Source organism: Cupressus sempervirens, chromosome 5 (assembly GCF_028749045.1).
Source record: "Cupressus sempervirens isolate cs-2001-9-10 chromosome 5, ASM2874904v1, whole genome shotgun sequence".
NCBI lineage: Eukaryota > Viridiplantae > Streptophyta > Pinopsida > Cupressales > Cupressaceae > Cupressus > Cupressus sempervirens.
In genome coordinates this window covers 712,023,299-712,095,387 of record NC_143122.1, presented here as the reverse complement: position 1 = coordinate 712,095,387, position 72,089 = coordinate 712,023,299, and the positions used below count along the sequence as shown (strand labels likewise).

The window sequence follows — 72,089 nt, the reverse complement described above, 5'->3', positions numbered from 1 at the left end:
CTTTTGTATATTTTCCTTTTTGACATCTATTATTACAATTTTAAATGAAAAAAAGAGAGTTAAAACTCTTCTATATAAATAATTATAAAATTTAAACTAAAAGATTTATTATATACTATTAAAATTAATACTTATTTTACAATTTAAAATATTTGTATTTTTAAAAATATAAATTGGTTAAATACAATATTTTGAATATTTTAAACTATTTTTTAAAAAAAAAATTGTCAAGTAAACTTTCTTAAATTATCCTCAACAAAATCGTAAGTAATACTTCTTGTTCACTACCAGCAGAAGAAATAATTCTTCTTGTTCACTACCACCAGAAAACTACCAAGTTGGACGACTCACAAAAGCCCACAATCTTTAAATCAAATACACCTGTTGCGAGCTTTATATTGAAGACGATGTGCCATGCATGAAAACTAAATAAAGTTTCATATTATTGTCGGCAAACTATTTATATGACTCGCAGGCAAAGCAATAATTTCACGAGGTATATTTCCATGGCTGAAAGTATAGTTCCCCATCGGAATTCTGCAAAAGAGTATTCAGATTCAAAAATATGGTTTGAATTGCACCATGATATGATAGAGAGAATTTTTAAGACTCTTCCAATTGAATCAATTGCGAGGCTTCGCACAATGAGCAAGGAATGGAAGAATCGTCTCTCTGATAACAATTTCTTTATTTCGAGGAGGGACGAATTCAAAGAGGATCCATGGCTCCTTCTCTTTCTCAACACTCGATCAGATTGTTACCGTTTCAACCTGTCAACAATGACAGCAAAAACTTTTCGTATTAATTATCGTATTGTATGGGGATCGGTGGGAGGATTAGTCTTGTTATCTTGCATTTCATGGAATGAGCTAAATTTGTACAACCCGCTGACCAGAACAGGTATATATATTCCTACTAAGGAGGATTTTTTTCGAGAGGGAAGAGTTGTGCTATTTAATCCAGCAAGAGATACTTTTGTTCAACTTCCCCGGCTGATACGCAGCAAAGAGCATGGGATAATAATAGGAGACATTTTGTGGAAGGGAGAGCAATATCACATAGTAGCCGGGTGCAATAAATTCATAGAGGTTTATGATTGTGTAAAGCGAACATGGGTCACTGTGCAACATGAACTGCAGTCCTGTTGGAGTCTTGGGGATGTGGTTTTCTTTAAGGCCCCGTTTGGTTACGGGAATACCAGGCGCGGAATAGGGTTTTCAGCGCCAAAATTGGGTTATGGAAGAAAACAGTGGCGTTTGGTTCATCAAACGCATAACCCGGTTTCGGGTTTCGTCTGCCAATTTCGCTCGAAAATTGGAAGAAATTTCTTCCAAGAAATAGGTGGAAGTTGAAATGAAAACCAGGTTTTGGGTTTTTATGAATGCGTTTGAATAAATCGTTGGGTCCGTCGAATCCGCCTTAGGTTTTTGGAAGAACAAATTGGGTTTTTTGGAAGACGGTGGTTGTATTGTTTTCGTGCTCTGTTGTGCGAAGGCGAGGGTTTTTGGTTTGCTGCGTTTGTTGGGCTTGTGGGTTTTCTGTGGCCGTGGTTTGCGAGGGTTTCTGGTTTGTGGGTTTTCTGTGGCCGTGGCGTGTGGCTGTGGCATTTTTTGCGATTTCTCTTCTCCACTTTGAACAGTGGCGGCGGTAAACGGTTCTCCTCTCACACCCACCTTTGCATACTGGATTTTTTTAAGTTTTTTTGGTTCATTCAAACGTAACTGTTTGTTTCAAATCTGTTTTTAAAATAGTCAATATATGTGGTAACTGTTTGTTTCAAATCTGTTTTTAAAATAGTCAATATGTGCTCACTAATAAATTCGAGTATAGTGCTGTGAGAGATCAATACCAGTGAAATGAAAAATTAAACTTTGTAACAATTTCTGGGTGTTTGTTTTAAATCTGTTTAGCAAAATAGTCAATATGTGCTCACTAATAAATTCCACTATAGTGCTGTGAGAGATCAATACCAGTGAAATGAACAACCAAACTTTGTAACAATTTCTTGCCAGTAATGAGTTCTAGTATGTTGTTGTGAGAGATGAATGAAATACCATTAAATAGAGCCAAGTCATAAACTTGTGCTCACTAATAAATTCCAGTATAGTGCTGTGAGAGATCAATACCAGTGAAATGAATAACTAAACTTTCTAACTGTTTCTTGCCAGTAATGAGTTCTACTATACTGCTGTGAGAGATGAATGCAATACCATTGAATAGAGTCAAGTCATAAACTATGTATGAATCAACTATGTATAGATCAATGTCAATCATGGCTTTTATCTATACATAATCAATATGTGCTCAATATGTGCTTAATAATGAATTCTAGTGTGTGCTCATGTGATTACCTGTATATATCATAGTGCCAATCAAGCAAAACATGGCAATCATGGCTTTTATCTATACATAGTTGACCTATACGTAGTTTATCATGGTTCAAATTTGTTTAGCAAAACAGTCCAATATATGCTGTAACAGTTTGTTTAGAATCTGTTTGACAAAATAGTCAATATATGCTCACTAATGACTTTCAGTATAGTGTTGTGAGAGATCAATACCAGTGAAATGAACAACTAAACTTTGTAACAGTTTCTTGCCAGTAATGAGTTCTAGTGTACTGATGTGAGAGATGAATGCAATACCATTAAATAGAGCCAAATCATAAACTATGTATAGATCAATGGCAATCATGGCTTTTATCTATACATAATCAATATGTGCTCAATATGTGCTCAATAATGAATTCCAGTATGTGATCATGTGATTACCTGTATATATTATAGTGCCAATCATAATAGCAAAACATGGCAATCATGCTTTTATCTATACATAGTTGACCTATACATAGTTTATCATGGTTCAAATCTGTTTAGCAAAATAGTCCAATGAGTTCCAGTATAGTGATGTGAGAGATCAATGCAATACCATTAATCAAAGTGAATCATGCCAATGAAATGAACAACTAAACTATGGATATATCAAGTATGTATTGATCCATGCAAAATCATTCAACATACTTATGAGGTCATAAACTATGTATAGATAAAAGCCATGATTTCAAACTATGTATAGATCAATGCAGAAAGAAACTCTATTCCTATTGCCAACTATGTTACTTTTCATCTTCTAAAAGACGAGCCTCAATTTCAGCGGACCCGACGATTTATTAAAACACATTCATAAAAGCCCAAATTCAAGTTACAGTTTGTACATGTGTATGTGTACATACATACATGTGTGTGTATGTACGTACACACATACATACTTGTGTGTGTACGTACATGCATGCATACATACATGTGTGTGTCTACGTACATGCATGCATACATGTGTGTGTGTGTACGTACATACGTGCATACATACATACATACATTCATGTGTGTGTGTGTACATACACACATACATACATGTGTGTGTACGTACGTACATGCATACATACATGTGTGTGTGTGTACGTACATACATGCATACATACATGTGTGTGCACATACATATATACATACATGTGTGTATACATATAGACAAATGGAATCAATATTATGCTTTCATTGGTATAGATAGATTACATGGAGTATAATGACACATTGTAATTTGTTCTTTATGGGCTTATGATCCTCGGTAGTTGGTACTCCTTGTTGTATTTGAATAAATAATTGACTTCTTAATGCAATGAGGCTAGCAAATAATCATGTTGTATCTCGATAGGTGATAGTTGATATTTCATAACTGATAGTGTTTAAATTGTCCACATTTCAGGTCACTAATGGATCCTATGGAGAGTATAGAGGTCCAAGGAAGCATAGTTAGGAAGACCACATACACCCGCATTCTCACAATTCTTTTTGCTTTTGTTGGCATAGCCAAAGTACTGGTAGCCCGAGAAGGTAGTCAAATGGGTAAACGAATAAGAAAAGGAAATTTCTTTTGTAGAGACATTATTCATTCGAATGAGTTGGATTGTCATGATCAGATTCGGATGAGTAGGGCAGCCTTCTTTTCTCTAGCTCGTATTTTGAGGCTGAAAGGAAGCTTGAGAGATACGATCCACTTGAAGTTAGAGGAACAACTAGTGATGTTCCTCCACACCCTTGGGCACAATCTAAGGAACCGCAAGATTGTCCATAACTTTGGGCACTCAGGAGAGACAGTCAGTCGGTACTTCCACAAGGTTTTGATGGCTATCTTAGCCCTTCATAGAGATTATTTCATACCACCTAGTCCAGGCACTCCTCCTGAAATTAGTGGGAAGGATCGTTTTGAACCATTCTTCAAGGTAAATCACACATTATTACAAGTTTATTGTCTAGAATGTTGTCCTTATCTTATTATTACTTGAGCATACATTTGATCAGTGTATCATATCCCACAGGATTGCATTGGAGCCATCGACGATACCCATATTCCAGTGCGAGTTGATGTCGACATACAGGGTAAATATCGTGATAGAAAAGGGAACCTATCGCAAAATGTTATGGGTGTCTGCTCCTTTGATTGTAAGTTTCAGTATTGCCTTGCTGGTTGGGAAGGCTCTGCTGCAGATAGCCGTGTTCTAGCCTTAGCTCTATCCAGATCAGATCCACTTGTAGTTCCCCCTGGTAAGCCAAATCACATTTTAATATACTCAAGGTTATGCTAAATGGTTCAAGTATTGACAATATACTTTCTTTATATAGGAAAATATTATCTCGTGGATGCTAGATATCCAAATGCACCTGGATTTCTCGCTCCTTATCGGTGTACACGCTACCACTTGAAAGAGTGGTCAAGAGAAAACCCAATAAACTCTGCACATGAGTTGTTCAACCATCGACACTCCTCTCTTAGAAATGCAGTAGAACGTACATTTGGTATTCTGAAGCAGCGTTTTCCAATCTTAAGACATGCAACGTCTTATGATATCATGACACAATCCTATATTGTTTTAGCATGTTGCATACTTCACAATTTCATTACAATAGAGGATGGCCTTCCATCGGAAGAAGCTATTGAAGAGGAAGATGATCGTGATGGGATAGAGGTGCCACTACTTGAGACATATGGGTTGTCTCAGGAGGATAGAAATGAGTGGGCCCAATTTCGAGAAGATATAGCAAATAGGATGTGGGAAGATTATAGATCTCGAGAATAAATGATTTATTAGAAGGCAATGTGCTTTATATGATTAAATTGATGTATGCATATACAATGATGGTGTTTGATTTCGTTATTCTGATATCAGTCTTTGCTACATTCTAATTAAATAAAAAGAACATTAACTTTCAATTTCACACCTACATTATGTACAAAAATTGTTGATCATATCTGCAATACACAATTCAACTTGAAAGATAGATTACATTGATTTAAATGCAAGAAAGCACAATTATTATACATCTTTGCATTGAGAAAGTACAATAACATGCTTCATAATGGGGCTCATGACTATTTACTTGCCATTGATATCACCATTTTGTCTTACTGGTAGTTTTTTTGATGTTGATGTGTTATCATCAATTATTGCTTAAAATGTGTATCATCTTCAGTTAAATTCTTTCAAGTTTATTAAATGTTAGCCTCATTGCATTAGGATGTATTAAAAAATGATATTTAAAGTTTATCATCTTCAATTTTAAATGAAATACAGCAAGGAGTACCAAATGATGAAGATCATAAGCCCACTAGTAAGAAGAGAACAACGAATTCGTTGAAAATCCTATTTTTCTGATGTTACTGCTTGCTGCATTCTATTTAAATTTAAAGAGCAATAACTTTCAATTTCAGTCGTATGATTACTTTAAATCGTAATACGTTTACCTATTCAATATGTTAGCCTTGTTCCATTATGACGTATTACAAATTGATAGTTAAAGATTTTCTATTTCAAATTTAAATGAAATACAGGAAGGAGTACACAATGGCATATACCGAGCTCATGATGAGCATGGATGGATCTGATCATGTGAAACAGATGTGTTCTCCCATTACTTTGAGTGATATAGATGGATCCCTCGCCGTGAGCAACAAATCTTCTTCTTCAAAGAAGAAAATGTGGACAAAATCGATGGAACGCAAGTTTTTAGACTTGCTCCTTGAACAAGTCCATCTCGGACGGAAAGGTGAAGGTGGGTTTAAAAAAGAGGCATGGACTGCGATAGAGAGGACATTCAATTCAGCGATGAACTCGAATCTGTCACGAGATCATTTTAAGAATAAGTTAAAAACATGGAAAGTAGGATATAAAGTAATGAAGGACTTGAAAAATACAAGTGGGTTAGCTTGGAATGAAGAAACTCAAACTGTGGATGCTGAAGATTCAGTGTGGGATGACCTTTTGAAGGTAGGATCATCTTTGTACTCTTTTCATTGAAGAAATTTTTCCTTCTTATTTTAATAATGAAAAACTTACAACCTAATCCATCTATTAATGCTTATATGTAGAGGAGAGAATTCAAAAATGCAAAAATGTATAAGAGGTCACCTTTCCAATATTTCAATGAGTTGGCTGTAATTGTTGGTAATGACATTGCTGAAGGGTTCGCATCTACAACACCCCTTGATGCTGAAGAAGGGCACCCTATGAACGATGCATTTAATGTGCTTGATGAGGATGATACCAATTGTGGTACACCTCTTGACAGCCAACCAGATATTGATGAAGAGTTATATCATTCCAATCAGTCGAGTGCAAGTGCTAGAGGGACTCCTCCACCATCATCATCAAGGAGGGGAAAGAGGAAGAAGACATCTTTGGTTGCATCATTGGATGTGATATGCGAAACTATGAAGGAACTGAAAGATGGCCTCATTAAGCCTCAGATTGTAAAAGTGGATAAATCTGAAGATGATAATATTTTGACTGCTGCATATATTGCTCTCAAAGCTGTCCCTGAACTGAGTCGAGCAATTTTCGTGAAAGCACATGATACCTTCGTGCTTCAACGTGAAAGAGCCAAAGGGTTCTTGATGATGGATGAGGTGGAGAGAGTGGAGTGGATTGCAATGACATTTGGTACCATTTAGCTATTTCAGCTACTGACTGGATTGCAATGACTTATGCTGCATGATTACTCTATTCAATGGTTTTGCATTAATCTCTAATAGCACTAAACTAAAACTATATTAATCTCACATCACTATATTGGAACTCATTATTGAGCACATTTTGACTATTTAATTAGTGATCTCTCACAACACTATACCGGAAGTCATTAGTGAGCATATATTTACTATTTTGTTAAACAGATTCTAAACAAATTGTTACAGCATGTATTGGACTGTTTTGCTAAATAGATTTGAACCCTGATAAATTATGTATAGATAAAACCTATGATTGTCATTGATCTTCCATGTATCCATACATAGTTTATGTGTTGGCTGTGTTTAATGGTATTGCATTGATTTGTACATAGTTTATGACGTCATAAGTATGTTGAATGATTTTGCATGGATCTATACATACTTGATATATCCATAATTTAGTTGTTCATTTCATTGGCATGATTCACTTTGATTAATGGTATTGCATTGATCTCTCACAGCACTATACTGTAAGTCATTAGTGAGCATATATTTACTATTTTGTTAAACAAATTCTAAAAAAACTGTTACAGCATGTATTGGACTGTTTTGCTAAACAGATTTGAACCATGATAAATTATGTATATGTCAACTATGTATAGATAAAAGCCATGATTGTCATTGATCTTCCATGTATCCATACATAGTTTATGAGTTGGCTGCGTTTAATGGTATTGCATTGATTTGTACATAGTTTATGACGTCATAAGTATGTTGAGTGATTTTGCATGGATCTATACATACTTGATATATCCATAGTTTAGTTGTTCATTTCATTGGCATGATTCACTTTGATTAATGGTATTGCATTGATCTCTCACAACACTATACTGGAAGTCATTAGTGAGCATATATTTACTATTTTGTTAAACAGATTCTAAACAAACTGTTACAGCATATATTGGACTGTTTTGCTAAACAGATTTGAACCATGATAAACTATGTATAGGTCAACTATGTATAGATAAAAGCCATGATTGGCATTGATCTTCCATGTATCCATACATAGTTTATGAGTTGGCTGCGTTTAATGGTATTGCATTGATTTGTACATAGTTTATGACGTCATAAGTATGTTGAGTGATTTTGCATGGATCTATACATACTTGATATATCCATAGTTTAGTTGTTCATTTCATTGGCATGATTCACTTTGATTAATGGTATTGCATTGATCTCTCACAATACTATACTGGGAGTCATTAGTGAGCATATATTTACTATTTTGTTAAATAGATTCTAAACAAACTGTTACAACATGTATTGGATTGTTTTGCTAAACAGATTTGAACCATGATAAACTATGTATATGTCAACTATGTATAGATAAAAGCCATGATTGTCATTGATCTTCCATGTATCCATACATAGTTTATGAGTTGATTGCGTTTAATGGTATTGCATTGATCTGTACATAGTTTATGACATCATAAGTATGTTGAATGATTTTACATGGATCTATACATACTTGATATATCCATAGTTTAGTTGTTCATTTCATTGGCATGATTCACTTTGATTAATGGTATTGCATTGATCTCTCACAACACTATACTGGAAGTCATTAGTGAGCATATATTTACTATTTTGTTAAACAGATTCTAAACAAACTGTTACAGCATATATTGGACTGTTTTGCTAAACAGATTTGAACCATGATAAACTATGTATAGGTCAACTATGTATAGATAAAAGCATAATTGCCATATTTTGCTATTATGATTGGCATTATGATATATACAAGTAATCACGTGAGCACATACTGGAATTCATTATTGAGTACATATTGACTATTTTGCTAAACAAATTTGACACAAACAGCCAGACACTGTTACAAAGTTTAATTGTTCATTTCACTGGTATTGATCTCTCATAGCACCATACTAGAATTTATTAGTGAGCACATATTGACTATTTTGCTAAATAGATTTGAAACAAATAGTTACCACATCTATTGACAATGCTAAGCAAATAGCAGATACAAATAGAACTATGATAAACTATGTATAGGTCAGCTATGTATAGATAAAAGCTAGTGATATACTTGTAAATTTCATTATTGAGCACATATTGAGCACATATTGATTATGTCTAGATAAAAGCCATGATTGCCATTGATCTATACATAGCTTATGAATTGGCTCTATTTATATGGTATTGCATTCATCTCTCACAGCACTATACTAGAACTCATTACTGGCAAGAAACTGTTACAAAGTTTAGTTGTCCATTTCAGTGGTATTGATCTGTCACAGCACTATATTGGCATTCATTAGTGAGCACATATTGACTATTTTGCTAAACAAATTTGAAACAAACAATATGTATGTACACACATGTATGTATGTACGTACATATGTATGTATTATGTGCATATGTATGTACACACATGTATGTACACATGTATACATACTTGATCTATGCATTGCATTGATCTCTCACAACACTATACTGGAACTCATTACTGAGCACATTTTTACTATTTTGCTAAGCATGTATGTATGTATATGCGTATGTATGTATGTACACACATGTATGTACGTATGCATGTATGTATGTGCATATGTATGTACACACATGTATGTACGTATGTATACAAACTTGATCTATGCATAGTTTAGTCATCCATTTTATTGACATGATTGGCATTGGTCAATATGCAGGATAGTTGTTCATTTCATTGGCATTCGCACGATTGGCATGTGAAGTCATTCCAGATAGTTAATTGGCTTTGTGTAATGGTATTGCATTGATCTGTCACAACACTATATTGGAAATCATTACTGAGCACTTTTTTTCTATTTTGCTAAGCATGTATGTATGTATGTGTGTATGTATGTGCGTATGTATGTATGTAGGTGCGTATGTATGTACACATGTATGTACATGTGTATGTATGTATGTATGTGCGTATATATGTATGTCTGTGCATATGTATGTTCACGCATGTATGTACGTATGTATACATACTTGATATATGCATAGTTTAGTCATTCATTTCATTGACATGATTGGCATTGGTCAGTACATAGTTTAGTTGTTCATTTCATTGGCATTCACACGATTGGCATGTGAAATAATTCCAGAGGGTTAGTTGGCTTTGTTTAATGGTATTGCATTGATCTCTCACAACACGTAGTTTATGATCTCGTAAACGTTTGGTATAGTTGTTCATTGCATTGTTAATTAGAGTTATATTTGAACCATACATACGTGGAATACACAAGGAGTGGCAAATGATGAATGCTCAATTGTAGAACTTGAAAGCATATAGAAATGTGATTTGCTAGATGATTGTATAGTTCATGATTCTGTCCTATGTTATATCTATAGTCCTAATTTTCTTGCATATGTTTTTATTTTTTTGTCTTTTTGTCCCTATTTGATTTCCTATGTATGTTTTCGTTGACAAGATTATCAAAAGTATTGAGGATTTTTGGTAGATGATTGTACAGTCATGATTATGTCCCATGTTATATGTATATTCCTAATTTGCTTGGATATTTTTTAAATTTCTTATTTTTTTTTCCACAATTTGGTTTCCTATGTACGTGCTTCTTGACAAGATTGTCAACGGTATTGATAAAGTGTCTTTCTCTTGTATTTTTTTATTGCTCTTGATTTGCTAATATTGCAAGACCACACATGCTGATAAAAAATGAGCTATCGGATGATTGTTTACTGTGTTTGTAAACGATCAATATTTCTGATGCCACTCCTTGGTGTATTCCATTAAAAAAATAATCAGGTTTTAATTTTTCAAGCATGTTTAGTTCATTTATGTAGGATTGACCATCTAACAACACAAACAGTAATGGGAAGATTGAGCAGCATGAGAGGGTTGCCGTCAAATGTGGGGCATAAGGGCATACATCGTGGATTTCTCAGTGTTTTCGTATGTAATGGTGTGTCGTCGAATGTGGGGCATAAAGGCATACATCGTGGATTTCTCAGTGTTTTCGTGTTTAACGGTGTGTTTTCACACCACCATCAAATCATGGATATTGTTCTATCAAGTTAGCAAGTTTTCATATTGTAGTAATTATGTGAAATTCATTATTAGAATTTCATGATGTTAAAATATGATTTATATGATTAATGATTTTCATGATCTTTTTTTTTAAATTGCATGTAAAATCTATGTTGCCAAAATTCCACATTTTTTAAGAGCAATTATTAACAAAGCATCATTTTTCTTGTTAAAGTTATCATCAAATGTTTAATGTATGTGAATGTAAAATGGTATATTTTTTCCTATATAATATTTCACGTAAAATTTAGTTGCATATTTTGTTGAATAATTAACTAACTTAATAAATTTATTAAAAGGGAGAGATACATAGAGGGGCAGAGAGTGCGGGATAAGAAGGGGGGACGGAGGGACAGAGGGAGAGAGTGAGAGAGAGAGAGAGGAGCTTGTGTGTTCCTGCATCTGTAGAAAGGTGTCTGTTGATGTGTGTTTTATGACTCACCAAACAGTAGAATGAAATACTGAAATATCTTATCCTCTCTTGAATATATATCTGTCTATGACCTCATCAAGATCTTCAAATGTCTCCTCCCCAATTGAAAGTATTTTCCAAGTCGAAGATAGCTAGCAAAATCCTTTTGGTCTTTTCCTCCCTCCACAATATCCTTGTGTGCATAAACTCCATTGAAAATGTTCAGTGTTAGAATCAAGTGAGTAGGCCCTTTCAAGCATGGACGAATAATACTCTCCCCTGGCTCTTTATCTGTTAGGAACTTAATGGTTTTATTCTCTTGTTCACTTCGTGAAATGGAATCCTCTTCCGCAAAATATGGATCCTTAACCTCCTTATCCTTATCCTATGCACCCTGATAGTTATCATTCTTTAGTGGACTCTCTTTGCAAGTTAACTCAACTATGTACTTCACTTTTGTCATAGTTTTCACCCAACAGGTAAGGATGCTGCCTTCTGCAATTTTTTCTGAAGGATCTATATCTAGATCATCAGAAAGCTCCTCTTTCAATATTATTCATGTCAAGCTTGATTCCAGATCACAAATTATACGATGATTTTGGACTCTGCGGGGACAATTTTTTCCATTAACAGGGTCTCTTCATTTTCTCCAGTCAGCAGATAAAATTCCTCATCCTGGGATGGCTCTTTATATGGTGATCTCAAATCCTGAAATCCATGTAACAATTCACTCTTTATGTCAGCAAGGGTTTTCTGCTTTTTATTGGATGTCCATTGCTCCACACTTCTAGCATATTCATCAATATCAAGGGCATTTAACAAATCAGGATATTTTTGACATGCTCAACAACCATTTCTTGTGTTTCCTCATCCATATCATCTATATCATGTCTAGCTTCTTCACAATATATGTTCTTAGCCATTTTCTTGGCAAATTCATATGACTTTGGATGAATTCTAGTATCATCCAATGGATCCATAACATGGTTTTCGGATGCTGCTTGTCCATTCCCTCTAACCCTTAAAAAAACCAATAGCATTTATAAAGACAAGTGGCTTCATAGCCTCTACAGTTGGTTGTTGTAACTATTACCTGCTCAACAGCTTCATACTTTTCATCTGGAGTAAGGAAATGTTTCAGTGAATGAAGCTTCAATGATAATATTTCTTTGCCAAGACTATATAATGTTGCAACCATGGCCAATGGATTCTAAAGATACTGACCAAGAGCCACAACACGCCTCACAATCCCTCTCTGTGTCGGCAACTAGTCTTAAGAGATGCGAGAATTCTCATATAGTGTAGGCAATAATTCATCTGCATAAACAACATTTATTGTGTCCAATCCTTCTGCCAAATCACGTGGATGAACACAAACACAGGGAGGGATAGAGAGAGGACACAAACACACATATTTAGCGGCTAAGTCACAAAGTTCAAGTTTCAATTCGAGTTCGACAATTATGAAGTTCGGATGAACTTGACAATAAATTCAATTCGACGATAAATTTGTCTTACACAATTTTTCAAAAATATATAATATATATGATCACAATTTCCAACAATGGGACAAAAAAAACTTTGTACAAATGATTGCATGTATGATTATTTTTTACTTTTCTTTGCTAATAAATAGAATTAAAATAAAAAATAATAATCATTTTATTTATTATTGACTAACAAAATAAAACTGTGAATATTCAAGAATAAAAAATAATAATAATGTAGTCTAATTATAAATAAATTAAATCATAAATATTAATACTTTACTCATTTTAATCCTTGTGTTTCACTAATTAAATAAGATTAAAAAATTTTACATCAAATTCCAATTCCAATTAGAAAATGAACAACCAAACGCAACAAAAAGATATTCCTAGTCATATTCTGTTCCAATTCCAATTTCTAAATTGGCAACCAAACGCAGAATATGGATTTGAAAATTCATCTTCCGTGTCAACCAAACGGTCCAACTATCTTCCTAAAATACATAACCAGGTTTTCGAAAACCTGGTTATCAGATAACCTGGTTATGAGGAAAATTCATCTTCCCCAACCAAACGGGGCCTAAGGGCTTATTCTTGTGTCCCGTTAGCAGTTGTGAGGCAATAGTTTTTAGAATTAACGAAGATTACACGTGTCAGATAGTGCATGCACGTTTGCCCGATAGAACTTGTAGATGGATAAAACCCAACTTTGTTGTATATGGATCGAAACTTGTTCTCATAACGCGAGATTTAGAAGAGTTGTGTTTTTGGGAGTTGGAGCATGGCACTACTTTTGACATAACTTCATTAAACATATCTTGGAAGGAGATTGCAAAGATGCCTCAATCGGTGGTGGAGTTTTTGAATTCAGGAAATCTAATATATTTATCTAATTCTTATCTCTCTCCTCACATATTCTTGACATCGGGGAATTATATCTGCGTCTTAAGGGAAGGTAATGGAAAGCTAGCCATCTTTAATAAGGAGGAAAGATTGTGGAACTGCTGGGGAGTGGATAATATTGATGTGAAATTCACAACTGTTGTTGATGCATGTGAATTTGATCCAAGGCCCGACATATTATTAAGTAATTTGCAATTATGAGCGCTTGTAGGATCACCTGAGTTAAAAATAATATCATCTGCAAAAATAGAGGAAGGTAAAGGCCAAGCTTCGCAATTGAAGTTATCTTCGGTTTCCTCGGTTAAATAAATTCTACTCAGTGGAGGTTGATAGAAAGTGCTAATTTCTTCATATTCGACGTTCCTTAACTAGTTGTCGATGAGCAATAAAGTCCATGCAAACAGTATTCTTTTTCAATTGAAACTGATCGATTTTCAAACTCCACTGTTTACGCTATCAAAGCTGAAGTTAAAGTTTTTTTTTTATGAATAGTTTATAGTTTTTGATTGCGGTCATATTGTTTATTACGGCTTCGGCCGATTGAACTCATTTGTGAGGTGATCCTATATCCCACGGCCTTTTTTTGAATTGTAATCTTAGTAAATTTTATTAATTGTAAAGGACTATTCATCAAAAAAAAAATTCAGTTAATCAAAGCTAAAGTTAAAATCAGTATATCAAAGGGTATAGTTTTAGGCAAATAGTTAATATCAGATGAATTGTAGTGAAGTTTTTGTCAACGTTGTAATAAATTCGAAGATTCTAGATTGCCTAATATGCCTGCACATAGAGAAGAATTCTGGAAAGGCTTCTGTATGGTGTAAAGTAATAAAAAATCTTAGTTTATTTTTTGTTGTGAGCAATCTGCTGTAGCAGAACAGATGGATTTTCTTATTTTTTAATCATATCTTGTTCAGCTTTTACATAAGGTTAATTGTTCAAAAAGGGGTCAAATAATCATAATGAGTTACTAATTGCTTTTTGGCGCGAAAGTGGTCGTGATAATTCAGTAGTACACAATAGATTAAAGACGTTAATTAAAAGACAATAACTTATTTTGTCTTAAAGGTATGTTTTAATTAATTATATTATATTTTATTAATTTTTAATTGTTTTGGTTTCAAACCACGACAATACAAAAACTTACTTCACGGGCATTACGACGCGAAACTTCATCTCAACTCATAGATGAAGTACTGCGGCGAAAACTCACCAGCTGGAACTTCAGCCGAACTGCAGCGAAAAATGGCGGAAATGTTGGAGTTCTGGATCAGCACCAAGAATAATGACAGAAATGGAAATTATCAGCGGCACTACAGTGGCCAAAAATTATTTTGATCAATTTAAATGCAAAAACCCTATACGGTGTTTTGATCAGTTTAAATGTACTAGCAGGGATCTGGTCTCTTGCCCTTGTGCTTTGCATTTTGTCATTTCCATGCCCAGGAATCAGGTGTATTGCCCCGTTGCTTTACATTTCATCATCTCCACGCCTAGGTATCTGGTTTCTTGCCACTGTGCTTTGCGTTTCGTTATCTACGTGCTCTTCATATCAGGTATCATAGCCAGTGCTTGCACAAAAATATTTTGTATTTGACATTTATTTTCAGGGTTCTCATTTGCCCTCTCATATCTTTAAGACTGATTTCTTCATCAACAATATTCAGTCTTTTTCCACAGAGTCCAGCTAAGAACATGGTGAATGATATTGCAGAAGCAGATTAATGAAGTTTGGGGAACAGAGGAGGCTGCATTGTTAGGGCTTCAGACATTGAAAATAAACAGTGCATTGTGTAAGTACGCTTCTCATAAAATACCTCATAGATATATTATAAATTAGATAGGGTTTCTGAATGAACGGCTATCCATGTGCAATTATTATGGCTTTTTTGTATGAGTTTATGATTTCCCATTTGATCTAGTGGCCTTTAGATAATTAGGGGGCAGTTTATCTTTTTTTTTAATGAAAATGGTTATCTAATTATTATAAGAGGAAAAAAGTAAGAGCTTCTAGATTTTTCCTTAGTTCTCTGCCGGCTCAAACTCTTAAATCTAGATCTAATTCTGAACACCATGTAAGGGTTGAAGATCATAGGATTTGAATACAATAAATTATAACCAGAAATTCAACTCCAGACTGCTTTAGAAAAATATACCTCCTTGCCTGTGCTCACCCTAGCCATGCTATATCGTTGACTAAGATTTAAAACTATTCAAATCCTACATCTTAGAGTCTGATAAGGTTACATTGAGTTTAATTTTCAAACGCATGTATGCTGGTACCGAAAAACTCATTTTCATTGCTCGGCACAAACCTTACCAAAGATGGTTTTTCTGATGCATTTACTCTAGTTTCTGTAGCCATCTGGAGGCTCTCCAAATTCTATTTTATTCCCTTCAGCTTTTAGGATTTCAACTATATTTGTTTAAAAGATGTTTCCTTTTCTTAGATGCAGGGATGCAACATGTTTCCTACAATAAAAGTATTTACCTCTTTTTTGACTCCAATCCAGTTTAACCCTGGTGTTTTCTTGACCTTTCTATCCGTCATCACTCTCTGGACTCTTTTGAAACCATCCCACCTTCCAACAAATGCATAAATGTTTGACAACAGCACATAGTGTGCAGGATTCTCAGGCTCCATTTAAAAAATGTGCTCTGCTGAAATTTCTCCTACTTCAACATTGAAATGGATTTGACAAGCCCCAAGTAATGGCCCCCATACAATAGCATCCGCTTTCTTTGGCATCATTTGAATTATGTCCCAAGCCTCATTGAGATGGGAAATACTTGAAGAAGATCAACCATGCAAGTGTAATACTCCACTAAAGGTTTGATGTGGTAGTCCTTCCTCTTGCAATGAAAGAAATGCCAACTAGACCCACATGCCATCAAGCACACACAACCCCAATAAAGTTAATATGATCAGGTTCCGTGCTGAATGGTCCATATGTTCAAAGAGATGAAGAGTATCAAAGGTTGAACCATGCATGGGACAATGTACAATCGTAGAATTTCATGACACAACATCCCGTTTAGTCATTTTATCAAACAACTTACTTGCATCCTTTATGCTCCCACATTTAGCATATACATGTCTAGGAGGGAATTCCCCGCAAAGACATCAGATAGAAAACCACTCCTAATTATGTCTTCATGAACCTCTCTACCTTCTCACAGAGCTGTTAATTTGGCACAACCTAGGAGAAGACTGGTAAGAGTCACATAATTTGCCTTCACACTTGTAGATTGCATTTATCAATCAAGGGCCCAGAGTAGATTAACATTTTTCTTTCACTATTATCCAAATAAATATTTTCTAATGATGTTCGAATAAAATGTCTAAATGGATTTGATCTAGAAGTTATGGATCAATTTAGCCTTTAAGCTTACCATTGTTTGTAAGATTTTCTCTAGGATGTAGGTTTTTTTCATGTCTGGACTCATCTATGACATCTATTATGTTTTACTTTGAGAAGATGCTCTTGGCCCTGCAACTTTGTGATTTAATTTGATAATATACTACTGTGCAGTCCCTATGACCAATTTTTGGCATTGAGAGGGATCAATCTTTACATCAAATGAAACTATTAGTATTTGTCATTGTTATCCATTAACTGACACTAGCAACACTCCTAATAGGAATAATAAAATCCAACTTCATCCAATTGTGGCCCTGATGAAACCAAGGTGACTATAGTTATTAAATTTGAAAGAGTTTGATAGTAACTCATTAAAAATGAAATTTCCTTACCCTCTTGGCATTTTTCTTTGCAGATCTGGATGTTACCTGTTTAGCAAGTTATCTTGCTTGTAAAAATTCAATAGTCTTATTTGCAGTATCTTCACAATATGGTTGAGACCTACACAATGTCAATGTTTACATTTTAGATCTATCAGTCTCAAAAATATTGTAACAGGAATATTAATTTAGTGTGCCTGAACACTAGTCCTTGTGGTAAATAGCAGCGACTAGAAATGATTTGTCATTAATGCCACTGGGCTAATAATGCAATTGTACACAATATTCATCAATAGAACTATGTGCTAAATATACCCAATTGCTAAATTCACAAGTTCAATACCGTAGATTATATGACTCTATTAAGCCATGGTTTTCTCAAAATTATAGAAGAGAATGACAAATTAGAATAGGAAAGTTTCTCCTCCCCTTAATGAAAAGACCCTTCTCCTCGTTTATTGTTTAATTTGGAAGTTCTAGAATTGTGATGGCAAAGGCAAAGATGAAACCAAACAGTACGCTCCATCCAGCTGTGAAACGTGTTGTAGCTCTAAAGAAAGTGTGTCAAAATCGTAAACAACTTTTTGAGAAATCCTGGAGTGGTTCTTCAAAGCCATCTCCTCATCTGGTTTGTTATTTGGTTTGTAAGTTCAGTTTTTTTTTATGGCAAAGGCAAAGATGCACGTGAACAGAATGCTCCATCCAGCTGTTACAATTGTTGTAACTCCCAAAAAATCATGTGTAAATCCAAAATAACTCCTTAAAACATCCTTAACTGGTTCTTCTACGCCATCTATTCTTTTCAATAGAGTCATGATGTCTCTGAATTGCGATGCTATAAACCCATACAAAATCCATGCAACTGGGGATGCCCAGTAGTACCATCTCCACCACACTGGAATTTTCTACAATATGAACAACAAAGATCCAGTCGAGAAACTTTACTTTGTTTGAAGAAAAATGTATCCACTTTCTATTGATACTTATATTGCTAGGAATTATGAATCCAGAAAAAAAAACATCTAGATTCCATAGAACCTCGATGACACAATTGCGGTTATATTCTCATTAGGAGTTAGAGATCCCATAGAATGTGTAGTAAAAGAATGTAAAGAACATGAAAAACAAAATCTAGAAGAATTTCACTGTCTACCACTCAAAGTCAATCATTGCAGACACCGATATGCCATATAATACTGCTTGAACAAATACATAGGGTATCTTGATCAACACCTGGTGCACCCAACATTCTGTGAGTTACTAATAGCTTCATCATTAAAAATATAAAACAGTTAAGAAAATTCAGATAACATTATCAAATTTCTAGAATCCATTTGAAGGAAAATTTGTTTTGGGATTAGATTGTGTATGTTTTTCTGTATCGATGTTTTAGATTACATTCTGTTGTCCATCATCAGTGTGAAAGGATGTAAGAATAAAATGATGGTATTGAATAAGTATGATTCGAAACGTTAATGCTAAAAAACATACAAAATCAAATCTAAGAACAAATTTTAAATTCAGATATTACCGTATTAGGAACAGTGACTTGTTTGAGCAGAGGCATAAGGGAGGGTTGAATACATCCCTACTGCCTTTTCTTTGTAGAAGACTATTCTTTCAACATCTATAATAGGCTGAACTGATGAAGCATTGTTCATGCCAATAATAAGACGGCTGCAAACATGGATCCCATTGTATTCGTTACATTCTCTTGCTCTCCCTTGTAGATTATAATACAAGTTTCAAAGTCAAAAGAGATGAAATTGGATATTTAATGTAGATTATGCTCTAAGAAAGCAATCCATTTCGTACGTTTTCTTTGCTAAGTCCCTAGATAATTATCCCAAACATTAGAGTGGTGATTAATGTGAGAAAGAAGCGAATTGCATGGTACTCTAGGTTTCTCCAATATGACCAATTCTGCTTCCATAGGCAAGCCCATGCCTTCGTTAGAAAATTTTGTGATAATTGTGATTTGAAATGAAGATCATTTGACCTTGGAGCTGGTATGCTAAGTTCCTTGATCAGTGCCTTGTTTTGCCTGCATCATGTCAACAGCCACTTATAATCTTTTTTCCAATATATTATTAAAAACTAGAAATATTTTACTATTCCATCCTTGCATTCTCTCATACTAATGATGGGCCACAGAGTGTGATCTGAAATGTTGATGCTAACTAAACACACAATCAAATCCAGAAACAAAAGTATACATTATAAATTCTTATTTAGCTAATCATATAGAACAAGGATAGAGTTCACTAGGGACTCAATAATAAAGTAGCTCTTTTTGATAGAAATATTACATGAATGATAGAAAACAAACTAAGCTTCAGATAAAGACCATCAGATAGGTTTAACTAATCATTTGGTAGTTATTATCTTTTGGTTATTGATTGCAATTTTATTTGTTTCTACTATATCGTCTCATTATTCCGAACATCATCAGCAGGCCTTTTGTTTTTATTTTTTATTTATTTTGGTTTATTGATTGTTTTGTTTAATTTCACCTAATGTTTTTGAAGTATTAGATAGCAGCCAAAAGAGACAGGGGGGCTGATCCCAAGTAACAAAAAAGTTGAAGAATCAGCAGGAGGTAACCTCCCAATTATCTACCCTATGCCATCTTTAAACTTCAAAAAGTAAAATATGTCCATAGCATAATTGACTATACTATCAGTCCTTAATCTAATGTGCATAACAAACTGTAAAATAAACCAGCAGCTTCTAAACAAAACACGACTATCAATTAACATAAAAATAAAAACTAAACCCCTGGGAGGTAGCAAGTTCATAGTATTGAGCATAAAAACCGTAGAGAAAATAACATTAGAACTAGGAGTAGCTGCCCTCTTCCTACCCTTGCTTGGCCTCCTTCTTTTCCTCAAGAACATTCTTGTCCGCATCCTCCCCCTCCACCTTAACCGGTTTATCCAGGATAGTTTTTAGCCAGACCTCTGCTAGAAACCCATAGATGGATCGGGTTGTCTTAGTAGCTTTGCCCAGGTCCTTCTCCTCCTTGTTAACCTACAAGAAGTATAAGGTTGTGGCCGCAGAGTGCTTGACCTTGGTGGAAAACTCCACCAAAGTATCGAATCTCTAGCAAATAATAGTTTGATTGTTAGCTAGGTCCTTCATAGTGATAGGCCAAAACTGGGGCAAATATTATGAAAAAATTAATGATTTATGATGGAATTCGGCTGGTCTATATGTGTCAATGCGAGAGTGTAAGCTTGTGAAAGGTGTTCGAGCAATATGCTGTCAAGGGATGTTAGTTGTGAGATGAGGGATTATGAATGCAACTAGAACACGCAAAATTGTATCTATGGAAAACTAAAGAAATCCTAGCGACAGGAACTGTCACTTCCTGGTGACAGGAACATTAGAAACAGAAACAATCTGTAATAAACATAATGACAACTCTTACGAAATTGTCAACTCAATCTATTTCATATGAAATATTATTATACAATCAAATACGGATATTAAACACATAAACTAATATACTGCGATTAAATCCATACTATGTAATGTCAAGCTAATTAACATACGAATGAAAACTAATTTTAATGCACTTCAAATATAACTAACAGAAAATAATCACCGGGTAACTTTAGAGTGGGCCCTTCCTCCTCAGCTACCTGGTGAAGAAAAATAATAGTTTTACACCTCCGAAATCATGCAAATATGAAACTTATATTTCAGAATAATAATAATAGTCTGTGTGCAATGCTGCGTGTTCTACAGGACTGTACATCCTCAACACTATATCTCGTACTGTTTATATATCTGCAGCCTTAACAACTTATTAACTGCTCTGATATACATTCCATATAAAGAATGGCTATCACATAGCAAATCTATAACAGAATTATGCAGCTTGTAAAGAATAGACAATTTGTTGTATCAGTTCATAAAATAATATTGTCTCCATCCACCATTTTTGAGCCATGGTTTTGATAAAGGTTCAGATGTAACAGAATACAGATATAGAGTAGATGACGTGTATTCTATCCACATCATTCATTAAAATGAATCTCAATTACAATGTCTTTTCCTAAAACCCATTACATAATTGTTAAGTTTTGGGCAAAGATTATTTATGTCCTTTGGCATGCAACTCACCTTCATGTCCTTTCCACACGTACATGCATTTGCATTTAGAATAATTGGAGTGAATGTCATTCGGTGGGTCATAGTTAAATGTGTCTAATCTCAAGTATGGAAAACAATCTGCGCATTGACTTGGTGACCTTCCATCACTTCTATAGCCCGTGACTACCAAATTTCTTGCTCCTCCATTCATTGGATAGGATACTGATCCGCTAATCCATTCATTGGCTCATCATTCCCTCTTGACATGTCTCAATCTCAACATCAATCCTTGTCAGTCATTGATGGTTCTTCCTTATGTATGAGATATTCACAAGTTGATGGACCTTTGTATTATATAACAAGAAGATACATAGTAGGTTACATGAAGACTTGCAACTCATAATCAATGTGCTAGATAAATACAATCACATCTTATTCATTCACATATTCTATCTAATAACTAGATTAAATATTACTCAAAAATATAAAATCATATGCAACATATAAGGAGAAAATGGAATATAAAATGGGGATTGAAATGAGTGCGAAGGCTTATAGGAAGGCTAAAATATGGTATGATTTGGAACATTAAATGCTCTCATCACATAGACTTCTCCAGCCTTTCGAGTCTTTCCTTATTCTGACTGTGCTTCCCTTTCTTCCCAATATCTTTGTTAGATTCTTTCCTAGGGGAAGTGATATCCTCCTGCCCACTCCTAGTTGGGGTAGCTTCCAGGGTGTCAGAGATATGGGAAGGCCTAAAAGGGTTGGGTGTTGGCTTGTTGGCTTGAGGCAATCTCCTCTTTCCCACAGGTTTGACCTCACTGTCGGACGACTTAGAGGTGGAATCATGCTTGGGACTTCAATTTTTCTAATTGGAGATGTTTACCGGTTCTCCTAGTGCTTTGTGAACCCTTCCTAGTATTTGAATTCGACTCTATGAGGTTAATTTTGACGTCAGGGTCCATTTTGATATTCAAGCCAAGGGTTTTCTTGAACTTTTTGTGGCTAGGGCCAGGGCCTAGGTCCAAGGAGACTTGAGGGGTGACAGAAGCCAGAGGGTTAACCAAAAGAGGTAGGTTTTAGGTTAAGTGTTAGATATATAGTTTGTTCAGAAGCCTTTGATGGATCAGGTAGAAAGTTTTACCCTCCTCATGTTTCCTCCTGGCAAATGCAATAACAGAAATGGGAAGAAAATGTGGTCAAGATTCCTGAAGTGATTCAAGATAGGGAAGCGGAAATGATAAAATACAATCTTCCAGTGAATGCAATAACAGAAATGGGAAGGAAATGTGGTCAAGATTCTTGAAGTGATTCAACGTAGGGAAGTGGAAATAATAGATTACTTGAAAGCGGTCCTCCAGGGTGATATATCGCATGATCACATAGCAGATGGCGTCCCAAGGTTTAGGGAGGGCTTCCCGTGAAAACTCTCTGTGCATTTGCATCGGTTCCTCCTTGAGGTTGAAATTTTTTTCGCAAACTGGCTTCATCGTTGACCTTAGCTTGGCTTCACCATTTCTTTCTTTCCATAGTAAATTCTTTGACCTTCTCTATGGTTTCCTCAGAGATCTCAAATCCCATACCATTGATAGTCACCCTTCATCATTCCAAGTTTGGAAGAATTGCATTGAGACAATTTCGTCTTGCTTCTCCATACCCTCCATATACGGTAAGAGGCTGCCTTCCTGTAAGTATACCATTGTCGCCTCATTGCTATGGATACCTTCCTCCACACCCATCAGTTTAATGTGATCACTAACACCCATGCCTTCTCCCAGTTTGACCACCAATTCTTCAAAAGACATAGCCTTGTTGTAGTTTTGGCAGTTACCGAATATAAATGAAAAGGCAATACATAATCATCATAACTTCGCAATGTTTCCCGAAAAACAAAAATCCATCCTCTGTGGCATGTGTGAGTGATCTCTTTCTATACATAAATGGCTGACACTAGCTGTGATTTGTGTGAGAATTTTGCAACTTGTCATTTTGATTATTAGTTTGTTCTCTATATCTCACTAAATCCCCCCTGTGCGTCCTTTTTTGGTAGTAATCAATTCTCATGGTAGTCAAAACATTAATGCATATCATCATATAGCGTTTCCAAAGAAGCCCTTTATGAGGTGCCTTGTCCCCACGCCCACGCGGAAAAATGGAAGCTCACCACCTATTTTGATTATTCATATAGCATTATTAAAAGTATGTTCCCTTTCCATCACCACTTGCATTAATGATGGCAATAATCTGATGTCCTCCCATTCCACTAATCTCATGACACCATGGCCAAATTTGGCCAGCTCATTTGCCATGCCATTCCTTCCCGATATATGTGTGCCACTTGGATCTCGTGAAAATCTTCCATCAACCTTTTGATTTCATCAATTATGATTTTAATCAACCATTTGCTTCGACCCTCTCCCTTAGTAGCCTTGATGATAAGCATAGATCCCCCTCAATGGCCACCTTATTGATTTTGTGAGCTCTCGCAATTCTCAATCTCCACAGGAGCGCCAAGGCTTCAGCTTCATTGTTAGATCCTTCTCCATAGTTTCTAGTATAGGCAACCACCATATTTTCCATGCTGTTATAGAGGACACCTTCCACTGCGGTGCTACCCATCATGGCTGATCCATCAAAGTTTAGTTTAAACCAAGACAGAGGGTGTGGGTGCCACACAGTCTTCTTTCTTGCCAAGAATTGTGCCATGATTGGGTCAACATTACAAGCTGAAGCCCATTTTATATCTAGATCAGCTGGGGGATTCGAGGGGGCTTCTAACACCATATCTTGCTCCATTCTTTTATGAACCTAATAATCTGCTGGGCCACCCTCAAATTGGTAGTGGCATGTTCCCTGAAGATCCTATTGTTCCTTTCCTTCTAGACATGCCGAATAACATATGGGGGGGATAATTGACCACAAGTTTTTGAGATATGGGTGAGCAACCAGACTGTTCCAATAAATAAATTGCCTCAATTCACTCTCCTGGACCTCCCGAAGTGCAAGAACTTCCCTCCACATAATCGTGGCAAAGGGCCAATAGATAAGAAGGTGTGGAATAGATTCAGCAGCTTGGAGACATAAAATACAGTATTTAGCGAGTTGACACCCTCTATACTGGAGGTTATCAATAGTGAGTATTGACCCATGCAAGGTTGTCCACCAAAAAAAGTTTATCTTTGGTAGGATCCAAGGGTGTCAGGCTCTTTTCCAATCAGCTTGGGCCACCTCCCCCCCCCCCAAACAACACAGGTAAGCAGACTTGATTGTAAACTCCCTTGACGGTGTGAGTTTCCACACCAGGGTGTCCTGAACCGGATTGAGGGGGAACCTATAGGTACGAAGAAAGTTCTATAGCTCCTGGGCAAGCCCCAACTCCACAGGCTCAAGGTTCTGGAAAGTAACCTGTTGTCTATCAGGGGTGATGAAGCTTTAAATCTGAGGGCCATAACATCTAGTACACTTCTCACGTAGCGATAAGAACATGGTATGCATGAGTGGGTTATCATGAATCCATTAATCATCCCAGAAGTCAATGGAATTACCATTCCTCATAATCCAATGACACCCATTTTTTAGGATCTTTTTGGTTTTAACCACATTGTTCCAGATCTTGGAGCCCTGGGGGATAAAATGTGCCCAAGGGACTTGGTGGGGAGACAATCCTCCAAGATATTTAGCCTTGATAATGTTGCACCAGCTTCCCTAGGAGCTCACCAAATTCCATCCAATTTTGGTTAAAAGGGTCTTATTCAAGTGTCATATTCCTCTTAAATTCAGATCTCCAAGATCTTTCGGTCGATAGACTTTTTCCTAGCTAACCAAATTCATTCTTGAATTCTCTTCAATGCTGGACCACAAGAAGTTCCCCTGGACTTTGTCAATAATGTCTTTGAACCTTCCTATAATTTTGAAAATGGAGAGGAAATACACTGGGATGCCTTGTAGTGAGGCGGGGAGAAGCTAGAGTTTCCTAGCATTACTCAAGATTTTTCCCTTCGAGCCCACCAACCTTTTTTGGAAGCGTTCAACCAGAGCATTCCAAAATCGATTGGGGACTTCCTTTATTGTAAGTGGTAGACCAAGATAAGTACTAGGGAAGGATGCCTCCTGGTAGCCAAGAATATTTGTCACCTTTTCCCTCAAAATGGTAATGGTGTTAAACAAAAATACTTTTCTTTTCTGGTAATTTATGCATTAACTAGAGACTAGTGCATACTGATTCAGGGTGGATTTCCATTCTCTAGCTTCATGGATGGAGGAGATGCCGAATAAGAAGGTATTATCCACAAACTTTTGTATGATTTGTAGGGGGACTGGGAGGCAGGTTTAATGCCCTTGATTTTGTCAGAGTTATTCAAAGAAACTAAATTTATGCTTAACACTTCTGCTACAATAATAAAAAGGTAGGGAGATGGGGGGTCACCTTGGTGAAGGCCTTGGGAGGAAGAAAAGAAATTGCTAGGGGCTCCATCAATGAACACCGAGAAAGTAATAGAGGTAACAACATCTATTATAATACTATTAACCTTCTCATTAAAGCCAAGTTTGGCAAGAATAAAAAAGAGGAAATCATGCCTGACCTTATCATAAGCTTTGGAAATGTTCAATTTAAGTGCCATACTTGGTTTCTTAGATCTTTCCGTAGAGTTTATTACCTCATGGGTGGTTATATCTGCATCAAGAATCTACCTCCCAGGCATGAAGCCATTTTGAAAGGGGCCAATGAATTCGTCCAAGAGAGGCTTGATGTGATTCACCGTAACCTTATCAAGAACCTTATAAATAGTATTACAAAGGCTGATGGGTTTGAAATCCTCCAGTCTCTGAGGGTCTTCCACCTTAGGAATGAGAACAATGAAGGTCTATTTAAGTTCTTTCAGTAGCTTTCTCATCCTAACAAAATCACAAGCAACATGGATAACGTTGTACTTGAAAATGTTCCAAAATTCTTGGAATAAAGTAGTTGGAAACCCATCAGGACCAAGGGATTTATATTGATTCATACTGAAGACAACCATTTTGACTTCCTCTTCTTTGACCTTACACGTCATCTTCTCATTAATCATCGGTTGAAATGACTTCAGGATATCACTTTGAATGTTGCTATTAACTTGGGCCGCCAGGGGGTTGTACATTTCCTGGAAGTAGGAATTGATTTTATCCTCTATCTGTTCCATTTCAATGACCTCATGGTCATTATCATCCAACAAACTGTTGATAGTGTTTCGCTTTTTCCTTCTCGAGGCCAATCTATGGAAAAATGTTTTGTTTTTGTCTCCCCCCTTCAACCATTGGACCCGAGATCTTTGTTTCTAGTGTACTTCCTCCCTATTCAGGAGGGTTTTTCATTCATTTGTACACTTCCTCTTTTGCTGCTGCTGCTCAATCTACGCATTGCTATGCGTAAGTTGCATTTGGAGAGCTTCCATCTTTTTTTTCAGTAGTCTTCTTTTCCTTGGATAAAATCCCAAATGAGGATTTGCTCCAAGCTTCCACCTCCTTTCTATTTCTGTCCAATTTCTTGGGAATACGGAACATGGCTGTGCCTTCCACTAGATCCTTCCACCACTGTGCAATATAGTCTCTGAGTTCATTATGCGAGTGCCAAATGATCTCATACCTAAAAGTCATCCGTCTAGCATCATTTTGTGTCCAGGAGAGAAGTAGCATCGAATGGTCCAAGATGGTCCTTGCATACACCCTAAGGGAGGTGTGTTGGAGACTGTCCCATCCAAAGGAGATTAGAGCCCTGTCTAGCCTAAATTTAATCAAGTTTTTCCCAGTCTATTAGTAGACCATGTAAAAGCAGAACCCTGGATATTAATATCAATCAAATCCTTTCTTCTCAAAAAACCCTCCAAGTCCTGCATGCTCTCCAAAAATCCTCCAATCCACCCAATTTCCTCGAAGGGTACAACAGGGTGGTATAGTCTCCCATACACAAAAAATTTCCTTGTCTCATGGAATCAGCCATAGTGGTAGCCTCATTCCAAACAACAAGCCTACCATTACGAGTGTTAGGGGCATAGAAATTAAAAGCAGTTCAGCTGTCGGTTTGGGCGGTGAATTTTGTGGCAACAAAATGGGTGTTGATAGAAACATCCATGCCCATAGCCCTGTTAGGATTCCACATCATAGCAATGCAACTAGAAGCTCTATTAGCATCACTGTAGGTATATTTAGCACTTGGCCAAATATAATTAGCCACTCTCACAAAGACTTGCGCAGTCATTTTCACTTCTTGCAAAAGAATCATATTAGTATTAAGTTTAATGATCTTTTGTTTGATTTTGTACTGCTTCCTGGGGCTATTCAGCCCTCTCACGTTCCAAGATATGATCTTCATCTTTTATGGTTCTGGGTTTCCTTTAGGGTTTTGTGTTTCCCTTGTGCAATATCCTTTTCTATTTCGTTTTGATGGATATTCCTGGTCAGAGGTCTCCCTATCCTTGCAGTTGATCCAACATTTGCCCTATTCCCCCCTCGAATCTTTCTATTTGAGACCGTCCATTCAACTTCATTGCTTAGGAAGTCAAGGCTCGGGCCCTCAGAAGTAGGGGAAAGGACTTCCACAATACCAGGAAGGGAAACCACAAGGGTTCCATTAGCAAGTGGTGGGCTAGCCCCCAAGTCAAGGGGTGGAGTGCAATAGTTCCCAACCCCCTCAGCAACCATTTCTTTGTTCAGCAAACCCTCATCCAGATGCAGCTTCTCCAAGGCTAAGTCACAAGGTTCGAGTTCGAGTTCAAGTTCATCAACTATAAAATTTGGATGAAGTTCGACAAGGAAAAAAGTCGAAAAAAATTCGACATTAAATTCACCTTATATAAATTTAATATTTTAAAAATATAAATAATATATCTATAAAAATATCAAAATAGATTAACATTTATAAAATATAAACCATAGGAAATCATTCTATATAAAGAAACACAATTTATAACTCTTAAAACTTTATAAATAATCTATTTAATTTAAACAAATTGAAATAAACTTAAAAATATTGATAACTTTTATAAGTTAAAAAACTAATTAATTATTTATATTTTTAAATTTTATATACTCTTAATTCACTATCGTAAAACTAAAAATTAATAATATTTGATTTTTAATTCACTATCTTACAACTTAAAATTACTAAGTTTTATAGACCGGGATTAAATCTCTTAAAGAAGACTTGTAAAAAATCGATGCTATTGTGCGAGATGAAGCGGTGGTTGATTTTGTGAGAAAAGCTGCCGACGGGTTGATGAATGTGATGCTCATCTATTGAACTCACTCCTTCCACGACGCAGAAGGAAAAACATATTGAAACAAGAACAATTGATGCAATTTTTTTTTTCCCTAGTTTTAGCGAGTGAACAAGCTATATGGTTTCATGCTTTTTTTTATTCGTAGGCTAACCTTCTATTGAACCAGCGGATTAAAAAACCTAAGGAAACACTTTAGAAAAATACTTAATGAAAAAACTACCTGACTGCCATGCGAATTTGATATGCATTTTTGACGAATTTTCTACCGCTTTAAGATGTTCGCTGAATTTCGAACTTCAAGCCGGAAATTCAGCGAACCTTATGACATAGCTCCAAGGTATGCATGTCCACAATCTCCCCCTCTTCATGAGTAGCAGCATTCGTCTCCTCACCTTGCACAACAACTGTCTCTTTCAACTAAAGTTATACTCTACTTTGAAATACAGTATTAATCATTTATCTAGACTGAATGTGAGGAAAAAAGATGTTTTGATTTGAAGCATCTTGAAAAGTATTGTGCGCTTTGTTTCTACATTGACCTTCAAGATATAGCAAAGCAAGATTGTGCAAATTGTACAGAGCACACTAGACTATGAAGCAAAAACTTAATTAAAGGATACCACAATTGGCATAAGTAAAGAAGGCTAAAAAAATCTGATGGCTTCTATTGTGGGCATAAGTCAGATACTCGAGCATCCATGTTGCCAGAATGTAACCTGCTATGATTTTGGGAACTCCTTCAATTGCCTCAATGTAGTTGACTATATCTTGTGAATGGTGACCAAGAGGTCCTACATATAACATCTGCCCTCCACTTTTCAACAACACCAACTGCAAATTCATTTAAAGTCACATTCGGAGTACTTACAAATGTACCAATATATATAGTACTAGAAAATGCACTGGAGTTGGAAATAATTACCTCATCGAAAGCTTCAAATATGTCAATGCTAGGTTGATGAATGGTACAAAAAAGGTTCATCCTGCATATATATTGTCTTACAAATTGTTTGCATAACAATTGCAGTAGCCCTTGCATCCAGTGCTGATGTTGGCTCATTCATGAAAATAATTGAAGGATTTGCAACCAGTTTCACTGTAATTATTCTCCTCTTTCACTATTTTATGGACAAACCATTAACGCCAAGCAAACCAACAAGAGCTTCTTTTAAGTCACTTAGCTGTACAAACTCCATAACTTCTCCAACAAATTTATGTTTATATATTGGATAACAAACAAACTAAATGTAGAATAATAAAATACACACCTCTCTTTTTTGATGATCAGCAATCTTGGGGAGACAAAGCCAAGCAGAGTATATGAGGGATTAATATACAGTCACATAGGGAGAATGAATATCATTTTGTTCATAATAACCAGAAATGCGAGAAAATGTCTCTTGTTTTTTTGGATGACTGGGTATGGTAATGGAACCTTCAATATAGCCTCTAGTTTTCATTCTTGCAAGAACATCCATCAAGGTCATCTTCCTATCCTCACTCACCCCCATCAAACATGTTAGCACTCCAGGCCTAAATGTCCTGCTAACCACACACAATAACTGTAGCTTGTCTTCTGGTATTCCTTGCGTCTTCATTTCATGTATAAAACTGAAATAATTAACCACTATTCCAATAGGAAAACATGAACTTAAAGTGGGCATATAAACATAGTAATTGACATTGTCGAAGGCCATAGCCAAAGGTGGGAAAGGAATAATCATTCCTTTCTGGCCACCCTCACTAGGGTTGGAACTTTGTAGAGCACTTTTACTTCTCTGTCCTGAAATCTCTCCTGCAGTTTTTTTTACAGATTTTAACACCATTAATGAAATGCTTTTGCAAGTGTAAGAATCCATCAAATGTATTGTTATGCTTCTTGAATATTTTACATTTCCAGCTATTTACCTAGAACACTGGTGGTTGATTGCTCCTTTTTCTTTAAGTCCTCTTCAGAAATAAGAACCTGGGGCTTTCCAAGTGTTGATAAATATGCAAATAAAATTATTATTTATTTAATAACATGCAAAAGGATTTACGATGCTAATGAAACAGAAAGCCATGTACAGGTTAAGTTGCAGGTACTCATAATTAAGATAATGCAATTCCATTGTGTACAATATATTAACTAGAATAATGTACCCAAGAAGCACCCCAATAGCAAGCCAATACCACTCTTTATCAGAAAATAGCCCACGAGAGTGCAATAATTGAAATGCCAATGTTGTCCTATGAGCTAAAACAACTAAACTTGGTGAGGTGGATTTGTTTTCTATTAGTCAAAGAAGGTAATGAATATACAAAGTACCAACTGTTTACCATTTGCTTGCTAAGGACTCATTTACTGCAATAACATTTTGAGCATACATGAAAGGATAAATTCAGTAACCCCATATCCACCAACCTTTAACATCATCTGTTACAGTTACCAAACATTCATTAATAACTCATCTTATACTCAACTATCACTAGTTATAAACTTATATGATAAATAATTTTGAAGCTTATAAGGCTTTGTTTTTACTTCTGGATATGATGAATCCTCCAAGATCAAAAATGCCCAAGATAGAAAATGAGCTGAAAGTGTTTGCAACTATTCAATTTTGGCCAACAGCAGCTATGAAGCAAAACAACCCTAATACAGTTTAAGAAATTGCAATGTAGAACAACAACTGTTGGAAAACCCTGCATACAGAAGAGAAGAGAATACCACCATTAGGTTTCCAACTGCAAGAACAACATAGTATAGAAATTCAAGAGGTTATCCAGATCCTACATTTGTGGATTTGGGGCAAAACCTTTTGTATAGTATGTGAGAATGATCCATATTGTAGACTCCATTAAAGAAAGAGGAATTCTCATTACCGAAGTGGGAAGAGAGTAGGCCCAGGCAGGGTAGAACTTGAAATCTCTCTGCTTGTAAAATACTAGAAAATTGTCTAGCATCGTTGGCGATTCTGCCATTCTGTTTGTGACAAACAGATTTTCATATCTAAATTATAGACATTTTATACTAAAACCTCCCAAGTTTTATATAAATAACTTGATCCTTTTCACATGACAATGACTACTTTTAACAATTAACAGAAAATAACTGCAATCATATTCAACATCGACTATTAACTATTCATAACTATAACTTCATGGTCGACTGAAATAAATAGATTAATGACTATCCATCATAACTGTAATCATGATCAACTGAAAGTAAACATAATCATATTCAATTAAAATAACAATTAACTATTCCTAATTGTAGTCATGTTCAGCTGAAATGAATAGATTAATGACTATCTATAATAACTGTAATCATGATCAACTGAAAATAAACATAATCATATTCAATTGAAATAACAATTAACTATTCTTAACTGTAGTCATGTTCAGCTGAAATAAGTAGATTAATGACTAACTATCATATCTGCATTCATGATCAATGATTAACAAGTAAAGTAAATGCTTAATAAGAAAGAAAGGAACATACAAGCATCATCGGAGGATCTTTTATCTGGTTGTGCAAGCCTTGGCATTGGTGAGAGGAGAAGCATTGTCATAGGCTTAATCTCTCAACTTCAGACCATACTTATCCCCACACATTCTATTATATAAGAATGACCCTCCTTACCTCGGGATCAGGCTTGGGATGTTCTTCAGTCTAGCCATCCGAGCATCCTGGTGTTTTAAGTGTCTACTCAGTTATGCTTACATAACTGACGCTACGAACATCAAGTACTCATTAGATGGCAAATATGCCTATAAACTACCTTGGCCAAGGATTTCCAATGGGTTCATTGACCCGATCACCATTGCTCGACTTGACAACAAGTTTCGTTTCAGGGATAAGCATGAGCTATTAAGTAATTCATTATTTAAGTTATTCATGTCTAATTTCTTTCTTGCTTCCTTGCAGGTTCATTACACCTCTTCACCATATGTGGCTTCATAGCCGGTGACTCCCAGGTGCTTGAAAGATTATGAGCTTTCTACCCTTTTATTTACACCTCTTCACCATTTCATGGCTATATTTTTGGTGAATCCCAGGTGTTAGAAAATTCATGAGCATCTGCTCTTTATATCCTCTATCACAAATTGCGACAACATAAAACATATTTTCTTTGAGATTAGTATTGCTCTTTGGATAGTATTTGCAGTTCAGATTTTAATATTCTTACACATGGGTTGTATCCAATTGACTTAAGGAAATTTAAGGAAAGAGGACTGATAATAAGGACATTAAGTAGCAATTCATATTGAAAATAAGTCTGAAATGATAAAATCCTAGAAGCCTAACTGGCTGCTTTGGAAGAAATAAAAATAATACTGAAAAAGTCATGTCATGACCTGATGTAACACTGGATATGCTTGAATCCTTGCAACCCAAATTTGGAATCTATTCTCCTTTAGTTGTAGATGTCCCAATGCAGATTACCCCAAGGCTGGATTCTTACGGCAGATTTACTATTGTATTGGATGCTCAACCTGGAAGTATAAAATGGAAACCTTGGCTCACGGGCTGTTGTGGATTCAAATGCTAGAGATGTTAATATAGCAAAGATCGTAGTGGTAAAGGAAGGGTGAAGGTAATATGGATGCAAAGTTTTGAATGTCTTAATACAGCAAGGCAAACGAATATATAAGAAAAGTGTTGGACTTCATCAATGACTTAATTAAAAGGAAGGTTGTGCGTTCTTGGCTTCTGCCGGTTATGTAACATATGTCAATTCAATTTACCAAGTGTTTAAATCGATGAAGAAAGAGAGGGAAAAATAAAAGGTTGAAGAAGAAAAAAAAAAGTTGGAAAAACTATAGTTTCAAATAGTTATTATTATAATATATGCTTATGCACATTCATGTAAGTATATTAATGGGGTGACATCATTAAATTATGTTATTATAATTTATTGGTGCCCTTTCATTTTTATATTTATCTGTACGAATGTAAGTATTTATTGAAATAATATGATGAAGATCAAAAATCTCTAGAGGTATGTGTTATATTTTAATTTAGATTATCTTATGTTTTCTTAATAGCTCCCAAAAATGTGTCCTAGTCATTGCATCCTCTCAAAGGGAGTTTAAGGTCATACCTGCCGATCTTGATGACAAAACTTAAGCGAACATCCCATTCCAATGATCTCGTTTAACAATGCTTCCCCCCCCCGCTCTCCCCTCTTCTTTTCATCTTCTCCTACAATCACCCATAAAAACACTTCTGCCATAATAATAATTCCTTAATAATTCATAAAATCATATTAATCGTTATTTTAAATCAACAACTGCTAATTACCTAATGATAGTTATTGGCTATCAACTGTTTACCGTATAGGTAAAGAAAATGAACGCATACAGACAATGAACACGAACAACAGAATTATATTTGCAATAGTAGATGAATGATGCTTTACAATGATCCCAGACGGGATATAAATGCTACCGCCGAACCTTCCTGAAGGAGTTCGTTGGCCACAACATTACATCCGCTACAAACTATTTACCCGTCGGCTACAGAATACAAAAACACCGCCGGACATCACCCCGTCGGTTACAGAAACACCGTCGGACCCATCCAGTCGGCTAACACCATCCCCCCCAAAAAGAAAAGTTGTCTCCTGACGACTGACAAAATATCTGAGACAAATTAACAAACAAAATACATTAATAGAGTGACTACAACAAGAGAAATCTGCTTCTGACACATCACTGTCACCTTCGTCCCGTGCCTCTAGCCTCTGCTAACACAACACTGCCTCCTTGATGAAGCTGACCTTGATAGCCACCTGTGCTGCTTTCTTTGTTTTCAATTCCACGGTACCCTGAGCCAAGTGTCGCTGCACTGCCTCCAACTGGATGATTAGCTCCTCCCGAGCTCTCTACGCATCCACCAAGACAGCCTCCCAGCCAACACCTACTCCTAGCGCCTCGGTACACAAACAGTCCATGCCTGCAGCAACTTCAACTCTTTTGAACTGGTCAGACTCCCACGACTGATATCCGCAACGAATGGGGGTCCAGGGGGCAACGCCCCCGGCGAGGTCGAGGGGCAGCGCCCCTCGCCGCCAAGACCAAATTAGCACTTCGCAACCCACACATAAATGCACGGAACACAACATTTTTGTCATTTTCTGTCGATTCTGCACTCTTTCTGGCAACTACAGATGCGTCCCCTTTCCTTTGGCATCATCTGTAACTCATTCTGAACAACTTGAATCTGTCGTCGTTTTTTTAAAAAAAATTTTATTGCTTCCTCTACAATCCACCACAAATCCCTCTACATACAGACAATGAACACGAACAGCAGAATTATATTCGCAATAGTAGATGAATGATGTTTTACAATGATCCTAGACGGGATATAAATACTACCGCCGAACCTTCCCGAAGGAGTTCGTCGGCCACAACATTACATCCGCTACAAACTATTTACCCGTCGGCTACAGAATACAGAAACACTGCCGGACATCACCCTATCGGCTACAGAAACACCACCGGACCCATCCAGTCGGCTAACATCAACCATCTACATTAACATTTAATACAATGTATATAAATAACTATCTATTTCACATGATCATGAAAGAATAATTCGTTCAATCCAACGGTTATGAACAAGTTTAAAAATTAGGTCAAAAATTTGGGATGTAACACCATTGAACGTCACATTAACTAGCCCAAAGAAAAGAGCTTCAAAGTAGATGGATCCATTGCTTAGATTTCTCTGAGGCATAGTTGTTCGAAAGAACACACTTGTAACAATCAAGGCCATTAGAGTTATCTGTTCAAAACATGCAGTCAGCCCTAAATATCCTAGACACATATCTGAAGTGTTAATAATGTGTATAGTTAGTAATAGAGAATATTTTCTTCATTTTCTAGAATTAATCAAGCCTTAATTATGATTGAAATTAAAAATCACCTTATATATTATCATTCCCTTTGCCTCTTAATATTAGGATTTTCAAGAAGTATTTTTTTTGGTTTGACATTCCTTCCTAACTTTTTATATCCCCTATATTTCCTTATATTTTACCATGAATTAGTGTTATCATTTCTACTTTATATTAAAGAGGGATTTCAAGTGATTTTTCGGCTTTAGTCAAAATTCAACCCTTGTCCTATTTATTGGCTATTGCAGTTATAAACTAGCTTTTATGATTGTTCATTTTACATTACTATTGAAGAAATGCAAAATATGTTAGTTACACCAATATAAGCATAAAACCATTCATAAATGTTTTGAGATTAGAAGCATTGAGGTAAATGTTGTTCCTTGATTTGTTTCACTATAAAATCTACTTCCTTGCATTTATGTGTATTTAGTCACATCTTTATGCACTCCTTATTTATTTTATATTATTTATTTAATTCCTTTTCTGCAAATAGAGGAGCAATGATATTAGGGAGATGCACTTTCATTGTGTTTTGCCCTTCATTATTTTGTGGTTTTTGGTGTCTCTGTTGCTCTTTGAATTATTGTTATTATCTCTTTTCTATGATTTAATTTTTAATTGATGAAGAGGCTATTGGAAATAAAAATTTATCTATTTTATGTTGACTCCTTTTCTTTTTCACTATGCTGAAGCAGGAGAGATCTAAAAGGGATAGCAGGCAAGGGAAGGGATGATGTAGGTGGCGATTGGGTTTGACAAAAAGGAAAAAAGTTGCATCCCAAAACGGTAAAATGCATATTTTCTCAAATGTGTTTTCCTAGGAGTTACAAAATCCAGATAATTAGGGGTTTCCCTCCACTGCCAAGGTGTGGGTTTGTTAAACAGGGCATTTTTTAATTTCTTTGTTGCGGGAAAGGTTGTGGTTTCCTTGGACATTTTTTGATACCATTGCCACTGAGGCTCTTTCTTATGATGCAATCCAATGACGGAGTTGCCATCAGGTACTTTATGAATGGGAAACATATTCTGATGCTATATGCTTGGGGAATTGGGTTTATTTATTGCACAGAGGCATGATTTGAATATGTTTGAAGTCATATCATGAAAGTATTTTGTGGTTGAATTCATAGTGTAGTTCATTTATGCTCTTCATTATATTATTTGTGTTTTACGCTTCATATTCTTTGTCTATGCTTTCTTACAGTATCATTATCCTCGGTCATGATCCATTGCTTCTCGACTTATTGGCACCTTGCAAATCATTGCTACAATAAATCCCCTATTGACTATCTTTTACATGTTCATCACTTATTTTGATATATATATCAATGCATTTTCATTCATTTTATCCATCCTTGCAACATGTTATTGTACCTTTAATTTTATATTATAGTGTCTCTTCATGACAGTGTTTTACTACTATTTTTTATAGAAAATTTGTGACAATGTTTTTTCACCCCTCTACTTGAATACACTATGGATACATTAGTTTAATTACATGGATATCTATTTCTGATGACATTGGTCCCATTATTACAATAATAGATAAGACGTCTATTATTAGTTAATGGTTATCTTGTAAATATCTTTAGCTTTAGTTTGCTTTCATTTTTTGCTTTCTCTGGAATAGAATGTTTCTATTCTTTACGATCGTTTCCTAAGGAAACATCGTCTCTTCCTTTTGTATAAATTGACCTTTCGGTCTCTGTTATTAATAAGCAAGTATTTACCAATTACCTTGTAATATGGTATCAAAGCTAAATACTTAAATTTTTTCGAAAAAATTTATAATTTCTTCTTGAAATTATTTGTTTAAATTTTTCCAAAATTATTTCAGCTAATTTCTCCAAAACCCACCTAGGGTTTTTCTGCTTGGAGAAATTCCCGAATTACGGGTCTGCAAATCGCGTGGAAATCGTGGCCATTTTTTGGAGACTCGCGTTTTTGGGGTGAAAATCTGCATGTTTCTATATCAAATCTTCATGCTCTTAGCCGTCTCAGTCTGTCATCGTGCTCTGGGAAGCAGATTCGACCATTTTTCATCAAGAAATCTGAAGTTTTTTCAAGCTTTTTTCAGCTAGGGCCGTTTTTTTTCGAAACCCTAATTTTTGGGGTCGAAAATTTTTTTTGTTTGCAGATTCTTGGTGGGTTTTTCGAGAGCTCAACTGGGTTGTCGTCCGTTTTTTCTGGGTGCCTCGATTTTTGTGCCTCGATTTTCGAGCCAGCGGATTCAGAAAACGACAGCAGATTCCTTCTGGGTTTTTCGAGCTCTCTTTTGGGTCATTCTCTGATTTTTCTGGGTCTTCCGTATTTTTGCCTCGAAGAACGTGCCTTCACAGATTTTCACAGTTTTTCATTGAAAAACGTGCCATGGCATCTCTGACAAATATTTTGCTCGAGCATAATTCCAAATTCAATGGTCGCAATTATGGAACCTGGAAGCAGCGCATCATCGCAATCTTCAAATATCGAAACACCGATCAACTTGTTCTGGGTGTTAAGCAGCGTCCGACTTCTCCGGGTCCTGATCAAGATACATGGGATCTGAACAATCGAGAGGCAGTAATGCTTCTCAAACTCTCCGTAGCTGATGACCAGCTTTCTCAGATTCCATCCGGCAAGACAGCGGCCGAAATCTGGACACATCTAAAAGGTCTTCATGAGACTTCCGACAAGAGCAGAGCCTTCTTTCTGAAAAACACTCTGTTTTCTATTGTCATGGATGAGCGCACCTCGCTCCAGGCACACCTGAATCGGATTCAGGAAATCCGTGATCAGTTACTTGCCATCGGTCGCAAGATGGAGGAAGAGGATATTGTGGTAATCACTCTTCGGAGTTTACCAAATTCCTATGAGCATTTTATCGAGACTCTCAACATCACATCTACTGGTGTTGATCTAAAGTTCACTAATCTCTGCACCCTGCTACTTCAGCAAGATCGGTGGAAACAACAGTTCGGTAGCAGCTCCAGTTCCACCTCCACTGAGCAATGCGAAATCCTTTCAGAAGGATAAGGGCAAGTTTCAGCAACCATCTCAGCAGAAGTCTTCTGCTCCAGCATCCGATGGTACCAAAAAGAAGAACATTCAATGCAACTATTGCCACAAGTATGGTCACATGAAGGTTGCATGTCGGAAACGCTTAGCTGCCCAGTCTAAGCAATCAGGTTCGCAACCCAAAGCGAACAGTGCAGAGCACACTGAGCAGGTGGAATCTGCCTTTTATGCCTTCATGGCTAAAAGACCCGCAGATCATGTACAGTCATCTGCCTGGTACATTGATTCAGGTGCCTCTCGACATTTCACTCACCGTAGAGACTGGTTTACTGACTACTAGCCTTATTCAGATTCTGTTATCTTTGGTGGTGGAGAAGAGTACATAGTTGTTGGTAAAGGCAACATTCAAATTCAGTCTGTTGGGAGGAAGCTCATATTCCTTGATGTGTACTACGTTCCAGGGATGGAACTAAATCTACTCTCGGTCAGTCAGTTGCTGCGACATTCTCCACACTTGGTAGTCACCTTCAGTTCACATCAGTGCACCATCACTGATCGGGCGACTAAGTCTACTATTGCAGTTGGTCTTGAGGATCATGGTCTTTTCAGACTTACTGATTCTGGTGATTCTCAGGACTTAGCTATGGCTGCTCGGCGATCTTCCATCAGCTCACTTTGGCATCAGCGATATGGGCACTTAAATGTGCATTATCTCTCACAACTTGCTCGGTATGAGCTTGTTCTTGGTTTGCCAGAGATTCAAACCCAACACCTTGGAGTTTGTGACGCATGTCAGGCTGGGAAGCAACATCGCACACCTTTCCCCAGTGGCGATTCTTGGCAAGCTTCTCAAGTACTTCAGCTTGTTCATGCTGATATTTGCGGCCCTATGGCCACTCCTTCTGTTCTTGGGTACAAGTATTTTCTGTTGTTTGTAGATGATTTCAGTAGAAAAATGTGGGTGTATTTCCTTAAAAAGAAATCTGATGCATTTATTGTATTTCAGAAGTTTAAACCCTTAGTTGAAAAAGAGTCTGGGAAATCTATTATTACTCTTAGATCAGACAATGGGGGGGAATTTTGTTCTAATGTTTTCTCCAGCTTCTTGGATACACATGGCATCCAACGCCAGTTCACCACACCCCACACGCCACAACAGAACAGTGTAGTTGAACGTCGGAATAGGACAATCACCGAGATGGCTCGTTCCATGCTCGAACACAGACATGTTCCAAAGCGTTTTTGTGCAGAAGCAGTTAACACTGCAGTTTATCTGTTGAACCGGTCACCCACAGTGGCAGTCAAAGGTAAAACTCCGGAAGAGGCCTGGTCAGGTCGCAAGCCCAGAATCAGTCACCTGAAGGTTTTTGGCTCTCTTGCTTTTGTTTGGATCCCTGATGCTTCACGCACCAAGTTGGATGCCAAGAGTCAGAAACTGATCTTGCTGGATATAGCAGTCTTCACAAAGCCTACCGCCTTATTGATGTTGAGACATCTCGTCTCATATACAGCCGCGAAGTAGTCTTTGATGAGCAGCGAGGACCATTCATGCCTGTTTCTCCTGTTCCTGATCCAGCAGACCAGCCTATGCAGGTTTATGATTTGGGAGTTCGGCTTCCATTAGGTCCACCTGATGGGAGGGCTCCAGTAGCTCCTACAGCTCCAGTCCTGCCAGTGATACCTGTACAGCCACCTCCGGCTTCTCCTACAGGATCACCTCGTTTTGAAGATGCTTCACCTGAGTTTGATCCAGATTCTTCTAATCAGGATCCTGCTGATCAAGCATCTCCTAGTACTATTGTTGGTCATTCTCCTCTCCGGCCTAAGTGGTGGGCTAAGACACTTGCTGATCTTCATGATGATGAGCTCATTGATGGGAGAACTACTCGAAAAAAGAGCAAAACTATAGATTATGTTAACTTTGCTCTTATGGCCAACATTCACAGTGTGTTTGAACCTCAAACATATTCCGAGGCTAAAGGAATTCCAGAGTGGGAACAGGCCATGCAATCTGAACACCAGAGCCTGCTGAAGAACAACACTTGGGTCCTTTCTGATCTTCCCCTAGGGAAGAAACCCATTAGCTGCAAATGGGTCTACAAAATCAAATACAAATCAGATGGTACTTTGGATAAGTACAAAGCTCGTTTAGTGGCAAAGGGCTTTTCTCAGCGTCAGGGCATTGATTATGAGGAGACCTTTGCTCCTACTGCAAAGATGAGCACCATCAGATTAGTCCTAGCCATGGCAGCACAATTTGGCTAGAAGGTCCATCAGATGGACGTAAAGAGTGCTTTCCTGAATGGTGATCTCCATGAAGAGGTCTACATGACGCAGCCTCCTGGTTTCAAAGTTGCTGGTAAAGACCATCAGGTTCTCAGATTGGTAAAAGCTCTCTATGGTTTGAAGCAGGCCCCTCGGGCATGGTACATCAAGATTGATACGTACCTCAGTGATCAAGGCTTCAAGAGGAGTTCTTCAGACTCAAATCTGTACATCAAGACTACTGACAGTGACATCATCCTTCTGGTTATCTATGTGGATGATCTGATCATCACTGGCAGTTCGGCATCTTTGATTCAGTGAATCAAACAAGACTTATGCCAGTCTTTTGATATGACTGACCTTGGGCTCATGCATTATTGCTTAGGTGTTGAAGTTTGGCAATAGTCTTCTAGTATATTCATCTCTCAATCCAAATATGCCAGAGCCTTGTTAGACAAATTCTGAATGCAGGATTGCAAACTTGCATCTACACCTATGGAGAAAGGTCTCAAGTTATCAGCCAAGTCTGATTCTCCTTCCGTTGATGATACTATGTATAGGCAACTAGTAGGCAGCCTCATCTACCTATCTGCTACTAGGCCTGATATCAGCTTCGCAGTCAGCTATATTTCACGCTTTATGACAGCTCCTAAGGCTGATCATTGGATGGCAGCAAAGCGTGTGCTTCGTTATGTGAAAGGCACTTTTGATTATGGACTTCTGTATTCTCGGAGTTCTAATCCTAAACTCAGTGGGTTCACAGATTCAGATTGGGCAGGCTCTATTGACGATAAAAAGTCAACATCTGGATATGTGTTCAGTTTGGGATCCGGTGCAGTCACATGGACCAGCAAGAAGCAGCAGGCAGTTTCTCTCTCTTCTACAGAGGCTGAATATAGAGGGACTGTTAAGGCAGGATGTGAAGCTGTCTGGCTTCGTCGGATGCTTGGGGATATGCAGATGTCACCAGCAGGACCGACTACTCTGTTTGTTGATAACGAAGGCGTTATCAAGTTAGCACGGAATCCAGTCTTCCATGAACGAACCAAGCATGTGGATGTTCATTGTCATTACATACGACAGCTGGTTGAAGACGGGACTATAGATCTGCAGTATGTTCCTACCTTAGATCAGAGTGCAGACATTCTCACCAAGCCTCTTGGTCCTGATAAGTTTGTCAAATTCAGAGGACAGCTTGGTGTGTTAGATAGATTAACCATTAAGGGAGGGTATTACAATAATAGATAAGACGTCTATTATTAGTTAATGGTTATCTTGTAAATATCTTTAGCTTTAGTTTGCTTTCGTTTTTTGCTTTCTCTGGAATAGAATGTTTCTATTCTTTACAATCGTTTCCTAAGGAAACATCGTCTCTTCCTTTTGTATAAATTGACCTTTCGGTCTCTGTTATTAATAAGCAAGTATTTACCAATTACCTTGTAATACCCATTGTTTTTTGATTTTGCATTCTATTTTTGACATATTGTAGATTAATGCCCTTTGCACATGCATTTGATATCACTTCTATTACTATAATTATGAATCAATGTTCTTATACACTTGTGAAGCACTCTTATCACTAATCTCAGCATTGAATTATTGATGAAGAAACATGTTTTCGCGACCTTGAATGACATCAGTCACTATCTCTTGATTGCTTTATCATCTTTATTTTTCAATCTACTAAAAGACCTATGTGTCTTTCTAGGTTCATGGAATGTCTTGATTTGCTTCAACATAAATTCTCATCTGCCTTTGAAGGCTAACATCAGTAGGGGCCTTGGAACATAGGAAGAAAACTCGTTTGAAATTATGCAATCTTTACCCATCACTAGTCAATATAAAGACTCTTGAAATAATAACTACTCCATTTTACATCTCTTTAACCATTTAGTCATGAAGAGTGAATATAAAGACTCTTGAAATAATAACTACTCTATTTTACATATCTTTAACCATTTAGTCACGGATAGTCACCAAGTGTGATTTTAAATGTCAAAATATTAATATTAGAATAACTGAACATTTTTATGATGGCATGAAACATAATAGTAGTTAAAAGTTACATTAAAAGCTACATTAAAAGCTACATTAAAATTGAGCTAGAAAACATTACCTTTACCCATAGAAGCAATTGCAGAAATACCACCTTGCACAATCTTGACAAGTGCATCTTAATAGTTAGCACCAGACCACTTCTGATGGACCAGTGTATCAACTCCATTAACCCTTTCCTACCTTTGAATCTGTTGCACAGAGGCCAAAATGCCTCTCTTATCATACTCTCTAGAAGAAGTATCAATAACCAGGGAATTAGCCAGAGTGTCAACAATCTCTAGAAAAAAGTATCAATAGCCAGGAAATTTCACCATTAATGAGATGCCAAATAATCTCTATTGCATGTAGCAGTCTCAATTCAAAAGATAAAATGTTGTATCTGGAAGTATGTTGTTTTACACCTTTTCTTCTGTGGCAGCTTCTATACTGAATATTCTTTTGGTTTGGCTCTGATGATTGTCCACATCACGAGAACTCTTATTCCTATTTCTTTCAAGTTAGGTGTGTGTTGGATTCAGTGGTGTCTTGCAAAAAGTCCAATATTTATAATAATTTATCTAGAAACTTGATTTCCCAAGACATAAAATTCTAAGCCTTATGTGTACTACTACTTTTCCATAACTCAACCATCTATGCGGGAAGTATTTTTCTTAAATTTACACTATATTTTCTACTTTAAAATTAAATAATTATAAACTTGCATGGTCTATAAAACACATCAATGATTATCACAATCCTCTACTATATGTGTTCCAAAACAAATAATTGTAACAAAATTTTCTCCTACAATCATTTTTACTTACGGTGATTGAAATTCATGTGGGTGTCAAATGGGAGCATATATTGAAACTGAAATGGATAATGGTATTGTAACTGGAAAAAAAGGAGAGGATTGGTGATATAGAAAACTGGACATTTCATTACTATGGGCTCCAAATCACAGACCATATGCAAATCCCTCCAAAGATAAATATGGGACATGTTTCCCTTCAGAACTCGACCCAGTTACCTAAACAACTAGGAAGAATGTTGCCTTGCTCATGTTTATTATGCACTATTGAGTTGTTGACTCTTCTTTAGAGCTAGATTGCCTTATTAGCTATTAGATTTCTGAGTTGAACCATGAGGTTTCAATGGAAGCTTGAGGATCTAGGTTTTGTAATTTCTCTGTTATCAATGGAGTAAGCCACAATGGCTTACTTTGATGGATTACAAAAAGAAACTAGAAATGATTATGGTAGAACACCCATATACAACTATATTTCTTCTTTTGGTCATGATTTTGTTTTATATATTTTATGAATATGGTGATTATAGGATTGAAAGGCATTGGAGATAAGTTTCAGTTTTTTTTAGGAACTTTCACAAAAAGGTTTCCTTGCTGAACTATTTGTCTCTCTTCAAAACAACAAAGTATTATTTTTATTTCATTATAGGTAATGGAGTAGTGCATTTACAACAGCCAGATAAGAGAGAAACCACAAATAAAAGCTAGAATAATGATAGAGTGAGATTATATATTTTCCCCATCTATAGGTAATAATAGAGCATTAGTGGATTCTAATACTAAAGTCTAGTACTCATGAAATTATTTTCAAGTGCAATACGCCAACCAAGCTGCAAATTAAAGATAATGCAATTTCATGTTATGGAGTGTTGCGGTAAAAGATAATCAAATCACATGCCTGGAATTTGTTTATAGTTAAACTTGAGGTAAATGTTTACTGACAAGAGTGTTAGCTCCTTGGCTATATCATTGTAGAATGTAAGTGGAATCCTTGGCACAAACATTGCTAATAAATTAAAAGAGACCCTAATTTTGTACTAAGCTGGGATGGACCAAATGCATTTGTTATTGTGCACTGGATACTATTGTTGTTATGGTCCAAGTTCTTCACCATCCCTAGAAATCAATGGACCTTTGAGCTTGTCTTAGCTCTATTTTTAACTGAAAATAATAACTATTATCATTTGTGATTAAAACTATTAGCATAGAACAAAGACCTATAGGGATACAGGTCAGCATCGAATAGCAATGAATCAACTCAGCTAAATGTTTTCCAGCCTCAGTTGGTCCATTTGGCCAGTATACAAGTAGATATTTAACATCACAATCCTCATTCAAGGACTTTCCCATTAGATTAAACACACATCCTTGCAATGAATTTCAAGTGATGCCTCTGGTAGTGTCCGAAGGTAAAGTACTTAAAAAATGTTTGATGCCTACATATTATTCAACCATCCCTTCTGAATGATCAAGAGAAAGAGGCCTACATATTTTTCAACCATCCCTTCCATATGATCAAGAGAAAGAGACTAGTTTAGATGATGCCTCTGGTAATGTCAGAAGGTAAAGTACTTAAAAAATGTTTGATGCCTACATATTTTTCAACCATCCCTTCCGTATGATCAAGAGAAAGAGACTAGTTTAGACATACATTTATGTGTAATTTCTAACCCTACTATACAAAAAAAATGAGTATATAAATGATATCTACTTTTAAAATGAAACTTAAAGCACTGACAATCCTAGTCAACATTATCCTTTTCCTACCCAACTAGTGGGGATATTGCCAGTGGTGACCCTAGTTTGTGGGTATATCCTAATGAACGAGCTGTGAATCCTCTTAGTTTGCTAAAAGAAGCCAAAGGTATGGGTATAGGCAGTCACGCATGGTATCATATGTGGTCTGGTGATGGTGTTGAAATTCCCCCATTGTCTTAATGTTCATGGGGAACCTGGGGATATGATGGAGGATCTTGGACAATGCATTGTAGAAACTTTTCTAAATCCTCTACAGAAAGAATCTCTGGAAAAATGTATCAAGGTTTGGCTGCTAGAGGAATCTTAATTTGCAATGATACCTTCATGCATATTTAATCTTGGCAAAAACATACAATATTCACTCAGGTACTGAATTATTATTAGAAAACAATGCAAGCATCACATAGGCTACATGAACATAGCAAAATTGCAACATGAACTAAAACCATTGAATGTTCAACATAATAACATATTACATACCCAATAATAACAATCAAAAATCAAAATTCAAATAGAAATCCAAATACCCATTCTGGCGGCGACATGGTTATGGAATGGCAGAGGTGGGGAGTACTTGGGTACGCAAGTACTCGGTGTGGGGACATCTTAGGGATAGGTACTTTGAGGTTTGGGAGGGGGTGCGAATCCCTGTGTTACACTGGTATTAATAGAACATTATATCATTCTAGATTTCTGCATAACTAACCCTGAAATGGGAAAAGCACTCTAAAATTAGACCACAGTTTTCTATTTGACAGGTCCCATTAGATTGATTGAAAGAAGGACCAGTGAAAATTATTTTTACAGTGCATAAGGCATGACCTTGTGGAGATCTAAAGACTTGGGTTTAATGACAGTCGCAAGTGAACAATCGATGGTTTGGAAACCATGAACGTGTTCATCTTGTATTTGATAGTAGTGCATTACAAAAAGGTTTAACAAGAAAAGGAATATCTGAGATACTCCAGCTGCAACAGATTGCAATCAATACAATAATTGGAGCTTATCTATGTCTGGCTGATTGGGACAACCCAATTACACAATCTGCAAATGAAACCACACAAAGTTTAAGTTATTCTCTTCAACTTGTAGGCATATGTGCGGAAAGGCTGATGTGAATAATGTTTTTGGTGAAAAGAATATTGTTTATTAAATAGATAAAACAGGTATTGTTCTAATAATTATTTGGAGTAGGTTTTGTCACCAAATATATACAGAAATGTCAGTGGTGTTTAGTGTCTACAGACTGTAGAAGAAAATCAACAGTTATTTCTTTTGTGAGTTTTGTTTCTAAAACAATTTCCATGTTCTTGAACTGAGGTATAGTGGATTAGTTTCAATTCATTATTCACATAGTTATCTATAAGTACAGTCCTCTGTTGTATAACTTATCATAATGGAAACTAAAAAAACCAGTACATGATAACTGTACCAACCAGTTACTGTAGCCTCAATGTGTTGTGGTTTTCTAAGTAGTTATAGATCTTTTCTATGGTTATTTTAAGAATAGATTTATTAGTGGTAATCACAATTTGTTTAAGCAGTCCACAATGATTTGTTTTGGTTTCAAACCTTATGCTCACAGGTGAGGATGGCTACCACTAGAAAGTGTTAGCAGAGAAGTTTACCAAGCAAAACTCCTTCCATAGCATGTTAAATCCATCGAGTTGGCAACGTGTCCTTGTGGTGATCATGTTTAGGATTATACCACCAAATATAAAAGGCAGTTGTAAATGGGCATCTTCCCTTCTGAAAGAATTGAAGGGGAGAGACTAAACCTTACATGCAAAGTTACAAAACCTTACAGACTAAATCCCTAATGAATTGGGTAACTTAAAAGCAATGCAGGTTCTCATTCTATCTCATAACAGTCTTCAAGGTACCATTCTACAGGACCTAAGGAAACTTAGCTCTTCTACATTTGAACTTGAGTTATAATTCATTGAAGAGACCCATTCCAAGGAAGATATGGAGCTTAAGACTCTTGAAAGGCCTTGATCTGTGCTATAAAAAATCTGCGAGGCCTAGTTTCTCCATGTATTGGGAGTCTGAAAATGTTGCAGAAGCTGGATTTGAGCTCCAATTTTCTCACAGGACACATTCCTGTATCTCTAGGAAACCTCAAAAGCATGTTGTTTATTGCTATCAGCAACAACAAATTTACTGGAAGGTTTCCCCCTTCTTTGGTCAGCTTTCAGAGCCTTGAATACTTTATAACAAAGAACAATCCTTTGCCAGCTGAGTTTGGGAGCCTCAGAAAAGGCCTCAAGTGCCGAGGCTTGCTAATTCAGGGTATTGTGGTCCAATCCCTGTGAATTATGACAACTAGTGAACCTTAGCTCTCTTTCTTTGGAGAATGACAAGATCTCTGGCAGCATTCTCCCTAGTCTTGGTAATCTTTCTCACATTTACCACCTCAATCTAAGTGGAAGCATACTGTTTGGGCTTGTACCTTTCAGTACAAAATTCTTGAATAAATTTATCTATTATTTCAATGACATAGCCAAATGCAATACCTAGTGCAATGAAGCCCACGGATCCTTTCAGATTCAGAGTGGAACTACTTCCTGAGTCAATGGTACTGTTGTTTAAACTGCAGACTATTTTGGAAATGCCAAAATCTATAACGCGTGCTTGGATTTATATCATAGTGAGTCATAATGGAGATACTCTAATCCTTTTGATGGAGCCCAAATTTGGCAAATTGGGGTTTCCATTCAAACTTTCTCTCCTACTGCTTTTATACAAGTGGTGATACACTTATTCAGCTATATCACAACTTTATTACAGAATTTAATACAAAGTAAAATCCCGCTTAATATGGAAATGGTCAAACCAAGGTCCACAATGGATGCTGAATCAAGTTTGGGATGTTGAACAAATATAGTGACATGCACAAGTTTGATATAATATTTTTGAGTTTGCCAGTTGTCATTTTTTTTTCTATCATTGGTCTTGAAATCTGGACAATGGGATACTCACATCTGACACTTGCCAAATGGATCATAACCATATGTACTAGCCTTTTTGTTTGCTCTGTGGCATATATTTCGTACTTCTGCAATCATAGAGACAACTGTATATATTCTATTCACACTAACAGAGTGCATACATTTAGCATGTAAAGAAAATTGAAGATCAAGAACAGAACCTATATAAACAACACATGTTTATAGCTCATATTTTATGCAATATGCAAATGCCACCATCAGCAAAGAGCAGTTATATTTATATATGGGATATATGACTCACCAGACAATTGCACAAACTGTTAGAACATAAGAAATGGATTTGATCAATGAGGATGTTTGTAGACAGTATAATTACTGGACCAGCAGATTATGGTCTATTTCTTGTGGAACCTATGATGCTGTGCTAGCATACCATGCTAGTCCAGTCACTTGTGTTAAATAGTTGAGTCTTTACAAAGGGATAAACACTGATTCAACAGACCTGTAAAATCTGCAAATGATTAAAGTACTTCTTAACATATTCATGATGGTGATTCTCTACGTAACACATTGACAAAAACAAATTGCACGTATCTGAGATAAGAGATTTTATTAAGTGTTTCGAGATTTTATTGGCACTTATATTTGTATTGCTCCTGACAAATAAAGCAAGTAAATGGAAAAAGATGGAGTCATTAGTTTTGACAAAGAGATGAAATAGATAGGAGGATCATCACCGATAAATATTCAGCCTTTAGAACGATAAAGAGAATCCAAACAATTACATAAGGAATTGGACAACTAATATCGTGAGCCTCGGCGGAGAATATGTGATTTCAAGCCTGGACATAAGATTAAAAACTGAAGTCAGACTTTGACAGAATGAATGTTGAAATATTAAATGAAGTAGGTTGGTTGCCCCTAGAGACAAACACCCACCTACCACCTTGATGGCCTGCAGAACAGTCAGAAACATTGAATGCATGGTAGGTGAGTTCAAATTCAAAATGAGAGGGAAAACGTTTTTGCTAAGAGATAAAAAGGAATTAATTTGATTCATTCGATAAGTGGAAGAGAGTAGAGCAGAAGAGTCGGATCCGTTGCAGAGTAGAGCACAAAGAGAGATATCGATCGACAGATCAAGTCAGAGTTCAGAAGACAGAAGGGTTTTAGTTTCATGTTTATAGTTACACGTGTTGGATCTTCTGTCATTTTGTAAGTTATTATTGATTTGACCTATGAAACAGTGATTGCTCCAAGTATTGTTGTATGTAGCCATTAAAGCTGTAAGTTTAAAATTTTAAACTTTGTCAGTTTGAAGATTTTAGGGTTTTCTGGTTGAAGCCGAATGCTCCTGGATTTTGTAATAGTTTTATCTTATTTGAATAGCAAGCAAGCATACTAAACTGTGTTGTTTCCTTTCTTCTATTTATCGTTGCATGATATTTTTGTCTTTGAGAAGTTCATAGTTGAAATCTTCATCTTTTGGCTCTCTACCTTTTAATGGGAGTCTGTTATACTACCCACTCAGTCTAGTCTTTGACTGGGTTCTATCTTTGCTATTACTGCTGAGCTCACTTGGCATCCTCTATTTTTGAGCATCACCTTGCAGTGGTGATCGAGCTCACTCAGCATCCTCATTGCTAAGCTTACTTAGTATACACTGTTGCCAAGTTGTCCCTTTGTGCCGATTCATTGGGCTTCCTCTTGTGCCGAGCTTACTCGATACCTTGCTCTTGTCACTCGGCACCCTCTTGTGCCGGGCAATTTGTCACTCGGCATTGCCCTGTGCCGAGCAATTTTTTAAGGAGTTGTGATTTATTTTTCACAATGAAGAAGGAAGAAAGATATGTCTAAGTTCTGCCACATCCACATCTATGTGCCAACAAAATTAATCTAAAGCCAATGCAACAAGATTGTACACTATAGGAATGTTCACTGATACTTGTTACAGAAATTAAACAAGATTTTTATTTTCTTGCTAATAAATTTGTACCCACTATTTTTCATCTCTAGATATTATTTGTCAACGTCCTCTACATAGAATAGGGGGTTTGATTCTTAAAGTTACCAAGTGGTTGGGGTCCTCTCAGCTATTAAATGCTACTGTTTGGCCATATGATGACTAAACAACATATATCGATATCTCGGCAATGTGATCGGGCCTATAATCTGAAGACAAAAAAAATCTGCAATTAAAGTTGATGCGTAAATTTTGGGAAATTGTGAAAAATATTGAAGGCATTTACGTTTACTTTGAAAGAATTTGGATAAGTTTGATTGGTGTCCTTTGGTTAGGTCATTGGATCAGCACAATCTCTTCCATGGTAAATAGCATTTTATGTTTCCCTATTTGTGTTTTCTTCTCTAATTTGTTCTTTATGGTGATAATTATGTTTGTTTTATTGTGTAGGCACAAAGCTCATTTTCTCCAAATTTTAGTTAAACATGTTATTCATTAAATATTTCAAAATTTCTAAGTGAAAATAAATGCCTCATCACCAAAATTAACTATTTTAGAATAGTGAATAAGTTTAAGCTGCTATAGAAGAGCCTCCTTTTGAATTTGGGCTGTGAAGGGAAAATCTCATAAATTGAATGTTGTGAGAATCTTTATCCAGAGAGTTTCAATGGTTGAATTTTCTTCCCGTTAGTTTATCAATATTAGAGTTAGAGTCTACTACAAATTCAACGTTTAACATTGGTGGTTCAAGCTCCTTCATTATTCCTTCCCTTTCCTTTTTGGTGCTTCAATATTCAGATGAAGGTAGATTTATACTGCCCTTGTTTTTTTAGTTTTAAAGAAATTTTCCACTTATTTGTAAGGTATATTATGATTGGGTATAAAATTCTCGTTCCAATTTTTCTTGGTTATTTAGAAACGGATAATAATGGCAGATACCTGAGTGGAACATTAATTTCACATCCAAACTGACAACATTATTAGAACATCTTGTTTCTAATGGAAGAAGATACATATTGGTTATTTTCCTAATTGGAACATGTATAGAAGAATGCCCATGAATGTAATTTTTCCCTAATAAAAATAATAAATATGAAATCCAGTGATCATTTTAAAGTATACGAGCAACTTATACCAATTAATTTTTTTCTATTTTAGTTGTGATCAATTTTATGTTTTAGTTTAAGATTCTAAAGAAGATGAAAGTGTGTGTTTGTTGTGACTGATCAGAGAAGTACTATACATACTTCATAAATTGCCAATGGCCAATATTTGTCAATTGGAGATATTGTTTATATTCGCTAATTTATGGCTGACATGTTGTAACTAGTTTTAACCCTAAAGCGACAAAAATACTTGTATAAAAGGGCTTAGGGTTAGGGATTGTTTCATAAGGTGTGATGTGAAAATTGTTTCTTGTGGCAGTATTGAGCTGTAAGGGATTACGGATTGTAATCAGGTTGTAATCACTGGATCATAATAATATTGGACTTGTTTGGTGGACGTAGCCTAGGGATTGGGTGAACCACATTAAATCTTAGTGTCTTGTGTTCTTTTCTATGTGATCTATTATTTTCTAATATTGATTGTATTTGTATGTAATTGTTACTTATGTTTGTGGTTTAATCCTAACAAGAGGTATCAAAGCGAGGTTTTTTCAGCTATCCTCTGCAAGAAAGTCTCATGGTTGAGTGGGAGCGATGGCAGACAAGGGCAAGTTGAGGGTTGACAAGTTTAATGGGCAGAACTTTCAATTATGGAAAATGCAAATGGGAGACTATCTTTATCAGAAGGATTTCTAGAAGTCATTGGAAGGAAAAAACCAAGAATCAAAGATCTATGACAAATGACGAATGGGATCTTTTAGACAGAAAAGCACTTGGAAGCATTCAATTATGCCTAGCACCATTAGTGGCATGTAATATAACAAAAGCAAAGATGACAAAAGATTTGATGTAAACCTTAGCAAAATTGTATGAAAAGCCCTTTGCTTCAAACAAGGTATTTCTCATGAAGCGTTTATTTAATATAAAAATGATAGAAGGTGGATATGTTGCGGATCATTTTTATGATTTTAATACTGTTACTAGTCAATTATCTTCTGTTGATATTAATTTTGATCAAGAAATTAGGGCTCTCTTCATTTTGTGCTCTTTGCCTGAAAGCTGGAATGGCTTGGTAATGGTTGCAAGTAATTCTATTTTTGGATCTAATACTCTAAAATATAATGATGTGATCGGTGTTATTTTGAGCGAAGAAACTCATAGGAAAACCTCAAACAGATCTACATCTAGAAGTTCTTTTAACACTCAAAGTCGAGGCAGAACGACTGAGAGAAGTAATTCTGGAAATCATGGGAAATCAAGAGGAAAGTAAAAAGGGAAGAGCTCTCAATCGAGAGGACCAAACGACTGTTGGTACTATGGGAAACTAGGGCATAAAAAGAAAGATTACTAGACTTGAAAGAAAAATGAAGGGGAAAAGCAAGATGGAGACAAGGAGGCAAATGTGGTAACAAATCCAAAGACGATGTTTTTCTTTTGTCTTTAGAAAGTGTTGATGATTCTTGGGTTTTAGATTCCGGATGTTTCATTTCATGCTACACTTCATAGAGGGTATTTCATTGATTATGTCCAAGGGGATTTTGGGCTTGTTTATTTGGGGGATAATGAAACCTGTCAGATTGCTGGAAAGGGAAAAGTTAAAATTAATTTGCAAAATGAGAATCATTGGCTACTACATGAGGTAAGACATGTTCCAAGGCTGAGTAGGAATTTAATTTTAGCAAAGCAACTTAGTGATGAGGGTTGTGTAGTTACTTTCAATGATAAAAATTGGAAAGTTTCAAAAGGTTCCCTTGTAGTAGAAAAAGTTGTGAAAGTAGGTACCTTATATCTTTGTATAGGTCATATTGTTCCTTCTACTTTAATTATTTCAAAGAAAAATGAATGTTTAGGAACAGTTGCTGCAATTGACCAAGGAGAACAAATAGCTGCTGTAGATTCTGATACAACACTGTGACACAAAAGATTTGGGCACATGAGTGAGAAAGGTATGAAAGTACTTCATTCAAAAAAAGTTTTACCAGGTTTGAAATGTGTTAATATGGATTTCTGTGAAAGTTGCGTATGAAAAACAAAAGATAGTGAGTTTTGTGAAGACTGGGAAAGAAAATAAAAGGGAGAAATTAGAGCTTGTGCATACAGATGTAAGGGGACCAGCTCAGGTATCTTACCTTGGTGCCTCTCATTATTATGTGACATTTATTGATGATGCCACTAGAAAAGTATGGATTTATTTCCTTAGACAAAAATCTGATGTATTTCAAAGTTTCAAGAAATGGAAATGCTTGGTTGAAAATGATACTAGTAAGAAATTAAAATGTCTCAGATTCGATAGTGGTAGTGAGTATTGTAGTCATGAATTTGAAAATTATCTCTCCACTAATGGTATTCGTAGACAAAAGATTGTTCAAAGGACTCCACAAAAAAATGGAGTGGTTGAATTCATGAACAGGACTATAATGGAGCATGCAAGGAGCATGAGGTTGCATGCAAGGTTACCCTTAAACATGTGGGCAGAGGCTGTTAATACTTGTATATTTGATTAATAGAGATCTCTCTACTCCTTTGGGTTGTGGTATTCTAAAGGAAGCATGGACTGGTAAGAAGGTGAGTTATTCTTTTTTCAAAACCTTCGGTTGTGAAGCATTTACTCATATAGTTTCTGAAAATAGAGCCAAGCGGAAAGCTAAATTAAAAAAAAGTGTATTTATTGGATATGGCATTGATGAATTTGGTTATAGGCTTTGGGCTTTTGAAAATCTTAAAATTTTAAGAAGCAGGGATGTCATATTCAATGAGAAGGTGTTGTACAAAGATCTATTGCAACAACATAAGAAGAAAGAAGATGATTATGTAGTGCTAGATGATACTCCAAAAGATGATGTTCCAACAATTCTTCATAATGTGCAACAACCGTAATAAGAAATACCACACACGCTAGTGAATATTAGATAGTCAACAAAGCTAATTAGACCTCCATAAAGATTTTCTCCTTGTATTCTATTTTACATACTAATGCTGGTGAACTTGAATGTTATGATGAAGCTGTGCAGGTGGATACTAAGATTCAGTGGGAGTCTGCAATGAAAGATGAAATCGACTCTTTGCTGAAAAATAAGACATGGGACTTATGCAAGTTGCCTGCAGGTAAAAGGGCTTTACAGAATAAGTGGGTTTACATGTTGAAAGAAGAGGATGGAGGTAAGAAAAGATTTAAAGCCAAGTTAGTGGTAAAAGGATTTGCATAGAAAAAATATTGATTTTGATGAGATATTTTCTCCTATTGTTGAAATGACTTCTATTCACATTGTTTTAAGTATTGTGGCTATAGAAGATTTGCATTTGGAGTAGCTTGATGTTAAAACAACCTTCCTTCATGGTGATTTGGATATATATATATATAGTAAATAAACATAGTGATCTGAATGACACCTACTATATCCATGCTTGTGCATAAAATTGTCAGATTTGAAATCAAAGGTAAGGAGAACCTAGTGTGTAGATTGAAGAAAAGTTTATATGGCTTAAAGCAAGCACCTCAGTAATGGTATCTAAAATCAGACAGTTTTATGCACGAGCATGGATATAGTAGGTGTCATTCGGATCACTATATTTATTTTAAGAGGTTGGATGATGATAGCTACATTATTTTATATTTATATGTTGATGATATGCCTGTAAATGGGTCTAACATGGATCATATTAAGGGGCTAAAATGCCAATTAGCACATGCATTTGTTATGAAGGATTTGGGGGCAGCAAAACAAATCCTTGGTATGAAGATTTGCAGAGATAGAAAGAAAAAGAAATTGACATTATCTCAAGATGATTATGTTTAGAAGGTGTTGCAATGTTTCTCTATGGAGAATGCTAAAGTTGTTAGCACACCTTTACCTTGTCATTTGAAGTTGACTAAGGAAGTGTGTCCAAAGACACAAGAAGAGGAGGATAAGATGTCCAAGGTACCTTATGCTTCAGATGTAGGAAGCTTGATGTATGCTATGGTATGTACTAAGCCAGATATTGCACATGCAGTGGGAGTCGTTAGTAGGTATATGAGTCATCTAGGAATTGAGCATTGGAATGCAGTCAAATGGATTCTCATATATTTGAGAGGAACATCCAGTAAGTGTTTACACTATGGGGGCTCTACTACTGATTTATAGGGATATGTTGACTCAGATTTGGTAGGGGATATTGATACTAGGCGGAGTATTATGGGTTATGTATTTACTATTGGTGGGGTAGCCGTGAGCTGGGTTTCTAGGTTACAAAAGGTTAGTACTTTATGCACTACAGAGGAAGAGTATGTTGTTGCTATAGAGGCAGCCAAGGAGATGATATGGCTTCAATTCTTCTTGGAAGAATTGGGACACTCTCAGAGGATTAATTATTTTTTTATAGATATTCAGAGTGTCATTCATCTTGCGAAGAATTCTACTCTACATTCAAAGAAAAAAGACATACAGTTTCGGTACCATTTCATTCAGTCAATTTTGGATGATGGATAGTTAAAGCTGGATAAGATACATACAGATGACAATCCAGTGGATATGTTTACAAAGGTAGTGATAAGAGAGAAGCTGAATTCTTCTTAATCTTCTATTAGTCTTCTAGACTGAGCAGGAATAAAAGAACAACAAAGTCCAGGGTGGTTTGATCCAATGGGAGTCCCATGTGGTAGCAGTATTGCTACAAGATCAGTCTCCAAGTGGGAGATTGTTGTCTAGTGTGGAGTCTGATCAGTCCTCAAGTGGGACATTGTTAGTTTGTGGTGACTGGTCAAGGAAGTACTATACATACTTTATAAATTCTTTGGGCTACTAATCGCCAATGGTGGGCTACTATTCGTCAATGGCTAATATTCGTCAATTGGCTATTGTTTATATTCACCAGTTTATGGCCGACATGTTGTAACTAGTTTTAACCCTAAAGCAACAAAAATACTTGTATAGAAGGGCTTAGGGTTAGGGACTATTTCATAAGGTGTGATGCGAAAATTGCTTCTTGCTTCAATATTGAGTTGTAAGGGATTACGAATTGTAATTAGGTTGTAATCATTAGATCGTAATAATATTGAACTTGTTGTTTGGTGGACATAGGACATAGTCCAGGGATTGGGTGAACCATGTTAAATTTTGGCGTCTTGTGTTCTTTTCTGTGTGATCTATTATTTTTTGATATTGTTTGTATTTGCATGTAATTGTTATTTTTGTCTATAGTTTAATCCTAACAGAAAGGGACTTGAAATGGGTAATTATGATCTATCTTAAATATTGGTCCTTGGGGACTTCATAACTTTCTTATTACTAGAAGTGGATTCCTCCAGTTGCATTTGGGGATGGAAGCTCTAACTTACCCTCCAGTTGTGTTTGGGGATGGAAGCTCTAACTTACTTATATAACACCAATTATGGAGCTACCCTGATGGAGGGGAGGAAAACGAATGGGAAAATAACAAAGTTCAAGATTTATGTGTAGGTAGGAAGCTTTTTCCACATTTATGATCTCTTAGGGTTCTCCAATGAAGATATTACAAAACCTATTGTTGGAGAGAGTGTTTTTAACTGGCCAGAGTATGGCATTACTACATATTCTTCCACTTTAACCATGCTAGAAATAGTCAACTATAATTCCTTTGGTAATGTAAATAGCTCCAAGACTCGCAATGTTTTGGGATTAGATGAATAAAATCCTTTTGAATTCTGCATTCCATAGATCACACCAGATCTAGCTACGGAAGTCTCTCATAAATTACATATGAACACCTACCTTACATCAACCAAAGTAAATTTTACATGGTTTCTAAAAAATGTAGTTACAACATGGAAAGAAGAAACTGGTAGCATCTATAAGAAAATTTTAATCTCAATATGATAGGCTAAAATCCAAATTTCAATGGAATGTCTGGATGAAATAGGTGAGCTGGAATGTGACAAGTGTTAAATAAATGCTAAAGCCTTCTTCCACATTCACTCAGTTGTCAACAATGGCCATGAGGTACTCTTTGTTCCAACAATGCTACATAAATCAGTCAATGATTTTTCTCAATATATTGCACACAGGATAGGTACTTGAAAGGAAGATTGAAGTCATTACAATAACTATCCATGAACTCTCAGATGGTATAGAAAATAGCACAGTAGAGATTGCCATAAAAGCTTTTCATAGATTACAGATAACATCAATGTTGTTATCATATATTCAGAGAGGATCTAATGGTATTTTACCTTCAATGTTGTTATCTTTATATATAATGGGAATGATCTTTGTGTGTGACCGACCTAATTACTTGAGCTCATGTTGTTTCAATACATTCTTTTATATTAACTTGATGACAGACAATCAGAATAAAATATTATATTTTTGGATTAGCTAAAATAAAGATGTTTTGGATTACGCATACCTTTCTTTTTTGAGAACACAAAAGTGAGAGTACTAGACTTAAATTATTTTCGTATGTTTAATTAACTTGTGTATTGAGTACAATTTTAATATCTATATGTGTTGGTTTTACAGGTTATTGCTGATTTGCTGATTACACCTTGTATTTGAACTGTATGAGCCATGGATTTTCTCTAATCAGTAAGTGCATATTGGTTTTTTTTTATACTATTGTTGTTATGCTCCAAGTTCTTCACTATTTCTGGAAATCAATGGACCTTTGAGGTTGTCTTAGTTCTATTTTTAACTGGAAAATAAAACTGTTATCGTTTGAGATGAAAAATATGTGGTAAGTCAGCTCTTGCACAATTTTGTGGGTTAGTAAGTGGTATAATTACTTAAATTTCACCCAGTTATTGTTGTTATTGCACAAAATCATATCAGAAAGAAATTTGAGCACCGTATTGATCCTGACATTTCTGCACATATCAAATCATGTGTAACAGGTGAGAGTAGTGCCTTGTAAATATTATAATCCTTTAAAAATGAGGCTAGCTTGCAACTGTTTGAATTGTGTCCAAAGTGGGTCACTAACATTAGAATGTCTATGATGATGATTGGGGCTAATAATTTATTAAAAATAGGAGCAACACTAGTACAATGTAGTCCATGGTATCAATGGTGAGGGTAGCAAAATAGTAACAAAAGTTGAAATTGTTCTTACAAGGTAATAAATTTGTTCTTCTTAGTGTTTGTATAGATCAAACAAATTGATGGTTATTGACTAAGATCTACTCATGACAGGTACTCTACTTGTCGTAGAAACAGATGAGATTTAAAATAACTGTGATCAACAGTAATCTTCATATATGCATGCACAAGATCTGCGGTGGATTAAGCGTAACTTTCATTCTTATATCTTTTTAATATATAGTTCTACCAAATACAAGACAAGGTTTTATTTTTAATATTATAAATCTTATAACCTTGCCAATTGAGAAATGAGCACTGTATTATTGGTCAGGTGATGCAAACAAGTTACTTTTCCGCGTATATGCAAGATTCCTCATGAGTATTAGTACTTAAGTTTATATGGATAAGATTATTTCTTTAGTACTTATTTCTGCCATTTGTGATGATGAATTGCCTCAACCAAAGTTACAAGCATGTCTTAAGCACTCTATATGGGCTCCTCATAAATCTTGTGTTAGGGCATCTTTCGTGACTACTCATGCACAACCGATGTGGAAGATGGTGCAATGGCAGCCAATAGATCCAACACGGCCTCTTATCAATCAATATCATTCTATTGTAATTTTTTCCAGCACACCAAAGGTTTCGGGGCCCCAAACAATCCAAACCCTGTATCTATGTTTCAGAAGCTCCCTGTATTACATGCTCCTAGTCCTAAGCCACATCAAGGTCTCAAGCAAGAGCGGCAGCAATTATTTGTTAAATGCAAAGGAAACACTTCCCAACATCCTAAAGCTGGGAAGAAAATATGGTGACCAAAATAGAGTAGTCAAACTTCAGCTCCAACAACAGAGTATTCCCGAGGATCTTCATCTAAGGTACCTCAAGTTGTTTTTCCTCCAGATTTTTTTCTTCTCTAATATAAAGACCTGTGTCAAAAAGCAATTATTTGTAAATTTAGAGGTGCAAAATTTTCAATTTTAGAACTTATAGATCTTTTTGTCAATGAATGTCAAGGGATTTTATTAATTTATTTATCTCAATGAAACATCTGGTACTTTTTTAGCTCTTTTTAACACGGCAGAAGTGATTAGTCTAGTTTTCAAGCATAAGGATTGTGTGTATAATGGTTTTGGGCATAGTGTGAATGCATAAACCCCAAATTTCAAAGTTGCAGACTTTGATTCCTGTTTTGTCCAGTTTTGGATCCAACTGCATAATATGCTTCTGAATTCCATGCACCCCATCTTTTAGAATAAATAGCCAATAATATTTGCATTTTCCTTTAACATGATGTCAAATCCTTTCAAGAAGCAGAAAAATGTGTACAAATTTGAGTATTATTTGACACCTGCAAAGATGTCTCATCTTCCTTTCAAATCAATTTGCTTCATGGCATCTGGACACAAATTTTTTATTCAGATATCACAAAAATGTGTCACTTTTGTCATGCCCTGATAAAGATTTGATGCACTCTTGTCCTTCTCAGATTGAGTACATTTAACAGTAGCACCCTTCTGAAATTCGAAGTGTTAAAGTAGGAAAAATCTGGGGCAGTTTCAGCTATGCTGAAGCATTCTGAAGGGAAAAAAAAAGCACCGTATTGTTTGAAAATGGTGGCAGTACTTCCACAAGCGGAACAGGATTCATGATGATGTGGTGGCGGCCAAGAGGTCTTACAAATGTAGGAAATTTGTTCTTTCTTAATACAATGCTGCAAGTACTTTCATCATCTGCACCTTTTTTCTAACTTCTTCAAATCCTCTGATCTAGTAAATATTCCAGAGGTCAGTACTGGTCTATTCCATGTTTGTCACTCAGCCATGCTTAGTAGGAATGAGGATTTTCTATTGCTCATAAAACCCAGTAAGCATATGATAGTATTTTCTATGATATTGATATTGAGTAGAAACTGTAACCTTTCTATTTGTGAAGTGCTCAAATTTTTTTCAACAAACATGATTGGTTTGACCCTAAAAGCTTTAATTTCTCAAACAGGTTGACTATCCGATGCTTAAGGCATTTGTTCAATTTTTGGACGAGATTCAGGAGGAGAAACCCTTTGATTCAGTCCTTGAAAAAAATGAATAGGAGATTGGATGGCTTGAAGCTGGGACGCCTTTATGTCCAACAATGTTTGACCCTATACTTAAGATTTTTATTCTTCACCAACCACATGGTTCTGTGGGAAGACCTAGGTATGTATGTGTACTGTATTTGATAGAGATTACTTTTTTTTCAATCATTAAATTAAATTCCACATATACTTTAGGCATTTTTCCTTAAATACTCTTGGAATAAACAATTGTTTACCATTTAGTTGTCAATGCATTTATTTACATTGTTCATTCAAGAATGCATTCATTGTTTATTTGATTCCCACTGATTAGTCAATAACCAGTTTAAAAGTCTGCGTAGAAACCTGCCTTGGAATGTAAAGGCATATATCTGACAGATAAATTGTTTAAGGAACAATTTTCATCCCTGCACATCTTTCTTCTTGACAAGCCCTAGATAAATAGCAGGTCTATCTTGAAAGATTGTTTTGGCAGCTACTATGTCTATTTAAGACTCATTGTACCTATCTTCCTATTTGCTTGTTAATGCATGCATTTCTTAATGGCAGTTACTTCTTGGCCAAAGTACTGCAGTCGTACGGAAAGGTAGATAGTATTCTGAAATCCATGTTGAATGGAGAATTTGGCTCATGATTAATTAATGTATGGATTTCCCTCATGGAATTGTGAAAATAAGTTTGTTCTCCTTTGTATTTATGAGAATTGGCAATTTTGCAAATATATGAGCTCTATGCTTTTCTTATCTACATTTGGTGTTTGCAACTTCAATCATTGAATGCCAATGATATGACTTGTATTGTTATCCTACATTAAATAAACAAACTAATCCTAATTAGATTATTTGAGGTGGTATTTGAGACTGGAATCAACACATTTATGCCATAAAGTTTAATTACGAGGCACATCACCAGTATATGATATAAACAAAGATGGAAGTACAAAATGAAAGATTACATATGGACACAGATTTCAATTGAAATTTTTACTACCTTGACGTTAATGATTAATTCTTTATTTCCTAGTTCCTTCTACCTTCACCTTTCCAAGGTGGATAATTATTTTATTTTATTCCTCAACTCGCAGCCATTAAACTCAGAGTGTGAACTCGTAGGAACTCATTGTGATGATCTGTAGCACATAAAAAATCATGGAAACAGAAATAAAGTTATGAGCATCAAGATTCATTATCATGGCCATAAATCATTCTGTTAGGTATTTTGATCAGCTTATATTTATTGAGCAGCAGATTGTTTTGTATGTTCGACTATGCCCTAGAAGCCATGTTCAATCGTCCTGCCTGTTGTAGCTGCAATAACACGAGTTGCAATCTCACATAGTTTTGTATGTTCGATTATGCCTTAGCAGGCCGATTCAATGGTTCTGCCTTATGTAGCTACAATAACAATGGGCTAGGATCTGGCACTTTGCATTTCATCCACAATAGGTATAGCCTCACGTTTATTATAGTTGCTTGCACGAAAATTTTTATTTCTTTTAACAATTGCTTTTTAGAGATCAGGGCTTTCATCTTCCTTCTTGTATTTCTGAAAATGTTCAATAAGGTTTGTTTCTAGTTTTAAAGGTGTAAAATAGTTGCTTATTCTATGTTGGAAATATATCAAGTTAAAAACAACAATATATCTTTTGAAATTAGATAAGGGGATTTTATCAATTAATTCAATGATACAAATAAGGGGTTTTATCTTTAATTGAAGGCTTTCAACTTTTGTTTATTGAACTGTACTCTAATGTTAAAATGATGAGTAGAAAGAAAATAGAATGGTTGAAACAAGAGATCTGTAGAAAAAATATGTAAAGAGAATATAAGAGGTTTGTATAAGTGGAAGGTTGTTGATATAGAAGGATTGAAGCCAGTGAGCACATATGGAAAAGGGGAGATCTAAGATTGCATCAAATGAAAACTAGTCATCATCTGTTAAAAGGTAAAGTCAACTGTAAAGAATAGGTAAGGTCTATTTTGAAGGTTGGTGATGGTTAATTTAACAATTGAAGTATGTCCAAACATTTACAAACTTGCTGCTTCAAAAGAACAACCTATAGTTAGAGTGTCAAGGAAGTTATAGCGTAGTGGATGCCAAAGTATTAATTTGTTTATTTGATGCTGCTGTTCAAAAGAAGTTTATGTAAAGTTTAAAAGCTAATCACCCAAAACAATTATTTCAATATAGATAACCAGGGCACACCAATTGGGTTCTCCTATATTTTTTGTTAATTTTCTTTTACATTTCACTTCCTTGTGCTTTTATGAGAGCTTTAGCTTCCTTTTCACCATAATCCCTTATGGGCTTTTATGAAAAATAGTAGCCATATAAATCTTGGAAGTATTTCAATGTTTGTCTTTTATAGTACTATATCCTACCTAATAGTGAGCTTCTTGTAAGTTATATCTTTAATGCCTATGGATTTAGGTTCAGACAGAAGGATGCATGGTAATTTATGTGGAAATAGGGGAAGCCACTTTGCAGAGCAGGACCCAACTAGATTTCAAGAGTATTGGCTTTAAGAAAAGGAGACAATATATTCTACTTTATGCATATGCCAATTTATTATACTTGCATAGCCCACAATTACCATCTTTGCATGCATGTCCTTGTTCAACCACTCAGACTGCAACTTGTATTTTGAGCATCTTATTCATCGAACAGTCACCTTTGTTTCTTTGCCTTGTATAGCTCGTATTTTGAGCATCTAGTTACCTTGACTACTTATTAAACTGGCTTGAAATTAGACTATAGGATCATGCAGATCCATCTCTTTCTTTACTTGTCCAAATTAATTGATATAAGAGTCACTGAAACTGTTTTCACTGCTCTAAATAAATATGAAATACATACTATCAACACATATTTACATGTAGAAAGCTAGGAAATGAAGGTGAATTCAAGGTTGGTGAGGCTTACAGTTAAAGATAACATCTATGTACCCTGAAGACCCTTAATATCCAATGGTAGCAGAGATTTTTTTTTCCTTTTTGTCCTATCATCACAGGAAACATATTTCCAGAAGCTCCTTGTGATATGGAATTCTTTGCCTTTCCTGCTTCTCCACCACACAATCTAGACTTCTATCCCTTTCCCCTCTTTTTCTATTCACAAAGCATGGAGGTAACTGGATCCATTCCCCACACAGACCCACATTTCCCCTAAATGATGCAGCTATTAAATTTTAAAATATGCCGTCTTTGGGGATCACTCCACTCAAGTTATTGAAAGATAAATTCAAGAATTGAAGCATTTTCAGGAACTTTAGAGAGTTGGGCATCAAACCTGACTATTTGTTGGAAGAGAAATCCATGCTCATAAGACTCTTTTAACTCATTGAGAGGATTTACCATTGGGCCATCCAATTCATTCGATGAAAGCTTCAGATATTCAAGTTGTTCATAGCTTCCTAGAGTGGCTAGAATTTGACCTTCTAATCTGGTAACTAAAACATCAATGGCTTGAACATGAATCATCTTTCCGATTTCTCAAGAGGTCCATGGAAAGAGTTTAATAACAAATTGAAACATATCTACAAATTAGGAAGACTAGCCACTTCATGAATGATGCATCAACTAAACTTATTGTTGGAGAGGTCCAACAATTTCAATTTGTAGCATTTCCCCTAACTTGCAGGGATGTTCCTGGAAAATTGATTGTGGTTGAGCACAAGATGTGTTAACTATTGAAGGCAACCAATTGTCTAGGGGATCTCATGTAAAGAAAATTATGACTCATAGATAGCTTCCTAAGGCTTTTTATTTCTCCAATCTCATTGAATCTATTTCCTCCTAGCTTCTTGTTATCTAGCAAGAGTTTTTACAACTTATTCAAGGTTTCTCAGAGATTAGAAGATAAATTAGGGTCCCTTATATTGGTTATATTAGCAAAAGTGAAGGTATACTTCCTATTATATTATTACTGTCTAGTTCCAAGAGAGTAAGATTTGTGGTGAGTACTCTTGCAAGTATCCAGTCAAATGATTTTGATTAATCCATATTTGATTAAGACTTCTACAATTCTAGATGGTTGTAAGAATAGGGATTGTGACAATGCTCCCACAGATGAGTTGATTAGATGAAGGGATTAGCATTTGAAGAATTGAAATCCTGTTGAACTCCAATGGTATTGCTCCACGGAGATGATTGTGACAATGCTCCCATAGACGAGTTGATTAGATGAAGGGATTAGCATTTGAATAATTAAATCCTGTTGAACTCTAATGGCACAGCTCCACTGAGATGATTCAAACACAAATCAAGGCTACATAGTTGGGGACAAATGGCAATAGTGGTTGGGATGGTAGCTTTCATCTGATTGCCCTATAGATATAAGAAACTCAAGGCTATAGAGCTTGTCCAATAAATTTTAAAAACCTATTTTTTACTAATTTAGAATATTAGATAAGTATTTTTACATTATTTGTTCACGAAGGAATTATATCTGCGTCTTAAGAGAAGGTAATGGAAAGCTAGCAATCTTTAATAAGGAGGAAAGAGCATGAAACTGCTTGGGAGTGGATAATATTGAAGTGAAATTCCCAACTATTTTTGATGCATGTGTTGATGATCCAAGGTCGGACATATTATTAAGTGATTTTCAATTATGAGCGATTGTAGGATTGCCCTAATTAAAAAATATTTGGAAATACTGAGACTTTAATTTTTAAATAAAATAAAATCTGATGGCTCTTTCCTATATATATAGCTAGCTAGTAGCGGGGATGGTAAGGAACATGCATAAAATTTGAAGTTAAGACTATTCATTCATCTAATATTATCTAGAATCTATAATATAGTTAGAAAAAAAAAGGTATAATTTTAATTTTTAGGTTATCTATTGAATTAAAAAATTAGTATACAAAATATTTATAGAAAGTAAGAATTCTAGTTAACATTATTATATATTAAGATTAAAACATAATTTTAAATTAATTATTTAAACTTCAAAAAAATATAATAATATTTTGTTGCATGATCAAAAAATTCTTAATATTGTAAGTTAGTATATAATTTGTTGCAAGTTAGGGTTTAAATGCTTTAGTTTAATTTTCTTTCATGGGGTTTAGTTGATTTTATTTTAAATAATTGAGTTAGTTTTAGTTAGGGTTTGATTTATTTTGTTTTCATGGTTAGATTTGAGATATTTTTATAAGTTTTAGGTTCAATTAAATATAATGCTTAATTAGGTGTAGAGATGCGTGTAAAGTTGGTTTAATACTCAAGGAAGCATCAAATAAGTTATATAATGACATTTCAAATTTACCTTAATGATAGAGTTAGGCTTTAATTTAAATCGATAATTTTATGATATGGGTTAACTTAATTTAGTGTCATTGTAAAATTTTCTTAAAAGTAAGTCTTCAACTTAATTTTCTATTTAATATTAGTCTCATTTGGTGGACAATAATGTTTAATTTAATTTTATGTTAAGGTTGAGTTTCATCTACGGTTATTGTTAGAAATCAATGTGGTTAAATTTTGTTGAGTGCTAGGTTTAGAGTTAAGCTCTTCATATGAAGTGTTTAATTAGATTTATGGTTGTGGTATAATTTCTGATTTTGTTGAATTATATTCAAAGTTTTAATTTGGTGCGGGTTAGAGATTAAAATTAGGTATGTTCTAAATTTTATTTATTTATTTATTTTGAGGCTTAAGTTGACATTCATTTTTAAAATTATATAATTTTAGTTAGGATTTTATTTATTTTGTTAGTATGGGTTAATTTGGTTTAGGGTACTAGTTCAATTTGAATCTATTTAGGTTAGGCTTAGCATATAGTTATAGCATTGTTTGATTTGAGTTTGTGTTCTAAGTTGTTTAGGATTATGGTTAGGTTTCAATATAGTTGATCTTTCAGTCATTTTTAATGTTCAATTAACATTTGACTCAAGATTCATAATAGTATATTTCTAGTGAGGGGATTCAATTTGATCCAGTGTCAATTTTACGGTTCAATTTGGTTCAATTTGAGGGTTAGGATTATCCTTTGGTTACCGTTGATTTTATATTAGAGACCAAGTTTCATTGGATTGAACACAGGATTACCATAAGGGTTATTATAAAATTTAAGTTAGGGTCAAAATTTTACTTTGGCTTAAAATTAGGGACATGGTTAGTGTGTTATCAATTCTAGAGTTATTTGTTAACACGGCTTAATATTAAAGGTAGTATTTAATTAGGATCATACTAATATTTTCAGTTTTTATTTTGTTTTGTTAGGGTTTGTGTAATACTTAGTTTAAAAATTATGTAATGGATACAATTAATGTTTAATTTTACTAACATTCAGGCTTCTATTTGGTATATAGAACTACATTTTATTCAATATATTGAAAAAATTGATAGTTAGGTTTGGAGGTCTAATTATATGGCAGGCCAAATATGGTTAACATTAGCATTTAGCTTCAAATATAATTTACTTCTATTTTGGTTAATCAATTAGTCATAGGGTTGATTCTCTGTGCCCTCAATAGTAAAAGTTCAATTTTAATATTAGGTTTACATATATGTTTAGAAATATTTGAGCTCATTGCTTTGTTTTTATGAGGTTAATCATGATTTAAAATGAATAAGGGTTTATTTTGGTTGCATTTTAGATCTATTGTTTAGAAATATTTGTATAATTTGTTTGACTAAATTTTAGAATCCAATTCACTTTAATATTCCTTTGCTTGAACTTGGGATTACTGTTCAATTTTTTTAATGGATATTCTCTCATATTCTAATTACCTCATATCTTTAATCTCCCTCATTTGTTTTTACTTCATCTTTCTCTCGCCCCTTCTAACTATATCTTCCTCTTGAGTAAAAAATGTCTTCATTATGAAATTTAATCCTAAAGATTATAGATATTTGTTATAAACAATAATATGATTGTTTTTAAGTTGTATAAATAAACTTAAATCTCTTAAATATAGTACTATCAACCATAACAATTAGTAATCAGGATGTATGGACAAACACATACATGTTTTTAATTGAAGGCATATGACAATCTAACATATAACACGAAACATAAACTTAAACTTGATTTTATATATATATACACACACACACACACACACAATGGCCTTATCTATCAAGTATGTATACCAATTGTAAACATAATCATCAACAAGTGCATTTAAAAAAATGATACAGACTAATTGTTACGATGCAGTGACCTAATAAAATAGTGACAAATGAGAATAGTATTACGACCTTCATTTTCATTATGATCACACTGGAGTTCTTCCATATATTCTAGAAATTGAGATACTTGATTATAAATCTCCTATACGTTATCCACAACAATTTGCATTTGCAAAATATCATTATCTAAAACATAATCTATTGACGATGTTGTAGATTCAAAATGTTAAATCATTTGGTAACAACATTGCAGGACAAACTTTTCACATTTATCAATTGGTGTTTGAGGGGAGCCATTCAAGTTTAAAGAAACAACGGGACTTGGTGTGATAATTTCATATTCAATGTTTGATAAATTCATTTTTTTAATTGTTCCTCAACATGCAAATATTGAAATAAATAATGAGATTCTATTATTACTTATCAATTTTAGAAGGAAACAAAGATATAATCCAAATACAAGAAAACGCAATGACAAGAAGCAAACAAATAACCATATTGAGTTACAAATATAGATCATGGAAAAAATATATGTAAATTATATATTTGAGAAAATGAATGTAATGTATAACATATGTCAGCTCAAAAGATAGTAGAAAACTATTTCAAGTAAATATATAACTCGTACGTAAATAATGAAAAAGTCCATTGATATATTTTTAAAACCATAATTATATTGTTTTAGAAAAGAACATAGATTCAAAAATTAAAATTAAAATAACTATCATCATCACAATGAACATTATTTGTGAGAAATAGAATAGAAAACACAATATACAAATTTTTTAATAATTAATACCAAGTTATAAAATAATTGCAAACATTATGTAATCTTTTAATGTGAAATAAAAAATGTTAAAACTTTCCAATTATCAAATTGTTGCACTAAAAAAAATATAAATCATATATTTCTAAAAATAAAATTAACATATAAAATATGTGAATATAAACCATAATATTTTAAAAAAAGTTTATATATAAATCATATAAACAAAGTTGGAATGTTCACTAATTTTATAGTAACGCGAAATTTACATTGTTTTAGGAAATATATCACAATGTACATTATTTGTAAGAAATAGAATAGAAAACATACAACGTATGAATTTTTTAATAATTAATACCAAATTATAAAATAATTGCAAACTTCTATGTAATTTTTTAATGTGAAATAAAAAATGTTAAGACTTTCCAATTATCAAATTGTTACACTAAAATAAATATAAACCATATATTTGTAAAAATAAAATTGACATAAAATATGTGAATGTAAACCATAATATTTTTAAAAAACTTTATATATAATTCATATGAAGAAAGTTTGAATGTTCACTAATTTTATAGTAACATGAAATTTACATTGGTTTAGGAAAGAAATAGAGAGTTATATATTCCAATTAGAATCACTATTATCATCAAATCGAACAATGTGTTGTTTAAATAAATCAAAGTTGGTAGGATCTAAAATATCAAACCAATAGAGATGTTCGTAAGTTCTACGTTGCAAATACCAAGTGTTTGTTACTCCTTGCCTTATTCTTGTAAATTCACAAGTAATTTGTGTCCATGTTTGTATTTTCTCTGCAACAATCTTCCCTATTCTTTCATGGATTGGAAAAATCTAGAAGACCCATTGAGGTCCCCATCTATCTACCATAACTTGATTACATTGGGCATTTTGTAATCCACCAAACTGCAATCTAAAAATTTGACCATGATAATGATAATTTGATAGACCCTAAGTACTATTTTGTGGAGATTGAAGCATTTTTTCTAACCAAATAGGACCATTTTCTGTTCAGTGCATTGGATAAGGAGATTTCTCCATCCAAACCTTTGAAGGAACAAAATAAAGCTTCGAGGGATCATAAACTTCACAACAAACCAATTGTGAAAAAATAGGATCTTGAATTTGAGTGAGAGAGAAAATCATTGGTAAACTTCACAAATGGAACACCATGTATCTATCTTTGGCGGGTAGTGTTTAGATTTGTCAGAAGATCCTCTCCTCTTATTCTACTTATTTTTTGTCAGTGTGGCTCTTTAATGTTAATCAATTTGAATATCTATGAAAAATTATTTGAGACTTTCTTTGGTCTGATGGGAAGGGTATTGGTAAGACTTGTGTTGTTAAATGGGATTGGCGCACAAAGAGTAAAGATTTAGGGGGTTTTGGACTGGAAGTCTTGAGAGTTCAAGGTATGGCATTAGCTATGAAATTGATTTCCAAAGCTACACAAGGAGATGAACCCTATAAAATTCTTATTTGACATAAGTTGATTAGAGACTATCCGTGTGGACCGAACTTTTTAAATAATTTGAATGTTTTAGACTTTTTAGCTCTTGAATGTAAAATAGTGGTTGAGGGTTCGAATGTTTTTAGAGCAATCTAGAAAAGCTGGGCTAAAGTGAGGCTGTTGTTGGGTACTATTCTGAGAATAGAGGGTGGGAACATATGGTGTAGTAACAACTCTATTTGGTCGAGTCTGAAAAGTAACTCTAAGCCTCTAGCCCTAGTGCAAGGTTGCTCAGCTAAGAAATGGGCCAAAGTTGGTATTAAAACCTTTAGAGACATTATGTGTAATAATAGTCTAATATATTCTACTAAAATTAAATCTAGATTCTCCTTGCAAGAATCTCATAGGAAAAATTTATATATGATTGTGAATGCCCTTGATGCTATAGGGGTAAGAAGTTGTTTCTCTCATGAAATATTGCTTGTTCAAGTTGAGATCACCTTATTCATCTCCCTGACACCTGGTTAGTTCCAAGTATGTTTACCCCACCCTTACCACCAATGTTGTTATACTTGATCATCTTAATGCCAGTTGGTATCTCTCCCTTGCCCATAATTATTGGAAAAAAATTATTATTCATCTTTGGGCTAGACCTATAGAGCCTAAAATTGTTTTCTTTCTTTGGAGGTTGCTACTGCATAAGATGCCATTCAATAAGCCAAGAGAAGATCATAATATCTGTGTTGTTTGTGCTCACCTTGAATCTATTCATGTTTTTTCTAATACCCTTTTGCACAGGACATCCGGTATATGTCTAGCTTTGTATGTGAGGAAAATGTCTTTATTGAGAACATTATATATGGTAAAATATGTAGTGGTAGAAATAATCTTAATGGGTTTAGGTCTATTCTCTCTTCGTTTATACTCTGGTATCTTTGGAAATTTTGGAATGATAAAGCATTTCAAGGAACAAAGAAATTATTCTTATTGAGTCTCTGAGGAGACTCATAAGGGTTGAAATTGCTATGCAAGTAATTGCCATTTTCAAGTTGAAGGAGGAGCAATTCCAGAAATTCATGCAGGAAGGTAAAGGAGTGGTGACTAACAAGGATCTCAAGTATGAGTTTACTACTATGAAGGAGATAGACTGGAAGATGAGTTCATTGTGTCCTTGATGTAGCTAGTGCAAAAGATCCAAAGGGAAGGTAACTGGAGGGCACAAGCAGTAGGAAGAGAGGGTTCAAGTATGTCATTTATGCCTTCTCCTATTTAGGTTCACTACCTCAGAGTCAAGTGAAGATGAGGAAGACTAAGTTTTATGTTTCATTGTATAAATAACATCTAGTCCTGTAAACTCTCAATGTCAACCCATGGGTTGAGGAATATTGTTTTTTTGGTCAGTTGGCTAGTTCTGATAATTGAAACTTACCGTGTAACCTTTTTTTGGATCCTTGATATGCAATAGTAAAAAAACTTTTTAAAAATAATTTTAAACTATTTATTAAATGTTTATATTAAGTATGAAACAATTAAAATATAATATTTCAAAGTTGACATAGAAATATTTATTCATTTAGAGAGAGATTTCTCTAAACTTATATGTAAATTTTACATAAATTTATTATTTTAAAAAATACAAACAAAATACATTGAAAAATATAAAAGTATAGAGATAGCACATTTTAAAGAGAATATATACTTATTTCCATATGCCTTGTAATTTCTTTTTATCTAATATATTATATATTAGAAACATCGTCATTTTATTCAACAACTAAAAAAATTAAAAATAAAACTTATTAGTAAAACAATATATTTAGAAGAAAATTTCCTTTTTTGACAT

At 35.1% G+C, this 72,089-nt stretch overlaps 1 protein-coding gene across 23 annotated transcripts; it reads left to right on the top strand.

Moving 5' to 3' along the window:
- Positions 1 to 15,024: 15,024 nt before the first annotated feature.
- On the top strand, positions 15,025 to 61,620 carry LOC149557977 (uncharacterized). Of its 23 annotated transcripts, none has more exons than XR_016364953.1 (10): positions 15,025 to 15,447; positions 15,572 to 15,684; positions 36,570 to 36,663; positions 58,239 to 58,304; positions 58,908 to 59,003; positions 59,262 to 59,674; positions 60,286 to 60,480; positions 60,570 to 60,662; positions 60,795 to 60,994; positions 61,423 to 61,620. XR_016364953.1 is itself a non-coding variant. In XM_089832421.1 (8 exons), the coding sequence occupies exons 5-8, from the start codon at positions 58,932 to 58,934 to the stop codon at positions 61,461 to 61,463; spliced, it is 732 nt and encodes a 243-aa protein (XP_089688547.1). In that variant the 5' UTR covers positions 15,043 to 15,447; positions 15,606 to 15,684; positions 36,573 to 36,663; positions 58,239 to 58,304; positions 58,908 to 58,931; the 3' UTR covers positions 61,464 to 61,620. The 23 variants fall into 23 exon arrangements, 11 of the variants coding, with proteins under 11 accessions (XP_089688547.1, XP_089688555.1, XP_089688554.1 ...); XR_016364954.1 differs by having other exon boundaries at positions 15,036 to 15,447; positions 15,606 to 15,684; positions 36,573 to 36,663; XR_016364950.1 differs by having other exon boundaries at positions 15,038 to 15,447; positions 15,606 to 15,684.
- The last annotated feature ends 10,469 nt before the right edge of the window (positions 61,621 to 72,089 follow it).

Bases quoted from the DNA above. Each gene is read 5' to 3' on its own strand.
- LOC149557977 (XM_089832424.1), top strand. From the start codon at position 58,932: ATGAGATTTAAAATAACTGTGATCAACAGTAATCTTCATATATGCATG. The intron at 59,004-59,255 runs GTAACTTTCATT...GAATTGCCTCAA, and splicing joins AGATCTGCGGTGGATTAAGC to CCAAAGTTACAAGCATGTCT. The intron at 59,675-60,794 runs GTACCTCAAGTT...TTTCTCAAACAG, and splicing joins CCCGAGGATCTTCATCTAAG to GTTGACTATCCGATGCTTAA.